Source organism: Venturia canescens, chromosome 5 (genome assembly GCF_019457755.1).
Source record: "Venturia canescens isolate UGA chromosome 5, ASM1945775v1, whole genome shotgun sequence".
Taxonomy (NCBI): Eukaryota; Metazoa; Arthropoda; class Insecta; order Hymenoptera; family Ichneumonidae; genus Venturia; species Venturia canescens.
Window position 1 is genome coordinate 23,370,725 of NC_057425.1, and position 72,089 is coordinate 23,442,813.

General features: G+C 37.7%; 2 protein-coding genes across 2 annotated transcripts; both read left to right on the forward strand.

Moving 5' to 3' along the window:
• The first annotated feature begins 32,980 nt into the window (after positions 1 to 32,980).
• On the forward strand, positions 32,981 to 34,729 carry LOC122411414 (G-quartet DNA-binding protein TGP1-like). The gene has a single exon (XM_043420165.1). The coding sequence runs from the start codon at positions 32,981 to 32,983 to the stop codon at positions 34,727 to 34,729; it is 1,749 nt and encodes a 582-aa protein (XP_043276100.1).
• Positions 34,730 to 39,308: 4,579 nt separating this feature from the next.
• LOC122411415 (sentrin-specific protease 1-like) lies at positions 39,309 to 40,478 on the forward strand. The gene has a single exon (XM_043420166.1). It carries the CDS (start codon positions 39,309 to 39,311, stop codon positions 40,476 to 40,478), a length of 1,170 nt encoding a protein of 389 aa, XP_043276101.1.
• The last annotated feature ends 31,611 nt before the right edge of the window (positions 40,479 to 72,089 follow it).

The following is a 72,089-nucleotide window of genomic DNA, read 5'->3' on the forward strand; positions in this document are numbered from 1 at the left end:
ACTCACTTCCCTGGATACAAGCCAAAGCAACATTTCTCCACTTTCAATTTCGAGAAAAACGAGTTTTTATAATGGAATTGGATGTTATAAGATGGAATTCGTATCTTCGCTGATAATCGGAATTCTCCGATGATTTCCTATTCAAATTAGTCAAAAAGATCTGAAGGAGCACGGGAAATTCCCCATTGTCCTGGATACAAGCCAAAGCATCGTTTCTTTACTTTCAATTTCGTGAAAAACGTGTTTTTATAATGAAATTGGATGTTATAAGACGGAATTCGTATCTCCGCTGAAAATCGGGTATTTCCGATGATTTTCTATTCAAATTAGTCAAAAAGAACCGAAGAAAAACGGAAAAAATCCTCGTTATCCTGGACACAAGCCAAAGCAACGTTTCTGTAATTTGCACTTCGTAAAACACGTGTTTTTCTGATGAAATTGGATGTTATAAGACGGAATTCGTATCTCCGCTGAAAATCGGGATCGTCCGATGATTTTCTATTCAAATTAATCAAAAATAACTGGAAAACAACGGAAAATTCTCGTTATCCTGGACACAAGCCGAAGCAACATTTCTCCAGTTTCAATTTTGTACAAAACGTGTTTTTATAAAGGAATTGGATGTTATGACACGGAGTTCGAATCTCCGCTGAATATCGTGATTCTCCCATGATTTTCTATTCAAATTAGTCGAAAAGAACTGAACAAGAACGGGAAAATCGTCATTGTCCTGGATACAAGCCAAAGCATCGTTTCTTTATTTTCAATTTCGTCAAAAACGTTTTTTTATCATGGAATTGGATGTTACCCTAGGGAAAAAAAGGTTGGGACAAGTACATTGATGTTTCCTTGTTTGCGGATAATTCCACAATAAAAAAAATTATCCCACAAAAAACTATTAAAAAAATCATAAAAAACTTATTCCACAAAATGAAATTACCCATAAAAAAAATATGAAAAAAATTTTAAAAATACTTATTATTCCACAAAATAAATTATAAACCTTCCGGAAAATTATTTCAACACATCAATTGAGAAAAAAATTCACAAATCAGGAAAAAACATTTATTAATATAAAAATCTAATCATTAAAAGGTAGTAAAAATAATGCTATAAAAAAAAATCCCACAAACAAACTATTTTAAAAATTATAAAAAAATTATAAAAATACTTATAAATTATAAATCTTCCGAAAAATTATTTCAACACAACAATTGAGAAAAAAATTCACAAATCAGAAAAAGACATTTATTGAAATAAAAATCTAATCATTAAAAGCTAAAAATAATGCTATAAAAAAAAATATAAACACTTTTGACACAACAATTGAGATATAGAAAAATGCAAATGGAACGTGAGAAAAACTTAAATACGCAACTCAAAAACATTGTAAATGTAACAAAAAAATTTTCGCTTGAAAACATTTCAAAATCACCGATCTCACATTATTCTCATCTTATTCTATAACTAAATGATTCTCATCTTATTCTAAAAAAGGAATAACTAAATGAATTGAATAGGTTTCCATCTAAGTTACGTGCAGCATTAAAATTTATTATATCAATTCGAGGCCAAGTATTTATTGGCAATTCTGAATACTAATTCCTACGGAACACATCAGGAACGTAGGAAAAATTTAGTGAATAAAAAACTTTACCATCTAACTTATGTACAGGTGTAAAATTTATGATATCAATGAGTGGACAAGTATTTTATTAGTAATTCGTAATTTAACTTTATGGTTAATATTCTAATTGTATTCTATAAGTAATAAGAATACTCGTCCAGCTCAGGTTGTTTTATGGAAATTAGAAGGAAATAAGGAATTATAAAAAATCTCAAAATCCTGCTATGTAACAATTAGAATGATGCCAACCCACTTTTTTTTATAATCAGAACATATAAAAAATCAGAACACTATGAAATTGCGTTTGAATGCGAGTTGAGAATACTTTTCCAGCCCAGGCAACGGTGAAGTTAGAAGTTACTTTCCGACAGCAGAAACTTATAAAGAAGCCGAAACCTTCATGCCCATGACTTTTTGGTAAAATGGCTTATCCAAAAAAATCACATCAAAGATAAAGTTATTTGTTACTCTTTGGCAGTAGAGACTTCTAAGAAAACCGATTCTTCTCTGACTTTCAAGACCCCCTTGTATTATTCACAACATTCGACGTCGATTGGATCGGTACAAATTATGTTTAAATACATGTTAAAAGTACTTGTCCGGCCCATCACTTTTCATTCAAATTGCTCATTCAAATAAAAATCAGGGCTTTTCTAGAAATTATGGATCACGAGTATGCATTCAAAGAGAAATGAGATTACCTTCAGGTAATTTTAACTTGATAGCATTAATTTAAAAGGAAAAGGAAACGGATTTCCTGTAATATACGAAGGAATTTATTGTTCTTTACATTTTGTACAATAAAAGTTTTCGAACATCAAGGATCCCCTATTTTATATTGCAATTCAATGACAACAATTTTTACTTCTCCTTCCTTTTAGCGAACGAATTCTATTCGGTATAAAAACTATCCTATATTATTGCTCAGAATAAAGCCCTGATAATAAATCGCATTTTAATAAATTTTCGATCGTATTCGGTGATACGATTTCATTTTCTCATCACGTATACAATTCTAACTCGTTAAAATGAACGTCAAAAGATAAGTACGAAACAAGGGTTCCCTAAAACTCTGAGTAAAGTGAATATTTATTGCATACTATCCTTCCTTGGAAAAGACATTTCAATGCATCGAAATGTGAAGCCTCTATCCGTAGCCGTGAATCGTTGCCACCGAGCACCCGTTAAATGTCTTAACTGAAGCGAGCTCGCAACTCTAACATTTTTGCTCTTTTTTGATTTTTATTTGAATGAGCAATTTGAATGAAAAGTGATGGGCCGGACAAGTACTTTTAACATGTATTTAAACATAATTTTTACCGATCCAATCGACGTCGAATGTTGTGAATAATACAAGGGGGTCTTGAAAGTCAGAGAAGAATCGGTTTTCTTAGAAGTCTCTACTGCCAAAGAGTAACAAATAACTTTATCTTTGATGTGATTTTTTTGGATAAGCCATTTTACCAAAAAGTCATGGGCATAAAGGTTTCGGCTTCTTTATAAGTTTCTGCTGTCGGAAAGTAACTTCTAACTTCACCGTTGCTTGGGCTGGAAAAGTATTCTCAACTCGCATTCAAACGCAATTTCATAGTGTTCTGATTTTTTATATGTTCTGATTATAAAAAAAAGTGGGTTGCCATCATTCTAATTGTTAGATAGCAGGATTTTGAGATTTTTTATAATTCCTTATTTCCTTCTAATTTCCATAAAACAACCTGAGCTGGACGAGTATCTAGAGTCGCGGTAGTGACTCAAAGACAAGTACATTTATGACGTCGCTGCCAGAGACTCTTTACAGGAGCCATCGCTTTTCAACTTGTTTCGAAAATTTCTTTCTTCAATAAAAAAATAATCACAGAATTTCATAGGATATTTCAACTTGACGTATTTTTTATTTATTTTTTTCTATCGATTGCGACCTCTTGCAACTCTGTAGCTTAACGCATTCGAAAGATATTAATTATTATTTTTATAATTTCATCAGAAAATCGTGCATTTTTTCGCACACATTTTTGATGTTTATTTGTTTGAAGAACTAGGGATATCTGGTTCCAAACATATTTTGTATACCTATATATTTCCGTGTCTGACATTTCTATTATGTGCATGAAATAATGAGGTTGGAACGCTGTCAGTGTCCAAGTTGACCTAACATGGTGACCATGGATGACACCTATATATATTGTGATCGTGATCGTCATGTCAAAGCTCACTGATTTTAGTGCGTAGTTACTGTGTTAGTGGTATTTTAATTCAATAATCATTTAGTAATTATACATTTTTTATATACTAAAGATATCGTGAGCATGATGTTGTGTTAGTGGTGTTTTAAACTCAAATTCGAATTCTATTTTTTTGAGAAGTGCTGGTGAGAATGCGGATGTGAAATTGTACTTAGGTCGACGGCTCCATGGTTTTCGATGTCTAGGACGACGGATCCATGGTTTTCGATGTCTAGGCCGACGGCTTCATGGTTTTCGATGTCTAGGTATATTTCTCCATAGTTTTCGATGTCCAAGCATATTGCTCCATGGTTTTCGATGTCTAGGTATACTTCTCCATGGTTTACGAAGTCCAGGCATATTGTTCCATAGTTTTCAATGTCTAGGTATATTTCTCCATGGTTCTCCATGTCTAGGTCGACGGGTCCATGGTTTTCGATATCTAGGCATATTTCTCCATGGTTTCCGATGTCTAGGTCGACGGATCCATGGTTTCCGATGTCTATGTCGACGGCTTCATGGTTTTCGATGTCTAGGTATATTTCTCCATGGTTTTTGATGGCTCGGTATATTTCTCCATGGTTCTCCATGTTTAGGTCGACGGGTCCATGGTTTCCGATGTCTATGTCGACGGCTTCATGGTTTTCGATGTCTCGGTATAATTCTCCATGGTTTTTGATATCTCGGTATATTTCTCCATGGTTTTCGATGTCTAGGTATATTTCTCCATGGTTTTCGAAGTCTAGCTATATTTCTCCATGGTTTTCAATGTCTAGGTCGACGAGTCCATGGTTTCCGATGTCTAGGTCGACGGATTCATGGTTTTCGATGTCTCGGTATATTTCTCCATGGTTTTTGATGTCTCGGTATATTTCTCCAAGGCTTTTCGATGTCTAGGTATATTTCTCCATGGTTTTCGACGTCTAGGTATATTTCTCCATGGTTTTTGATATCTCGGTATATTTCTCCATGGTTTTCGATGTCTAGGTATATTTCTCCATGGTTTTCGATGTCTAGCTATATTTCTCCATGGTTTTCAATGTCTAGGTCGACGAGTCCATGGTTTCCGATGTCTAGGTCGACGGATTCATGGTTTTCAATGTCTCGGTATATTTCTCCATGGTTTTTGATGTCTCGGTATATTTCTCCATGGTTTTCGATGTCTAGGTATATTTCTCCATGGTTTTCGACGTCTAGGTATATTTCTCCATGGTTTTTGATGTCTAGGTATATTTCTCCATAGTTTTCGATGTCTAGGTATATTTCTCCATGGTTTTCAATGTCTAGGACGACGAGTCCATGGTTTCCGATGTCTAGGTCGACGGATTCATGGTTTTCGATGTCTCGGTATATTTCTCCATGGTTTTTGATGTCTCGGTATATTTCTCCAAGGCTTTTCGATGTCTAGGTATATTTCTCCATGGTTTTCGACGTCTAGGTATATTTCTCCATGGTTTTTGATGTCTAGGTATATTTCTCCATAGTTTTCGATGTCTAGGTATATTTCTCCATGGTTTTCAATGTCTAGGTCGACGAGTCCATGGTTTCCGATGTCTAGGTCGACGGATTCATGGTTTTCAATGTCTCGGTATATTTCTCCATGGTTTTTGATGTCTCGGTATATTTCTCCATGGTTTTCGATGTCTAGGTATATTTCTCCATGGTTTTCGACGTCTAGGTATATTTCTCCATGGTTTTTGATGTCTAGGTATATTTCTCCATAGTTTTCGATGTCTAGGTATATTTCTCCATGGTTTTCAATGTCTAGGACGACGAGTCCATGGTTTCCGATGTCTAGGTCGACGGATTCATGGTTTTCGATGTCTCGGTATATTTCTCCATGGTTTTTGATGTCTCGGTATATTTCTCCATGGTTTTCGATGTCTAGGTATATTTCTCCATGGTTTTCGACGTCTAGGTATTTTTCTCCATGGTTTTTGATGTCTAGGTATATTTCTCCATAGTTTTCGATGTCTAGGTATATTTCTCCATGGTTTTCAATGTCTAGGTCGACTATTCCATGGTTTCCGATGTCTAGGTCGACGGATTCATGGTTTTCCAGGTCTAGGTCCGTGGCTCCATTGTTTTCGATGTCAAAGCAGATATCAGCCCCAACGAATTTTGATAGTTATTATTAATTGTCCGAAAATTAGAATCACGAAGAACACTATTGTTATTTTCTTGAAGAAGTAGTAATTGGACAGGGGGTATTGCAAAATGCTTGAGAATTTGGAAGTTACCGTTAGTCGATTCTCAATTGATTGAACAGTTTAAATTTGTGGAAATGAAATGATCAATTATGGAAATTATTAGCAACTAATGAAAAATGTATTGCCAATTGACGGAAATTTTCCAATTGATGGAGAATGTTTTGCCAAATGACGTAAATTTGTCCATTAAATAAAAAGTTTTTGGTCAATCGATGAAGACCGGATCGTTCTTCGTCAATTCGCCCACAATGTTGTTAAATGATTATATATTTATAGATAATGAGCGATACAATTTAGATTTGGAATACGATAGATTGATGGAGATCGGGGGTTTTTGGGACTGCTGAGTGCAATTCTAGTATCAGATTTCCTAGATTTCGAAAATTCAAAATGGCGGATCTAATATTCCAAACGACTTTTTGAAAATTCGATCCAACTGGCCTGAAACTTGTTATTCAGAGGTTTTTGGTGTCGCTGAACACGAATCTGCCGCTGACTTTTCTAAATTTCAAAAATTCGAAGTGATGAATCTGATATTTCGAACGATTTCTTGAACAACAATGCAATTGGCCCGAAACTTGTTACTGAAAGGTTTCCGGGGTCGCTGAGCAGAAATCTGATGTCGAATGTTCAAAATTTCAAAAATTTAAAGTGTCAAATATAATATCTTGAAGGACTTTCTTAAAATCAATCCCATTAACCTGAAATCATTTCTCGAGAGTTTTTGTGACTGCTGAGTACAATTCCGATGTCAGATTTTCATAATTTCGAAAATCAGAAGCGTCGACCTAGCCATCGAAAGCCATAGAGCTGTCGACCTGTCAACATCGAAAACCATGGATCCGTCGAACTAAACATCAGAAACCATGGATCCGTCGACCTAGACATCGGAAACCATGGACCCGTCGACCTAGACATCGAAAACCATGGAGGAATATGCCTTGACATCGAAAACCATGGAGAAGTATACCTAGACACCGAAAACCATGGAGCAATATGCCTGGACACCGAAAACCATGGATCCGTCGACCTAGACATCGGAAACCATGGACCCGTCGACCTAGACATCGAAAAACATGGAACCGTCGACCTAGACATCGGAAACCATGGAGAAAAATAACTAGACATCGAAAATCGTGGAGCCGTAGACCTAAGCGTCTAAGATCTTCACGGACGTATCGCATACTATGTATGCGTAAACCAGACAATGTATGATCTACCAATTGGTCAAAAATGTCTCTAGAATTGAATTTTATATGATCAATTGACAGAATATTTTGCATCAATTGAAAAATTTTCGTCAATTGCGAATATCACCTTTATTAATTAGAAATTGGTTGGTCAATTGGTAATATCTCCTCCATCAATTGGAAATTGGTTGGTCAATTGACAATATCTTCTCCATCAATTGGAAATTTTTTGTCAATTGGTAATATCTCCTTCATCAATTAGAAATTGGTTTTTCAATTGACAATGTAATTTGAAATAATTACTGATTTAAATTTTTAATCAACTGATAATAATTATTTTCCCAATGTACATTTTTGATCAATGTAAAAATTAAAAATGAAAAAATTTTTTTTTGACGATCTCTGGATGATACTAAGGTCGAGAAAAGAAGTTGGCCGAGAAACGCCAAAAATAGTTATGTGTTTTTCTTAGAACAAATTGAGAAATAAATCAACGTTAACAGATCACATCTATATATTGTCGTAATATAAAGAAGAGATGAACCGGTCTTCACTATCATGATTTCGATTTTTTAATATCTTGTTAAATTTCAAGTTCACGGTGCACAAAAAGTCGGCAAATAAACATGAAATACAGCATGAATGCTGTGAAAAACTGAAGACAAGTACATTTATGTCCCCTGGACAGCCCTCGTCAAATATTATAATTCATTACAACGTATGAAAACCTATGCTCAAAAAAAATTGAACACCTATAAAAAACTACAAGCTCGTCATAGCAGCTCAAGAAAAAATGATTGAACCCTCAAAAAATAAAATCATACATTGTTTCTTGAAATTGAAAAAGGTTTTGTCCGAGTAAAAGTCTTCTTCTAAAAAAACTATCCAAAAACCAAACTCATCATACACTTTATGAAAAACCTTCTTCATTATCATTCAAAAGAATATCGAACCTCGTAAAAACACGCTTCCTTCCAAATAATTATTACAAAATAATTCACAAAAATTACGTCTCAAATGACCATCTCAAATGCATTAATGAATAACCTCGAACCTGTGATATGGAAATACATAATCTCGAGACGCCCCGCTCAAAGGAACTGAACGTTGTCAAATAAGTGCAAAAGTGAAAAGTACATTGCATTGAGAACCGGAAAAATACAAATGTAGTATATTTAAAGAAAATTAAAAAATACAAATAATCAAATGATAAACAAAAGAAAAACAAAAACACAAAAAATCGCAAACACAAAAAGTTATAATAACAAAAAATTACAAAGAAAAAAATTACGAAGATTTTAACTTACTGAATAGTCAACTAAATTATTGAATTTTAGCCGGTGTGAAATCATGTTCTAATGGGCTTTGAGAATACTCGTCTGCCTCAGAACGTTTTAGCTAAATTACTAAAAGATCGACAACCATAAAAGTTACAAAATCTTGCTTTTAAGCAATTATATAGAAGTACAATGCCACCCATTTTTTTTTATAACCAGCACATATAAAACTGTGGTTAATTTCGGGTTGAGAATACTCTTCCGGCCCAAGGAGTCCTGACTGAGTTACTATTCGACAGTAGAAACTTATAAGGAAACCGAAATCTTCCTGCCCATGACTTTTTGAGAAAATGGCTAATCCAAAATATCACATCAAAGGTGAAGTCATTTTTCACTTTATGATAATAGAGATTTATAAGAAAATGGATTCTTCTCCGACTTTCAGGATCCCCTAGTATGATTCACTACATATTCGACGTCGATTGGATCGGTACAAGTTATTTTTAAATACGTGTTAAAAGTACTTGTCCGGCCCATCACTTTCTATTCAAATTGCTCATTCATAAAAAAATCAAAGACGAAGCTAATCCATATGTTAATATCATGGAACAAAAAAATCATATTTCTTTGAATTCCTCGAAACGCTCGTGTTTTACTTAACTGTTGATATTTATTGATTTTAACCGGATAAAATTGTATACGTGGATATAAAAAAATACACACACAATCGTATGGCTGAGTCCGATCGAAATTTTTCGAAAAATGCGACATATTACCATTTCAATATTCTCAGCATTAGTATAGGATGGTTCCTATACTGAATATGGAATTTCTTCGCTGAAAGAAATGAGAGGTAAGAATTGCTTTCATTTTGCAATGTAAGCTGAGAAGTTATCTTGAATGCTTGAAAATTTGTATCGTGCAAAGTATATTTTTTTATTTTATGGTTGCACAATGAAATCCTTTGTAAAATACGGGGAAATTCGATTAGATTTTTTTCACAATTTATTCAATTACCTAAAGATATTTTTGTCAACTCTCTCCGAATTCATACTTGTGGTTCATCAGTTTTAGAAGAGCCCTGATTTTTTTATGAATGAGCAATTTGAATAGAAAGTGATGGGCCGGACAAGTACTTTTAACACGTATTTAAAAATAACTTGTACCGATCCAATCGACGTCGAATATGTAGTGAATCATACTAGGGGATCCTGAAAGTCGGAGAAGAATCCATTTTCTTATAAATCTCTATTATCATAAAGTGAAAAATGACTTCACCTTTGATGTGATATTTTGGATTAGCCATTTTCTCAAAAAGTCATGGGCAGGAAGATTTCGGTTTCCTTATAAGTTTCTACTGTCGAATAGTAACTCAGTCAGGACTCCTTGGGCCGGAAGAGTATTCTCAACCCGAAATTAACCACAGTTTTATATGTGCTGGTTATAAAAAAAAATGGGTGGCATTGTACTTCTATATAATTGCTTAAAAGCAAGATTTTGTAACTTTTATGGTTGTCGATCTTTTAGTAATTTAGCTAAAACGTTCTGAGGCAGACGAGTATTCTCAAAGCCCATTAGAACATGATTTCACACCGGCTAAAATTCAATAATTTAGTTGACTATTCAGTAAGTTAAAATCTTCGTAATTTTTTTCTTTGTAATTTTTTGTTATTATAACTTTTTGTGTTTGCGATTTTTTGTGTTTTTGTTTTTCTTTTGTTTATCATTTGATTATTTGTATTTTTTAATTTTCTTTAAATATACTACATTTGTATTTTTCCGGTTCTCAATGCAATGTACTTTTCACTTTTGCACTTATTTGACAACGTTCAGTTCCTTTGAGCGGGGCGTCTCGAGATTATGTATTTCCATATCACAGGTTCGAGGTTATTCATTAATGCATTTGAGATGGTCATTTGAGACGTAATTTTTGTGAATTATTTTGTAATAATTATTTGGAAGGAAGCGTGTTTTTACGAGGTTCGATATTCTTTTGAATGATAATGAAGAAGGTTTTTCATAAAGTGTATGATGAGTTTGGTTTTTGGATAGTTTTTTTAGAAGAAGACTTTTACTCGGACAAAACCTTTTTCAATTTCAAGAAACAATGTATGATTTTATTTTTTGAGGGTTCAATCATTTTTTCTTGAGCTGCTATGACGAGCTTGTAGTTTTTTATAGGTGTTCAATTTTTTTTGAGCATAGGTTTTCATACGTTGTAATGAATTATAATATTTGACGAGGGCTGTCCAGGGGACATAAATGTACTTGTCTTCAGTTTTTCACAGCATTCATGCTGTTTCTTATTACTTATAGTGTCACGTCCCGCGTGCGTTAGGGCACATCCGCGGGGCGTGACGACGCTCTTGAGACTTGGCAACAGAGCGACCTTGGCTCGACCTCTGTGCGTCGCCTCGTGCCGTCGCGAGTTGTGGGCCTCGGAATCCGCTGGCTCAGCATCGCCTGACCCGGGTTTCGAGGAGGAATATCCTTGGGTGCGACCGGGGTGCTGACGGCGCGGGAATATCACGCCACGACGATCGCTTTCGAGCAATCGTCGCCGTGGCTGATATTCTCGGCCTTAGTTCCGTTTGATCTTCTCAGACACTCGGTCGTCCCCACGGATAACTCCGTAAGTTAGCCACTCGCGGCGGTTAAGTAAAACCTGAAATAAAGGTGAAACCGCACAGAGGTCGTCAGCCTAACTTTCGTTAATAACGCGTAGTGAGCAACGCACTGCCTCTTGCCTCACGGACGTTCTGTTGCCGAGTCTTGCAGACTCTTGTGTGCACCCCTCTATCAATCTTCTCTCACTTTTCATAATTTTTCGTTATTTCCCTTCGGTGTGTGTGTAAGCGTGTGAGACCACCGCGCGTCAATTGTAGCGCGGTGCTGCGGTGTGCAAGAGTGGAAAAGGGAGGGGAGAATTGTCCCCTCAAAACCGATAACTGTAAGTTCTATTTTCTGTTCATGTTCTACGTTTCTCACTATTTTCTTACTTTCAATAAATTTGCACTATTTGTTCAATAAATTACAAGTAATAAATTGTCCGAGTTCTATTGACACCTTGAGCGTTCCCGTCAACTTTCCCCGGGGCCCGTACGGGACCATAGGCGAATCTAAAATCTCGGGAAATCCTACGCTTCACGTAGGTTGGTGGCAGCACTACACATAGACCGTCTCAAATAATCATCATCTTTGTTCGTCCCTTCTGGACGTAACAATAGAATACAATTAGAATATTAACCATAAAGTTAAATTACGAATTACTAATAAAATACTTGTCCACTCATTGATATCATAAATTTTACACCTGTACATAAGTTAGATGGTAAAGTTTTTTATTCACTAAATTTTTCCTACGTTCCTGATGTGTTCCGTAGGAATTAGTATTCAGAATTGCCAATAAATACTTGTCCTCGAATCGATATAATAAATTTTAATGCTGCACGTAACTTAGATGGAAACCTATTCAATTCATTTAGTTATTCCTTTTTTAGAATAAGATGAGAATCATTTAGTTATAGAATAACATGAGAATAATGTGAGATCGGTGATTTTGAAATGTTTTCAAGCGAAAATTTTTTTGTTACATTTACAATGTTTTTGAGTTGCGTATTTAAGTTTTTCTCACGTTCCATTTGCATTTTTCTATATCTCAATTGTTGTGTCAAAAGTGTTTATATTTTTTTTTATAGCATTATTTTTAGCTTTTAATGATTAGATTTTTATTTCAATAAATGTCTTTTTCTGATTTGTGAATTTTTTTCTCAATTGTTGTGTTGAAATAATTTTTCGGAAGATTTATAATTTATAAGTATTTTTATAATTTTTTTATAATTTTTAAAATAGTTTGTTTGTGGGATTTTTTTTATAGCATTATTTTTACTACCTTTTAATGATTAGATTTTTATATTAATAAATGTTTTTTCCTGATTTGTGAATTTTTTTCTCAATTGACGTGTTGAAATAATTTTCCGGAAGGTTTATAATTTATTTTGTGGAATAATAAGTATTTTTAAAATTTTTTTCATATTTTTTTTATGGGTAATTTCATTTTGTGGAATAAGTTTTTTATGATTTTTTTAATAGTTTTTTGTGGGATAATTTTTTTTATTGTGGAATTATCCGCAAACAAGGAAACATCAATGTACTTGTCCCAACCTTTTTTTCCCTAGGGGAAGTTTATGGTTTGATATCACGTCTTTTTTCTCGAAAGTTCTTCGTTTATGTTCTGATGGCTATAGGATTTCAGTTCAAATTTCTATGAGTGATTTTCTTAGTACATTTTTAGAGATTCCATGCTCATACAAACATGAGCAGCGTTAAAATTTTATTCTGCGAACTCTTTTCCGCATCACCACAGGGGTAGAGTTCCAGGCGCGTTTTTTTTAACGTGGTTTCCCCAAGAGGCCTAATCCACATCTCATCGCTTGTAAACTCGTTGCTTGTTCTACCGCAGTTGGACCATCTCTGCAAGTTGATACGAGTAACGACTAGAGTTATTGATAAGATTCGAGTCGACATGCTACAAAAAACAATGAAAACCAACAATGAATCTTGATAGTGGCTAGAGTATTAGCGGTTTTTAAAAGTCGTATTTACCTAGCTACCACAGCTGTAGTTTTTTATCATTATATGAGTCAGATGGTGATCTTTAAGCACAATTTATCATCCAACGAGAAACGTGACTCTGCAATGCAAGGCTAAATTGGTCGGTGTCTTTTTTCCTTATCTCTGTACCAGACACTATATCTGATAAGTGTTATAGTGAACTGAAAATATAAAAAATAGAGAACCTGTACAGTTCGATGTGGTTATGCGATGTACAATGAAGATATAGAACTTATATTTGTACGTAGCATAAAAATGAAATATAAAACGTACTAGTATTTTCCGAACAATATGTTCAATTTACTCTCTCATCAAGAAAAATATATAAGAATCTTTGGCATTAACGGGCCATGTTCTCTTTTCAATTATTGCATCATCAATGTTCATCCAAGATGAACGGCCATGTCGGATCATGCAGGTATAATGGCCTGTGGTGACATGTTCACCATGAAGAAATATCGCGCTCATAACTTTAAATGTATGTCCGCATAGTTTTATCTTAGAACTAGGCACAGCCTTGATTTTGCACTGTTTTTTTATTTTTTTGCCCGTTTTTGAATCGACTGCCGGTAATGCTAATACGATTACCAATATCTTCGATACTGAACTCAAAGATAACCGAACATGCCTATTCGTAGCAGGACAATTATCGCAAGCAATTTCAGTTAATTTCCATTGAGATCCAAATTACGATCAATTACTTCTTGGAGGGTTAATGTTGTTTTTGAGTCAAAAACGTCTATAGTTAAAAAATTTCCAAGTTCTTCTCGAGCACTCGTATATCCGCAAGCTTTACAAAGAATTTTTGTCGAACGTTGACATTGTACAACAGTTTTGACGGATGGTACGGCTTGGCATATAGCATTGAAAAAATCTGATGCATCTTGTAGAATAGGTTGAACGAATGTATCGCCTACAAATTTTCGAACATCGTTTATAGCGATTGAGGGGCTATTTTTTGTTTTATAAATTTCCAGTGCAATAGACAGAGGTCGACAATTATCTGCTTGTTTGATTAGTTTCACAATGGGGTCACAGTTAAAAATACATTGAATAACGGTATTAGCATAACAAGATGTACCATCAACATTCAAAAATCCGGTAATGAAAGGATTTTCCTGCCGATCGCATGTTGCACTGTCCTGTATTTGTACATCGGTCAATTCTTTTGGCACGGCCCAAATAATATCGCGGGTTTTAGGACCACGAATGTCGGGAATTTCTATACTGTCGAGATCTGGCCGATACAACTTTCTCAACCGATTGTACTCACTAATACACAAAGGGTTAGCACGAATCGAATACGGATCGAAATTTATTAAATGTAAACCATCAAGAGACGTAACTCGCGACAAACCGACATAAATTTGGCCACAGCTGAATATGGAGTTCCCGCAATCCATAACAACACATTTTAAACTTAATCCTTGGCTTTTGTGGAAGGAAATAGCATAACTAATGCACAAAGGAAATTGTCTTCTAGTTACATAAACGCCGTCGATCACTTCGAATTTAACGCTCACACGCTCTATATCATATTGCACACCATTCGCGAGTTTGATAGTGACTCCCTTAATTGCAGTTCCATCCAAAGATTCAGAGACCGAAACTAACTCACCGATCGCGCCATTAACGAGACCAATTGTAACATCGATGTTTCGACGAAGCATAACTTTGGCACCGATTTTAATGGGAATCACCCTAGCAAGCCCGGCAGTTTGACTTATGTCATCCTCCCACCGATGTAAAACCTTTGTAACCCTAGTCTTGAAGGATGGTTTATTGATCAAGTCGTCAGCGACTAACTGGATTTCCTTCGACGGAATTCGATCCAACATTGCCTCATTCAATACATCACACATGCGATTCGTAGGCATTAAGCAAACTACGTTGGTTTGTAATGTACTTATATAATCGCACAACTTCTTAATTTTATCAGGAATATTTGAAGAGATTAATTCAATCTTCCTTGACTCTAACATCTGCAAACTTTCGGTGTCTATGCAACCCAAGCGGATTTTTGAGAGCATTTCTCGGTACAATACGTCATTTTTCTGACGCATATTGATTGTTAGTTCATCATACTTGAATAAATTGCCCCATAAATTCACGCTACTCAACGACCCAATTAATTTTTCAATCTTTTCTTTTGAAAGTTTCATGAACACTGGTTCTTCTCGAACGGGTGGTAATTGTAAAAGATCGCCAAAAACTATAATATGTTTTTTTCCAAACCAACCATTTTCAACATCAGCGGTATTAAAAATGTTTGTTAGTGTAAGATGAAGGTACATTAAAGTGATATTTGAAACCATCGATATTTCGTCAATAATGATTAGATCAACATTTTTAAAATTGTCCCTTATGACTTCTAAAGCTGCATCCGACAGCTCCCGATATTTTGGTGTACGATTATGTTCGACGGGCAGCTGAAACGTTCGATGTAAAGTCATACCGTCAATGTTAAAGGCAGCTATCCCAGTAGGAGCAGTAATCGCTGAATCCTTATTTTTCATTTGTTTAAGCCAACACGTTATGGTTTTGATTAAGAAACTTTTGCCTGTTCCACCCTCTCCACTCACAAACAATCTGATTATTTCACCAGAATTTATTGCATTGGTTACTGCATCGAATATGCGTTTCTGGTCTGCATTTAATTCTAGAATCATATCTGAAACATTTCGTTCTTTACGAGCTTCATTCTCGCCCAAATTGATAAAATCTTTCATGGCGTCATCAGCCTCTATTGGATCGCACCCATGTGGAATCTTTTGGTTACCTGAATCTAGGTCATTTTCTTCATCTTTTTCTATTTCATCTATTTTCTGCTGAATTAATTCTTTTATTTCTTTGGCGTCTTTCGCTATTTCTGACAAACGCTCGTGGTATTCAGCAGCCATTGGCAATGTCGCCTGTACGGAAAAATACGATTCAGTGTATGTCTCCTCACCATTCTTAAGCTCAGCCACACATCGTCATGGCTGGAATAAAAGCAGTAAGGAGTAAAAATATTTTTCGGGATTAGTCAAGGGATCGAATTGATAATGATCAATTAAATAGCCGCGATTGCGTTTTCGAAGATACGAACCCGGTTTAATTTTATAATACTCAACATCTTTCCGTTGAGGCATGCTTTTAACGATATCATACCACTTCGCATAATCATAAAGACTTATACCATCTAATTCATCGGGTCTTTTTGGATAATGTTCAATCAAGCCGTCATAGAAAATATCTGTCGATTCTGCGTCCATCGTCTCCACTAATTTACGGGGCTTGACCCGCCTACTTCTGACAATATTAATGTCAACCCATCTGATAACAGTTTCTGGATCGGTAACAAATAAGGGATACCCCAACAGTGTATCCGCTGCTTCAAGTGCACCGCATTCTCGATGATCCAATGCACGTAACCCAATATTCCAAAGCCTAGTGGCAACAGATTTAGTACTATTGATTTGTTCAAAAGTCTCCCCAGCATGAGTTTTTTCGGATTTAGATAGATACTTGGTACAATACCGAGCCAGCGCTGACGATTTTTCTCCTACAAATGAAATATCCATATTACCCTCCCAGGCTGTCAAAACAGCAGGGTTATAATTGTTTATATTAACCTCGTCGAGACTACGAGGATTATCATACAACTGGCATTTAGATTTTAACTTTCGCCGTCCAGCAATGGATGTTTGAACATCTCTGATAATCCACTCGTTAGTAACCGGTTTCGGAAATGCAAATCGACAAACTTTACGACTACCACCCTTACCTTTCACTCCTACTGATTTTCTACGCATACAATAAGAATTGTGATGGTGATATTGGTGGGTGGTAACTCGACGATTCCAAACGGGTGAAATTTTTGGATTCGGTATTCTAGAAGTCACGTATGTCTTGATGAAGTCAGCGACTTCTTCTTTTGAGTTTTTGCCAAGAACCGGGGCACCCTCTATCCATATAAGCAAATGAAAATGTATCATACCTCTTCCCTGATACTCTCTCCTTATAACATAATGTATGATTTTTCCAATGGGATTTTCATCCGATTTAAGAAAGGCCATCATTGCCCATAATTCGTTATCTATGAAGATTGCAGCTGAAATAGAATCAGCAGCTATGAGTTCACTCAGTGATTTTTCACTTCCAAGTGAGGGGTTTCTGTCTCGTAGAAATGGAGCCAACCGATCCCATTGCCACTCACTTGGACTTAGTGTCAGAAACCATGTTGGAGGTCCATAATAGCGTATCATACAATTTAAATTACTGCGGGGTTTTTTCCAATACTGTTCGGTATTTCGAAGTTTTGAAAATATTGTAGATAAATTTCCTTCTAACTCACCTTTGTTTAATTGCTCCAAGTAAGAAGCAGACGTAATATCGCACGCGTCCATCAATGACGTTAAGTTTATGATATATTCCACTCTGTAATTGTCGAATGTTCTGCGCATTTAAAAGGTAGAACAGATATTGTTGGTTCAATCGAAATTGATTATTCCTTGATAATATCCGTAGTTTTGCATACTCGAATGCTGAAATATGGACAGGCCTTTCTTGGTGTTCTCCATTAATACCATCAGGATATACACACGGGAAACACAACAAATCCAAGAATTTGTACCGATTATCTAATGGTTCAGCACGAACCTTCAACATCTGATAAAGTTCCGTTGCAGTTTTATTTTCTTTCGGGGCGTGCATCTGATGAATCGTATATTGTTCATAAAAACAATCGGATGGAGTCATTTGTGTCAATAAAGCTGCCACACGGCTATCTATTTGCTTGCTTGCAACTACTTTTTGATTACCATCCTCTTGAATTTGTTTTTCTTTTTCATCAAGGTTGATATCTGGATCATCAACATCCTCATCGCTATCACATTCTTGGGATATTGGGAATTCAACTTCACATAAATCCGTGTCCAGTAAATCCGAAAACCGCTCCGGTAAATTTATTTCTTTATATAGGATGTTGCGTTCTTTCAGCCACAAAAGAGAACGAAAGACTTTTTCTTTGTTGACAATTGATTCCCAAACTTTTTTACTTTTAGTCGGAACGCCACGTACTAAAATGTACAGTTCGTGGTCTGAATTGATAGCCTTTGTTGGAGGACAAATTTTTTCTAATGTTTTTTCTAGCGGTAAAGGTAAGTGGAAAGCTCGCCCTTGCGCTTTCATCATCATTTTCCTGTGTGGCATGTTTTTTTTATGTACAGTACCCATTTTCATAACTGTTTGAAACGTTTTTGCTCTTTGAATCAAAATCCTTTCAAATTCATTTAAATCTGTAAGGGGAACAGGGGTAGGTAAAACGTACAGATTATTGAGAACGCACGTTGGAGGCATTACACCCGCGCGCAACTTGGTTAGGCAGTACTGACAAATGTATTCTGAATCGCAGTCTTTATGACTAGCGACAAAGAGTTTTAAATCATTCCAAATCTTCCCCATTGGAACGACACGCAAGTTGCTGAGTTTCCTGACATCGTTTAAGCAATAGAGCTTTTGGCATGAGAGGCAAGGGAAACGGGGCAGGTTTAATGCTTTTCTTTCAAAAGATTGGAATGCGTTTCCGAACTTACGATGTATTGCATCTTCGTCCAATAATATTTCATCAGAACTTTGGAAATGTGTTGCATTTTCTTTCGCCTCTTCCGCAAATTTTTGCAAATTGTCTAGATTCATCGTATCCAAAGCAATATCAACCTCTATCACTTTTAATAGCAGCGCTGATATAGTATAAAATAATCGCTTTATCGACCTTACTTGTGGAAAATGTGGCGATAAGAATTCTAAAGATAACAACAATGATTCGCAGAGAGAAGGCTGCATATAGCATGCTTGACTGTGACCCAGCATAGTATCAGTGTGAAACGAAACAAATGTCTACCAGCCGCTTCGCGGGTTCGGGGATGCCGACTTTTAATTCTTATTTGTTGTGCTGGCCGTCTGATCTGGGGTTATTGACCGGCTCAGCTGTGTGGATCTTGGGACAGGCAGATAAGAAGGAGAGAGAGAGATAGGAATACAACCTCAGGAGCGCGTCGGCTGCCGTGTTTACATACGGCGCGTACTGTCGCACTTTTTCATCATCGGTTAGGATGAGGATTCGATGTTTTGGTAGTCTGGAGGTGGGGACTTGGGAATTCCCTTGATTGTGTGATAGTCAGGCGCTGTGCTGAGAGACACGACAATAAAGGAATTCTTCGAACGATTTATGTGTCAAAGGATAATCGAACGCAATGTCGAGAGACTTTTAACACATAATTCGGTTTTTCTGATCTATCGGGTGGCTCACGAATGGCGTTGGGATAATACTTGATTTAGTGTGTTTTGAAATGATGAAGTGGGTGCTGCGTTTAGAATGGTATGGGCTATACCGAGGACTTAGTATACTAATGAGGTATGGGCTGTACCGAGACTTATAAACTACGTGGCATGGGCTTTGCCGAGAACTTATATCTAAGAGTGGCCTGGGCTGTGCCAAGGAGTTTAGATGTCTATGGCAAGTGATAGTCGGACGCTATGCCGAGAGACACTTGTCACGGAGATCTTAGGGTGATTTCGTTCCCGAGTGATAGTCGGACGCTATGCCGAGAGACACTCGTTTTCGAGATCGAGGAGAATATCGTGATAGCTGGACGCTGTGCCAGGAGACACGATATTCGAGGTAGGATGGGCTTTCCTAAGGAAGCGTGATAGCTGGACGCTATGCCAGGAGACACGCCGAGAGTGTATTATAGGATTGGAGTTTTTGGATCAAATGATAGGTAATTGGCCACGGAGGTGTCGCCTTATATAGTGTCCACTCCGCGGTGCGGCGGGGCACGCGGCGCGGGGTTTCCCTCGCCGTGATGGGGCGTCGGACTCGACTGTTCTTACGCACACGGGCGCTTGCCGTGTGCGTGTAACGTGTATCGTTACAAGTGTGTTTCACTGTACATTTGCGAATTTTCGGTAAGACTGTTTTCAATTTGCGCACAGAAGTATCCCGCATAATGGTTAGGAACTTTTCGAATTTATTTAAAATAATATCGTCCGGAATTCTGCAATGTTCAGAACAATCCCATGCCCGATAAGTACGGCGGGTTTTCTTTGTAACGATTAACGGGAGCACATTTGTTGCCTTAGATTCGGTGTTCAAAGCAATCGGCTCAGTAATTTTTCGAGGATGAACATAAGCGGTCTCCTCGTAATAAGGTTCAGACGGTGCTGTATGCTTTTTAATAGAACCACATAGAGCAACTATTCGACTATTTATATCAGAGTTTGATACGGCTGCTTGAAGCGTTAAACAAATCTCAGCTCTGCGTTTTAGCTTTTGCAATGCTTGTCTAAGAGCGAAAATCTTTTTACCTCTCAATAATAAATTCCATTTGATAATACGCTCAGCTTCAAAGAGGCAATTCGCAAGCGATTGAGAATGTAATTTTTTCATCAATTGGTTCACGTACTCTCCTCTAGTTGTGTACATTTTTATGGTATCATTAGTTTCACGGATTCGATAATACTTCCGAGACAAAGCTCTAGCCTTCTGTAACTTGAGTTTAATATCTATGCATTGTTGAATTTTCCGGTAATTTTCCTTATTTGCACAAGATGTAATGCAATTTTGAGCTGTAAGTTTTCGGCGTTTCGGAGAGTGTGCTAGCGCTGCACCATTTGAAATTGTAACTTTTCGCTTTCTACATTGATCCGTCAATATATTTTTTTTGACAATGCGCGAAGAACAAACTGAAGGCAAGACTTTCGATTGTTGCTGATGATTTTTTAATTTTTTATGAAAGACGATGGATGTTGAATTCCTACATCTTTCCCTACGATCATTTGAGTAATTTTGATTCACTATGAACAAAGTGCTAATATCGTTAGAACATCTCGAAAGTTTTTGTCGATTTTCATCCACAGAATCTATTGCGATCGAGTCCTTACGTTTATTCCTATCGTCAGAATGATTCACCACTGGAACAGTAGTATTTTTTTTTTTTTTATAATTCATGTCATCAAAGTTTTCATTGTTTCCAACATTTTTCGGATTGATTATGATATTTTTATTTTTTTTATTTATCTTATCATGAGATACCGTGTTAAAAGCCTCAAGAGAAGACACGACTTGGGGGGGTACGAGATTTTCCATGGTTGAGTATCGTTCTGCAATTTCTGACAGAACTGGAAGTTTACGATTCGGTAAGTTTTCTGAGCGATTGCACTGCGGTATAGCAAAACCCGAAGAACTGTAATTAGGCGGAATTATTCCTGCTGCTACATAATGACAACTGGATACTTCGCAATTTTTCCCTACTTGCACAGGATTAAATTCGCGAAGAACGTGGCTTATACGGCCTATAATATTCTGTTCTTGTTTCATTGCATTCCCGTTGACACAATCATGGACTTCGGTTGTGGTCATTAATTGAGAATGCTTACACATTTGTCGCCGATTTCGTTTTCTCAATCTATTTTGCCTCTGTTTTTCAGCTGCTCCAATGTGTATATTTTGACAGAATCGCCTTCCCTAACTATGCGCGGAAAATGACTAATCAAGCCTGTGTCAAATATGTCTAACAAATGTTGACGCATATTTCTTACATCGTACTCAATTTTTTCCGGTGTCACACCAAAAAAAAGAGATATTGCGAAAGCAATAGCAAACACTCCACAGTCAACCGAATTGGGTTGATTTGTCACGACTGGAAATCTAACGGGACGTTGATCAAACGGATATTTCGGAAACAGACGCTGGAGGTACACCTTATGATGTGGATGTAACTTTTTTTGGTTCATAGAATCAAATATGAAAATGTTGTGGGTATCGTAATAAGCGCATACCCAATGACCCCCTTTATTGTTGATTCCTTCTGAACTATGCAAAATTTGAATAAATTTACGATCAGCTCTTTCTTCCGTAATATTGTGAGGTAACTGCACCTTCCATGTTTCTTGCATCACAAATTCAGATGCAGAGTATTCCGTTAAAAGCCGGGCAAAGGTATCGATATGATCTCCAGTGAGCCACTCACCTCTAGATATGATCATTCGATCCTCGATTTTTAATTTGGTTTTATTCATAATCGGAATAGACAATCGTTATCAACAGCCGATAGAAAATTTCAATACAACGCCAGTATAAATTTTCGTTATAGTGGACGAGGCAGCTTTCAATATAGCGCTTAGAGCAGCTTTTAATATAGCGCTTGAACAGCTTTCAATATAGCGCTTATAGCAGCTCTTGCTATGACGCTCGTAGCGTTATCAGAAAAAGGTAAAGAAACAGAAAGGAGAAAAGAGAGAAGAGAGAAGGGAAAGAAAGGAGAGAAGAGAGAAAAGGGAGAAGGAAAAGAAAGGGAAAAAATATCTCCGAAAAATGTCTCCAGGCGTGGGGGAAAACCTGCAAAGAAAAAAATCAAAGCTGTCAGAGATAAGTACAACAAAATGTAGAATACAGTGTTCGTGTATTTTTTCTTTTGTTGAACCGAAATCGTGACGTATACGCTACCACTACTTGTGGGAAATGACCGGAGGAATCCGCAAACTTGTCTCGGAGTAATTTTTTTGGCGTTATATACGAGGTGACCAAAAAAAATAGCTGTTACTTCACGGTGTTTAGGAATTCCATAGTATAAAAAATACCACAAATTCGTTTTTTACATTCACAATTTGGGGAAATTTTCAAAAGTAAAATAACAAGTGCTTTTCCTTGAGGAAAATAGTATTTTTGCATATTTTGCCTTAAAACGAACGTTCGATTCTCTGAATGAATCTAAATTAATCTTTTTAGGAAAACTATAAAAAGACGCATATTATAGTTTTTACAAATATAAATACGTAAAACCTGCCGAAGGTACAGTCATTTGAATGGAGAAAAATTCAAAAATAACGAAAAAAAATGTCAATTTTTTTTTTTTTCAATTTTGACACTTGGTGACTATTCTTCAATAAACTAACTCGATTTTTCAAAATTATTTGTGGGAATTTTTTTTTTACTGGCTGAAATGACATGGATCGCCTCATACTTAAACGAATAAACGAATTCGTCACGTCATTAAAAGGAAGGAATTCTGCTCAGATTCATTTATCAAGAGACTCGGTAGAGTCTCGGGACAAGTACATTGACAGCTCTGTCGTCTGCTGGCCTGAGGCTCTCGCCGAGTATACTTTCTCTGAATAAAACGATTCGCCGTGGTGGGGGTAAAATTGGCATGTCATATTGTTCAAATAAGAAACTCATAAGTCATCTGAGGCTTCGAAAATTGAACTGGAGATTAATTAATAAATTCTCTTTCGATTCCGCCCAAAATGAGCATGATCGGTGGCGTAATTGTTGAGAAAAAACTTTGCACGAGCTCAAGATTATGCAAAAGTTACTGACACATTACGAGTTCGACGTATACGTATACGCGTTTTGACGTGAGTTAGTGGTAGTAGAGTTGTATCTCAACGCATTCTGATTGGCTCACTCCATCTGACAGACCACGTTTAAACTCCATAAACGTATCCACGGTCACACTCCATGAACGTAACCACGCTCAGACTTCGTCAACGTATATATGTACAACCATCTGTCAGTTTTTGATAGCATCATGAACAAACGTAGTTTCGACATAACAAAGTGCGGTCTAAATTTAATTTTAAAAAATGTTTGTTGTTTAGTAGAGTGCATAATATTTATTATTTTAGTAAAAATAGTGATGTGGTGTCATAATATTAAGAAAACCGGTCTTTTAGTGAATTAAACCGGTATAAAAGCGGCCGCGCAAATGTAGTCTGTGATCCGTGTATTTTTGGGTGATGCAGATTTTATTATTTCGTTCTATTGGAAATAAGTATTAATTCCTTCAATTGAACCAGTGTGCGAGGTGTTGTGCCCATGGTAACACCAAAATTGGCAGTACATAAAGATTCAGCAACTAAGCTAATTCAGCAGAACTGCTAATCCGCGAGTCTCAAAACTCACGCTTGGAGTCTATCGACCCCAAGAAGTGCACACCCGAAGAATGCTGACAGAGCATCACGCCACCGATCGCTCGAGAACGATCGAGAACGAATAATCAATAGTAGGGGTAAATTGATACCATTTTAGGGGAAATCTACGATTGTACAAAAACACTTGACACTGCCCGAACCAGGCAGTCTGCGAGAGTCAGCCCTAATTCCAATAACACGTCAATCATTTGGTCTCGAGGCAAATAAACCTCGACTTTGTAAAACTCTACCTAATAAACCTATTGTTAACTTGTTTTAAAGTATTGAGCTGGAGTTCAACTCATTTATTGGCAATAAACCTTAAATACCTCGTCCATGATCACTCGTCCCTCCGAGACGGTTTTCGCGGGCACAACATTGGTGGCAGCGGTGGGATCGCCACATCTCAAGAACCGAAACACGTCTACAAGGCCGAAAGGAGAGAAGCGAAGCAGAACAACATCTTGAAGGGCAGAAAACAGCATCGCAGATTCCCAACCCTCAAGGACGAAGCAGAGATAAGCAACCGACGGAAAATCAACGCAGCAACGAGCAGCATGCATCGACGGATCATCGTACTGTAAGTGACGGAACAAATTATTTTATCCGCCAAAGCCAGAAACGATTTTATGTCCAACGAAGAACTCGTGAACCGTTTGAAATTACCGGGAGTCCGCACGATCTCGCGATCCCTTGATTCTTTCTTTAATAGAAACCTAAAATACGTTAGTTCAAAAAATCGTACAAGCTCACTATCGATTCCAACACGAATTAGGAGGAAAAGTGGTTCCGATGCACTAGATCGAACCGTCAGTTCAGACGACGTTTTTGCGGACGCTTTATCCACGTCCGAAAATAGAGATTTTTCAACCGCGGAATCCACCCTTGATCCCCTAGTCTCAACCATGGTAGAAACAGTAAATTTAGATACTACGGGCAATACTACCGGAAATGTCGAAAATGGCGAAAATGGGGGAGCCCCAAATGCAGGAAGGCAAACTCCAGTTGACACTATGTCCCTTAAAGAAGCACGGACATTAATACCTGTTTTTGATGGAGAAAATCATAGAAGAGCAAAGAGTTTACTTGATGCCTACGAAATGGCAAATAGCATGATACCACCATCGGACAAAGCCAAACTTTTAAAAATAGTATTAACAACCAAACTAACTGACGACGCCAGAGAAAGCGTCCGATATCAATGTATTGAAACATTCGAAGAATTTAAAGAACACCTAATGGAACAATATGGCATCCGGAGAACAATAGAAGCAATCCAAGTAGAAATGCACACGTGTAAGCAACGAAATAATGAAAATGTAACGGACTTTGGAAAAAGGATACAAGCCCTTACCATGGAATTAATTGAAGTTAGCGTGGAGGATGAGAGTACTATCGAACAAAAATTGACAGTAGAACGATACGTGAAGAAGATGGCTCTAGCAAATTTCCAAAGAGGACTGAAAAGGGAGTACCAAGTCCTCGTGAAAGCCAGAGGGTACACCTCGCTCAAAGCAGCAATAAAAGGTGCTCAAAACGAAGAAACGATTTTACAGGGCTATGAATCAGTGGCTAAACAAACGCAGGGAGATAAGCGTAGTAATATTGCTACAAGTGTAAAAAATCGGGACATTTAACAAAAGATTGTAGAAGCTCGAACTCATCGCCAGGGCATAATAACTTGCCGACGCCATCAAAAAACATCAGTTCATTCACCTGCAATTATTGCAAAAGACCTGGGCACCTATGGAAAGATTGCCGAAACCGGTTGAATCGACAAAATAACGGTCAAAACAATACGGGACAACGTCAAAATAATAATAATAATAATCGAGGCAGATACCGAGGAAATTTTAAAGGGAAGACCGGACAAAATAATAGTAACAACGGGAGCCAGGAACAAACAGGCGAAAACAAAAACGCAGGCGACAACAAGAAGACCGTGGGGTCATTCACCCTAAACACGATCGTCGTCGAAGAAAAAACTACAGTCAGTAGGATCGCAGAAAAGAAAACAATAGGCCCACTCGGAAGACACAATGCAGAAAAGGCAAAAAATGTTGCCAAAATAGACACCATCAACCCCGAAGACACGGCATGCGATTTTTATATTACAGTGAGGCAGGCCAAGAACAAGGTCCTGACCTTGAAAGGCGATACGGGAGCTCAGTGCTGCCTGATAAAGAAAAGTGCTATTTTCCCAGATACCGAAGCAATAGAAGAAACTATTGAATTGAAAGGAGTAGGAGGAACAACTTTTCACGCACTGTGCAAAGTTGAATTAGAACTAGAGACTCCAGCAGTAAATGTACGTCACGGATTTTTCGTGGTGGATGACTCCATCTCAATAAATACCGACGGAATCCTGGGAATGGATTTCATAAAAAAGCACAAGGTCGACATATTAGGCGGCCAATTCATCAAAATCTATGGACACGCTGAACCATTGATAGACGGGTCGAGGAAAATCAAACTACCTCCTCGCTCCGAATGCATCTACTACGCGAAAGCCAAGGAAATGAAAACAGGATGCGTAGTGACAGAAAAAATATCGCCAGAAATAACGATTTGCGGAATGGTCGCATCAAAAGGACTTGCTTGTCCTGTAATCATGAGAAACACATCAGAAAGTGAAATCGAAATAAACAGACCGACCGTGGAAATAGAAGAAATAATTCCAGAATCCGAATCAGGAAAAAAAAATCCAAATGGAATACCAAAAGAATTACACACTCTCGAAAGGGGAGAAAGACAGAAAAAATTATGGAAAGAAATGGGAGACCAATCTCATCTAAACGAAGAAGAAAAAAATTCCTTAAGGAATTCAGTGAGCAATACTCGGACGTATTTCATCTCGAGGGAGAAATACTCGGTACAACAGACCTTGTAAGGCATCGAATTTACGTGAAAGAAGGAGCAGCACCGGTAAACATTAGACCGTACAGATTGCCCGAAACTCACAAGTCAGAGGTGATGACTCAAGCAAAGGAAATGCTGCGGGACGGAATCATACGTCCAAGCAGAAGTCCATGGAACGCACCGCTACTGGTCGTTCCAAAAAAGGCGGATGCCGAGGGCAACGTTCGAAAACGAGTAGTAGTGGACTTTCGTAAATTAAACGAAGTCACAGAAGGGGACTCATATCCACTGCCCAATATTACCGAGATATTGGACCAGTTGGGACGAGCCAAATACTTTACCACCCTCGACCTTGCTTCTGGTTTCCACCAAATTCCGATGGCGGAAGAAGATAAGGAAAAAACAGCCTTCTCAACTCCAATGGGACACTACGAATTTAACCGAATGCCCTTCGGACTGAAAAACGCACCACCAACCTTCCAAAGATTGATGGACGCATTGCTAACAGGGTTGCAAGGTTTGAAATGCTATGTTTATCTAGATGATATCGTCGTGCACGGATCATCCTTCAAAGAACATAATGAAAGATTAAAAGAAGTCTTCGACAGACTCAGAGAAGCAAACCTAAAGGTACAACCAAGAAAATGTCATTTCCTTAGGAAGGAAACCCAATATTTGGGCCACATCATCACGGAGATCGGTGTGAAACCCGACCCCGAAAAAATAAAAGCAGTCCAAAATTTCCCTGTTCCAAAAAACGTTAAAGAAATCCAATCATTTCTAGGACTAGCCGGATATTATCGGAAGTTCATTCACAATTTTTCGAAACTCGCTAAATCCCTGTCCGAACTAATTAAGAAAGAGAAAAAGTTCGAGTGGACAAAACAAACGCAACAAGCTTTTGAAAAATTAAAAGAAACACTGAGTACGGCACCAATTTTGCAATACCCCGATTTCACGAAGCCATTCATAATAACGACTGACGCATCGGATAAAGCTATTGGAGCTATTCTATCACAAGGAAAAATAGGCGAAGACTTGCCTATTTGCTATGCCAGCCGAACTCTAAACAAAGCGGAAACAAACTACTCCACTACAGAAAGAGAAATGTTGGCGATCGTGTGGGCAGTAACACAATTTCGACCATACATTTACGGTACGGAATTCATAATCGTAACCGACCACAAACCCCTGACCTGGCTTTTTAATGTCAAAGACCCAGGCTCAAGACTAATGAGGTGGAGAATAAAGTTAGAAGAATACACCTACAAAATAGAGTACAAAGCAGGTAAGAAAAACACAAATGCGGACGCATTAAGCAGAATCTACTCAGTCATGCTGACTCAGAAAAGGAGCAACGACTCGAAAAAAAAGGGAGGACGGGGAAGGCCACGTAAGGCAACACCAAGACAAACTCCATTGCCCGTTACAGACCCCGCCTCACAGGATCAACGGTCCAGCCCCATTCATGATGGCCGACCAGGAAATCAGAGTAAAACAACTGAAGATAAAGCAATAAAGAAAAACACTAAAGAAACAGAGGTCGGAAAGAGAAAGAATGAAAACAAAAACGAGAGAGATAGCGTAGAGGCCAGCGAGCGCGACGACGAGACACTTGACACTACCTCCGAGCTAACGTGTCCGAGCGAGAAAGAAAAAAACATGATAATGAAAGAATACCATGACACACCTCTCGGCGGACACCCCGGCATAAAAAGAATGACAAAAAGAATAAAAGAAAAATACGAATGGCCCGGAATGGTAAAAGAAATCAAAGAATACGTATCATCATGCGACAAATGCCAGAAAAATAAAGTCAAGAGAACAAAAAATGCGCCGATGGTAATTACCGACACACCGGAAAACGCATTCGAGAAGTGCGCAGTAGATATAGTAGGACCATTGCCAGAAACAGAACAAGGAAACAAATATATTCTCACATTCCAGGACACTATAACAAAATACAGTGCAGCCGTACCATTAAAAAACCAAGAAGCAAAGGAAGTAGCAAAAGGATTGGTCACGGAAATTATCTGCAAATACGGAACACCACAAATAATTCTTTCAGACCAAGGAACTAATTTCTTGAGCAATATTTTCAAAGAAATGTGCAAATTACTGCAAATAAAGAAGATTCAAACTACAGCCTACCACCCTCAATCAAATGGTGCCCTTGAAAGGTCACATCGTACATTAGCCGAATACCTCAAGAGTTATGTACAGGACGATCAAAAGGACTGGGACGAATGGTTGCCATATGCAATGTTCGCATACAACACCACCCCACATTCAGCTACGGGGTATACCCCTTTCCAACTAGTATACGGAAAGAAACCCGACTTACCGACAGCGCTCAAACAGCCCCCACGTACAACATACAATTATGACGATTACGTCGCCGAGTTAAGGGAGCGATTGAGAGCCACCCGACAAGTGGCACGAGAAAAACTCGTCCAAGGAAAAGAAAAAATAAAAGAGGAAAGGGACACGGCCGCCAGCCATATTAAATACGACATCGGTGATCAAGTCTTGTTGCTCGACCCCACCGTGCGCCGAGGAAGATCGGCCAAGCTAACCCCTAAGTGGACAGGGCCCTACACGGTGCGGAGCCAAGACTCAATAGTGAACTATAGCATCGGCCGTGGACGACGCATAATACGCGTACACGTAGACCGCCTGAAGCTCTACGTCACTCACTAACCAAGAATATCGAATAATGATATCGTTATAATGATATAATAATAATAAGAATATCGTATATGAAACGAAACAAAAGTATTTCAACTAATAGTGAAAAAGGGCATAAAAGAAAATAAAAGCAGATTTAAAAAAGAATCGAACAGAATCAAAAAAGAAATTTTAAACGTCAATCAAAAAAAAAGGACGTTTCGTCGAAGTAAATAAATAAAGTATACCCACCACTAGATGAACGCAGAAGAAATCCACCGAAAGAATCCACGAAATACCCACAACAAAAGTGTACAAGTGGAAAAGAAACAACGTTGGCAAACGAAATGGAATCGACGGCTTCGACCACGACCACAGAAGGGAAAACGATGAACAGCTGAGGCGAAGGAAGAAGGAAAGGAGATTACACAAAAAAAAAAAAAAAAAAAAAATATTTTAACAACAAAGTCTAAATCAAAAATTCACATATATTGTTACAAAAAAAAAAGGGGGAAATGTCTATCCCCACTAGACGACACTTCGCCACCACTTAGGACCGAACATTTTCCAAATATCGTCCCAAACTTTATCTTGAACCGGACCTGGATACGGCTCCATGCAAAAAAGACGTCGGAGATTTAGTATATCGCCAGGAGAGTCCTCGGGACTCCAATCATCAAATTCCATGGAAAGCGGATCTTCCCGCCGCATTCGGTCCCTCGCCATCCGACAAATTTGCCGGGACTGCCGGACAGCCTGTGCATGAGCTACGAAAGGCACCCTCCAGACCTCGTTGAATGGTCCACGGTGATAAACTTTCCGCAATTTCTGAAAAGAAACGACACAACATTTAAAGCAAAGACCTAAAGAATTAGAAAAAAAAATAAAATAAAATAAAATAAAATAAAATAAAATAAAAATATAAATAAATATTATTCATATATGTCGAATTATTTAAATTATCACTTGTCTCGTTTTGATTTTCCGTCATATTTGTCGCGTTAAACAACTTTCGCTTTCTCAATTATGATCGATTACAAAAACTCGGTGATCTTGTCACGAGTGCACACGTCGGATCCCTTTTTCTTACTGACTCCTCTTTTCTTTTCAAACAACCCTTAGCAACGATCCATCTCTTGACATGTGCCTCACTTCAATTTCACCCAAGCACCTATGCCTGACGTCTTTGTAACACCATCAACCAATTTTGTTTTACTTCGACATATATATTGAGACGTAACACTCGCGTAGCGGCCCGAGCCCGCTCGAACTATCTTATACTACGCGTGCGAAAAACATCGCGGCGCGATGACGGGCGTGCGTCCCAACCGGCGGCCATGTTGGCGACTGGCACAAAGTCCCGAGCGAGCCGGCGGGCAACGTTCCGAACAGCGCCACTTGACAAGAAATCAAACTAAATCATAATTTCCTTATTCTAATTGTTTTCAAACTTTTTATTAATTAATATGAACGTAATTAGGGTCAAAATGACGGGAAAAATGGCAGCTATCCGAGGAAAATAATGAAAAGACTAAAATTGGTAACAAATTTGTATAGTTTCAAATAAAAAGAAACGCGAGCTCATAGCGCATGCGCAGGCATAAGCGTCGATGGGCTACAGGATCCGAACGTGACTTTTTACGATTTTTCAAATAGAATTAAAGTAAATGATATTAAATAAAACAATGAAGCCAAATCGCTTAAATAATTAAACAATAAGAATTGGCATTGAAATTTCATTATTTTTAAGTCGTGTAGAGCGGAAAATTAATCAAAGCGGAATACGGCGCATCGGGCAAAATAGCGATCAGCCAATAGCAAGGCGCGAATTAAGGCAGCGAGCCAATAGGGAAGCCCGTTACAAAAGAATGCGCAGAACGCGTCCGAAACTGAGAAATTCGGCGTTTGAGAGAATTTAGAGTGGGGAACGGGGTATAAGAGTCGGTGCACGGCTCATTCGGGAGGCAGTTCACCCTACCTCTAGAACCAACTCGGATCTCCTAGAAGAGCTCTCCTAACATCAAATAGCAAAATACACTCTATTCTGATATAACCTAAAATCCTTTCTCCTATTATTCCTTTGGATGCCTGGGGTATTGGTGAGACTCGGCGACGTATCGATCCCGTAGTCCAGGGTCCATTCCACATAACCTATAATTTCCGAATTTTGCTGCACGGGGCATTGGTGAGACTCGGTGACGTATCGATCCCGTGGTCCGTGGGCAAAATTACCTAACCCAGTGAATGCTCAGGGCATTGGCGAGACTCGGCGACGTATCGAGCCCGTGGTCTGGGGTTCACATCCTAACCTGTCTTGTGTTTTTGAGCATTGGCGCCATTCGGCGACGTTTGAGGCCCGTGGTCAAGCACAAACTTTCCACCTAGCATTTTTGGGTGTATTGAGAATAGAGGCGGTAAATAAATGATTTTATGATTAATTATTATTAAATTCAAAATTGTTTCATAATTTATCCGATTTGGTTGGGTCGAACGAATTGATTAGCGTTAGAATTCAATAATTTAAGAATCTATAGTCCATTGTACGACTCTAAAGTCAAGAAAAATTGTCCGAACCAATTATAACGAGTAGAAACAAATAACAAGCGGATAAAAGCATTAATTCAAGAGGCAGCGGTAAGACTAGAGTTTGTATAGCATCCTAGCGATCACAAATTAAAAAAAATTGTAAAAACAAAAAGCGTACAACACTCTTGAATTGCTAGCAAGCGTAAGGACTCAGGCTCAAGCGGTTAGGATTACAGGACATCGGTTGTCAATTAGTAGCGTTGCGAATTTCATTATTTTTTGTTTGTTTTTTTTTTGTCTGAAAAATTTCATGCAAGCGGAAAGGAGAGGCAATAGAATAAGCAGGGACACGATAAACCTTAAAGCGTTCTTTATTGTATAAACAAAAAACAAAAACAAATTTGAAAATTCAATCGAAATTTCACACAGTAAAACGCTCCGTTTTTCCGGGTCTTTCGAGTCTTCTCTCGCCTGACTTAGTTAAACAACGCGGACAAAAAAAAGATTAAAATTAAAAACGCGTCATTTTCGCTATCATTTTGTAAAAACATAATTAAAATTAAAAACGCGTATCATTTTGTAAAAACGCGTATCATTTTGTAAAAACACAATAGTATTGTCTAATAAATTCATTTTGTTATCTTATCAACATAATTTTTGTCTCTCGTCTCGTTCATACCTGCTCCTTTAAAAATAAGGTAGCTCGAACCGACGCGTGGCGGCGTTCAGGCCGGGTCGGCGAGAGCGTTACGTTACAACTGGCGCCCGAACAGGGACAGGTATTGCAAACGAGCGTGAGATTTGTTGAATGAAATTAATTAATCACGTCAAAATGGCAGAGAAGACTGACAGAAACGAAACAGCGAGAGATTCCGGGTTCCAAAATCCCGATGAGCGAACGGCACAAAATGTCGATTTAACCACTTCAGTTCCTCCTCCAGGGGCGGGGAACATTTTTAATGAATCTCGTGGGAATTTCGGATTTGAACAGCAAGAGAAATTTGACGATGATAATAAAGATCAAAATGAAGAAATTAGAATGGAGGAATTTGAAACCCCTAAATCGAATAAAGGAAAAATTGAATTCGCAGAATTAAATCATGAGCTATTGATGAGCCTAATCGACGCAATGAAAGAAATGAAAACACAAGTACAGAGCATGGCTAACGAGATTGCACGAAATAATCAGGCCACTAGCGATTTGAGGTCTGAATTTACGGAAAAATTCAAGACTCTGCAAGCTACAATCGCTAGTGACGTTCACAGAATATATGACCCAATTAAACGTCACGTAACGGGTTTAACAAAAATAGTTCAGGAAAATGAGTCGAAAAGTGCCGTTATTGAGGTTAGTGTGGCTCAAACACAACTTGATGTCAGCGCAATCAAGAAAAGGGTGGAGAATCTTGAATCGAAGGACAAAATTCATAGTCCAAACACGGAGAGCACTCGGATCGTTCCAAAGCCCAGTAAAGTAGTTTCAGATGACGAATCTGAGAACGACGAGGAAAAATATGAGCCCGAAGAGAAAACAGAAAGGATTCAGACGATGCTGCCAATGGACATGCATCCAAACAAGATAAAAATTAAACCTCCCACGTACGATGGATCGGAAAGGAAAAGACCGATGAAGTTCATTAAGGAGTTTCGGAGGTACTGTGAGGTAACAAACCCCACGATTACCGAAATGAAATATTTACTGGGACAATGTCTAGAGAAAGCCGCAAAGGAGTGGTGGGTTCTCATTGAGGATCGTGTAGAGGATTTCGAGGAAGTGGAAAAGAAATTCGTTGAGCGTTTCTGGAGCACCGACGTCCAGAGAAAAGTGAGAAAAGACCTCGAATTCGGACATTACTCTGATAGGGATAATAAAACATCGAAAGTGGAGTATACGATCAACATTTTCGGAGCCGCGAAGGATCTCATCCCTCCTCCAAGCGATGAGGACATAATTGCATCACTCTCGCAGCATTATACGGATGAGATTCAGGCAACTATAATAAGCCGTGGATTCAAAACATTGGAACAATTGATTGAATTCCTGGGAAAGATCGACCGGCATGGACCAATAAATTCGAAAAAGGAAAAAGAGGCTTCTCCAAATCGAAATCAGAACAAAAATGAGCAAAGGCCATTCCGAATGCCTCAAAATAACAACTGGAATAACCAGGGCGGATTCCAGAACAATTTCAACCAGGGAAATCCAAACTGGAACCAAAATAACCGACCCAATGGAGGTTATAACAACAACAATGGCTGGAACAATCAACAGAACCGCAATTACCAGCAAAATTACAATCAGAGGCCCAATAATGGCAATTATCAACAAAATTATAACCAGCGGCCAAACAATGGATATCCTCAACAAAATCGCAATAATGGAAATAATAATCAGCAGAACGGATATAACCGACAAAATCAAAACCCTAATTGGAGACCGCAACAGAACAATGGAGGATACCGGCCGCCGAATAATCCGAACGACCATCGTCAAACCAACGAACGACAACGGCCAGAAATTCAAGCGATCGAGGTCCACCAAGAGCCTCAACCGTCGACATCTCGGGCGGGAAACGAATAGACGTTGTACCCGTGCTTAATGATGATAAACAAGGAAAAATGGATAAAGGGAACGAACGAGGTACAACGGAGAAAAAGAAGAAGATTAAAAAGAAAGAATCTCAGGATGGTTTATCGGAGGACCTCCACAAAATAAGAGATGTAAACAAACCGAAAAACGGAATTCAGGATATAAAGGTGGCAATAAATACGATTTTTACGGATACTAGGGAATTTTTAATGGAAGAAGGAATAAATGAAGAAGCTTTGCCAATTATAGAGTGTCCAGAGATTTATGCTAAAATAGAAGGGATCCAGGTCACAGCATTAGTAGATTCAGGTTCTAGAGTTACCACGATCTCTGAGGAATTTTATTTGGAAAATAGAGAGATTTTGAAAGATTGTCCACTTTTGCCTGTCACGGGAGTGACGGTGAAAGGAGCAATAAAAGGGAAATTAACGAAGGTTAGAAATCAAATAATGGCGATGACTGAAATTGGAAAGATTAAAACATACATAAAATTTTTGATAGTGCCCGGCTTGATTAGGGATGTGTTGCTTGGTGTAGATTCTTTGCAACCGCTTAAGAGTTTAATTGACCTGGGAGCAATGTCTCTCCATGTGAAATATAATGAAATTATTGATGTAGTGCCCACGATTGGGACTACAGAAAAAGAAAATTTTTTACGCGAAATTGTTTTTGAAAAGAAAGTTAAAGAAGTAGAAGAAGAAGAAAGAGAGAATTTTAAGCCGGAGCAAAATTTGAAGTTTGAAAAGAGAAATATTGAGAAAATTTGTGAGCCAATCCAAAATTTGATTCTTGATAATAGAAGTGAAGAGGAAATAACTCTTGAGGAGATTAACGAGATCGTGGAACAAACTGAGCTCTCATTAGAACAAAAGCAAGTACATAAAGAAGTAATTTGGAATAGAAGGGAAGTTTTTCGTAAAACAACCGGTAGAATTTCAGTTTATGAACATCGATTAGATATCACAACGGATAAGCCAATAGTTGCACACGCTTACGAGGTTCCTCTAATGCATAGGGAAAAAGTAGATAAAGAAATAGAAAAGCTACTAGATTTTGGAATAATACAGAGATCGAATAGTCCGTGGATTAATCCGATAATCCCGGTAATTAAAAAAGATGGTACAGTTAGACTTTGTTTAGACGCTAGAAAGTTAAATCAGGTTATGGCAAACGACCATGAGTCAGTACCAAATATGGAAGAAATATTCCAAAAATGTCATTCGGCAAAGGTTATGACAACGCTAGACTTAACAAACAGTTTTTGGCAGATCCCTCTTCATCCAGATTCAATGAAGTATACTGCATTTCGATATAGGGGAAAAGTTTATGAATTTACAGTAACACCATTTGGGCTGAAAACAAGTACCGCCGCATTACTGAGAGCATTAGACATTATTCTCCATGGGTTGGGAGATAATGTAATAAATTTTGTTGATGATCTACTGTGCATTTCCTCTAATTTTGACGAACACATGAGACATTTAGACGAACTACTAGAACGACTGCAACAACACGGAATGACAATTAAATTGAAAAAGGCAAAATTCTTTCGGGAAGAAGTAGAGTTTCTAGGTCACATCTTGACAACTAAGGGTATAAAGCCACAACCAGAAAAGATACAAGCAATTCATGATTTCCCTGCACCTAGAAATTTGAAACAATTGAGAGGGTTTTTGGGACTAATCAATTATTATACTAAATTTACGAAAAAACATGCAGAGGAAACAATCCCGCTTTTGAAATTATTGAAGAAGGAAACAAAATGGCGGTGGGAAGAACCAGAGAAAATTGCTTTCCAAAGAATTAAAGATTTATTCGTAAATGACGTTCTTTTACAACATCCAGACCCAGAAAAGGGATTCATTTTACAGACTGACGCAAGTAGCTATGCTTTGGGGGGCACCCTTGCTCAAAAAGATGAAAATGGCGATTTGGGAGTGATAATGTTTGCCAGTAGAACACTGAAAGGGGCCGAGCTAGCTTATACAACCACCGAAAAAGAATTGTTAGCAATTATTTGGTCATTAAAGAAATTCCGAACGTATTTGCTTGGTGCTAAAATCAACGTCATTACAGACCATCGAGCCATAACATTTTTGAAAAATTGTCAGTTGTTAAACGAGAGACTAACTCGATGGATTCTAGCGATTCAAGATTACAATATCGAATTCGAATTTTGTCCCGGGGAGAGAAACGTAGTGGCCGATGTGTTAAGCAGATTAAATCCACCAGATACTGGGGGGCGAAAGGGCAAGGAGATAGTGATCAGCACAATGTTAGCGATCAAACCATCGAAGGAATTGGAACAAATGATTAAACAAATAGGAGTTTGGCAGGAAAGGGATGACAGAATTAGGGAAATCAGGGAAGGTTTGGAAAATGAAAACAACGACAAACACAAAATTGAAAATAATATTTTATTGAAAAAAGTTAATCAAGAGTCCTGGAAAATTGTTCTGCCAAGAGAGATCCTCCATCCTCTGGTATCTGAAACACATCAAATGTATGGTCATGTAGGAGCTAAAAAGATATGGAAAATAATTACAGAAGATTTTACTTACCCGAGACTGTACCACTCTATCAGACAGATTCTTGCTTCTTGCGATTCTTGCCAAAGAAATAAAGTCCCAAACCAGCATTCATATGCGGCACAGCAGAATATCGTTCCGGAGGGACCGGGAGATATTGTTTCAATTGATTTTTTTGGTCCTTTACCCGTGACAAAAGGAGGAATGAAACACATCCTCGTCACAATTGATGCTTTTTCCAAATTTGTTGTTTTATATCCCTTAAAAGCGGCAACAGCGCCAGCAACAATTAACAAAATTTTTAACCATTACATTCCCGAATTTGGAAAACCGAAAAAGCTTCAATTTGACCATGGCACTCAATTTACTTCGCGATTATGGCTAGGGAAATTAGCTAGCGAGGGAATTCAGCCAGTTTTCTCCTCTATTAGACATCCGCAAGGAAATATAGTAGAGAGAGTCAATCGAGAGATCGGTAGATTTTTTCGAACATTTCTAACCGATAAACACACCGACTGGCTGAAATGGGTTAAGGTTATCGAAGACTGTATGAATGAAACACACCACGAGACAACCGAAATGACGCCCATTGAAATACAGAAAAATGCTAAGCCTCAAAGAATCTGGAGGAATTGGATTAAAATAGAGAGGGATGAGGAATTAGATGAGGAAGAAGGGATCGAAGCCAAACTGATGCTTGCTAGGGAGAGAATAGTCAGGAAAGGTAGAGAAAGAGCAAGAAAATTCGACTCAAAACACAAATTAATTCAATTTAATGTAGGAGATTTAGTTTTGGCCAAAGCGTGCAACGTTAGCGACCCTGTAAATAAAAAAATGGCCAAATTCTTCTCGATTTACGAGGGGCTATATAGAATAAAAAAACAAATAGCCACAGCCACGTTTATCCTGGAGAATCCTGAGACTGAGATGGAGAGAGGCATGTACCACGCCGCAAATCTGAAAAAATACAAAGATTGATCAAAAACACGAATTACAAATTAAATTACCAGGATGTATTGTTATAAACCATGTAACTTACCTTTATTTATTACTTCCAAACGTATCCGCTGGAAAAAGTTTTCAAATTAATAAAAAACTTACAATTTTATGCTCAGGGTGACGTCAAATCGATACTTACCTGAGAGATCCATAGTCTTTCTACGGAGCGACCTAAAACACATAAAAACAATAGAAAAACACAAAAAAATAAATAAAATCAAAAAGAAAAGAGAAAATTACATGTTTATTACTATTTTTATGAATAATAATAATTTTATATTCAAAAATTCAATTTCCGATAATAAAAATGTTGATTGTTCAAAAGTTACGTGCAACCACGCTGAATTACTAATTTAAATACTCTCAATTTCAAAATAACGTATTTACGCAAGTCAAATTATTGAAAAATTGGAAGCTGTGTACAAAACAAGCAGTGTCATGCTCCGTCTCGCTCTACAGGTTCCCTAGATCACGAAAAACATGTTTCCGATAATAAAAATATCAATATTTTTGAAGATAATCATCAAGAAAGGTTAATTATGCATCATTATGGCTTAATTAAATGAGTTATGACTCGGAAAACTGTTAAAACAGTCAAAGACGCAAATTTCTGAACTCCGGTAACGAGACGCTTCTGAAGCGGCAAACTTCAGACGGTACCCGTAGCCAGGACTCTAAACTTTAGTTCCCGAGTAATCCGTACACGGCGAGTGGCGCTGAAGGCAGCCGAACTCGCGTAGCAACAGCCGAATTTAAACGAGAACGATCACTAGATTCATGACCTCACTCAGCAACGGACATTCGTTCGAAACGGAAGGAAAGCGCGTAGGAAGCAATCGAAAATTGTAATTCAAAAAGGATTCAGGACATACACGGACGAAAAAGGTAAAACGGATGATTTAGGCATGCAGGAACTAGGACAAATAATAAATAAATGGAAAGTAGAAATATGTAAAAAAAAAAAAAAAGAAAAAAAAGAAAATGAGGAAGTAAACGGGAATAGGAAATAATTTTTAGAATCATTATGACAGGAAATAAAAGAAATGGATGCTTCCACTCAAATGTCGGTGGAGAGGAAGAATTTCTCGCAACAAATTGGACACGAGGGCGAATGGGATACGAGCAGTTCAAGTTTGGGGGTGGAAAACGTGCAAAAAGAGAACAGGGAACATGGAAGGGTCAAATTCGTTCCAATTTTGAATCTCGAAATGAGCAGCAAAAGAAAACAGAACGTGGGGACGCAAACTGGAGGCTGCTCAAAAGAAAAGGCTGTCCAAACGGAATGGAGATTGGAAACGATAGAGATACCTGAATCACGGAAAAGCTCACGTCAAAATGTGCTATTGCTCCTAGCTCGCTCGTTCTGTTTTGAAAAGATGCGACGCGAGTTTACAACTCCTCCACTTCTCTCGCCAATAAAAGAAAATAACTGCGAAAATGGGGATATGGAAAATGATGACTGGACACAATGGAAAGTGGGCGAGTTTAGATGGAGCATCGACAATAAAGAAAATAACTCAAAAGGAGATGTAAATGAGGGAAGAAAGAAAAGGGAGAAGAATTGCGAAATACAAGAAATTACGCCTTCCAAGAGAATAAAGGGGATTCAGTGTCACAAGAAAGGAAGACAAATTAACGAAAAGGATCTGCAAACGCTCGTTGAGAAAAATTGGGTGAACGACGAGGTCATAAATATATATCTTGACATGATTATGGAGAGAGGAAATTTGGAGCAAATTCAATTTGAGAAGGTGTTTTGTTTCAACACATTTTTTTTTCCGCGACTTCATCTGAACGGAGAGGAGGCCGGGAGGAGATGGACCAAGAAAGTAAACATTTTCAAGTACGACAAGGTTTTTTTTCCCATTCATCTGGGAAATCACTGGCGGATGATAATTGCTGATTTTGGAACCCAAATTATCACGTACTACGACAGTTTGATGGGAGAAAATTTGAGACACCTCGAAACTGTGCGTGACTACATCACATTTGAGGCTGTTCAGAAAAATGAAGATCGTTTCAAAGAGAACGAATGGAAATTTCGAGTCGATAAAAGTGCTCCAAAACAAAAGAATGGATACGATTGTGGAGTATTTGTGTGTCTCTACGCGAATTATATATCCGTAAACAAGCCATTCGATTACGATCAAGATGATATTCCGAAATTGCGTCTGAAGATCAGCCAAGAATTAAAAAACCAAGAGTTAGATTAAAAAGAGAAGAAACAAGGAAAGACTCACAGTATCCTTGTCTGAGACTAAAAAAAAAAAAAAAAAAAAAAAAAAAAAAATTGTAAATAAATATAATGAACCTCGTTTTATTATAATTAAATTGTAGAGGATTCAATTTCATTATTTCCTATTGTTGTTTTTCTTTTAAGTCATTATTAATATTGTTATTACTGTCAGATAATTATTTTACGACTTCGACTAGGAACTCCTACCTTTATAAATCGATATCATATGCCTCTATTTAACCATTGTTAGACTATCGCAAATTAATAAATTACACTTGAAGTGAAAATTTTTATATTATTGTCAATATTGCCTAAAGCTAAGAATTATCAAAATCCATTCTATCGATGATCCCTGAAACCTGAAATAAGAGAATAAACCTGAAAAACATGCAAAATCATTCTATCGATGGTCCCCGCGCCTGAAAAAGAAAAATAAATTAGCAAAAATATTAAATCCAATTACAAAAATCATGAAAAATTACTGACCTATGAAGCCGATGTCCTGGGGTCCGCGAGCCTGAAAAAGAAAAACAAAAATGATTAGAAAGTAATTAAAAATAATTATAGAATGAAAAGAATACTAACTTACTTGAAAGAATTACTCCGAAAGCGCTGAAAAACCTAGAAATAAGAAAAAAGAGAGAAGAAAAGGAATAGAAAAAAAGGGGAAAAGGAAAATGGGGTGAAAGAGATTAATGAGAAAGTAAAAGGAGAGAAAAGAGGAGAATGGGGGAGAAATGAGAAGAATTTGGGGTAAAATGAATCAAAGTAAAAGGAAAGAAGGGATAAGAAGAACTAAGGGAGTACGAGGAGTATGGAAATGGAGTAGAATAGGGGATAGAAATTTGAGAACGGGGTAGGAAGAATAAGTAAATTAATAAAAGGGGAAGAATCCTGAAAATAAGACAAAGAACCTGAAAATCAAATAAATTGTAGAATAAAGTAACCTGAAAATAAAAGAACATAACTTGTAAATGAGAACAATAAACCTGAAAATAAAAGAACATAACCAGTAAAATAAAATAAACCTGAAAAACAATAAAAAAGAAACAATAAATGAATATAGTGGGACTAGAAAACCTGAGAATAAAAAGAAAAGGGGGGATAAAAACAATAAAGGGAGTGAAATAGACGAATAAAGAGGGAGCGGGAGTGATAGGAGATAAAAGAGACGGATGAAAAGGCTAGGAGTGAAAGAGGGAGAAAATATGTACTAATGGAAAGACGAAAATAATAAAAGTGGGGTAAAATGGGCGAATGAAATGCGAGAAGGAACTGAGAAAGGTAAAGTGGGGTAAAATGGGCAAATGGAGTGCGAGAAGGAACTGAGCAGGATAAAGTGGGGTAAAATGGACAAGTGGGGGAAGTGAAAGGAGTGGGGATAGAGAACGGGTATAAAGGTCGGAGCAGCAGGCTCCGGAGCGTCATTTGAGCCACAGTCAAGCTTCAAACAACACCGGGAGCTACCCAAGCGATTGGACGACATCGGGAGCTCTACCTCGTTATTCAAAGCGACTTTGAGAATCTAAATCTCTACAACCACCAAGATGCGGATCGACCCAATCATCCCGGGAGTTCCAACACCTTCTCCATGGCCAGCGACCTGGGAAGGAAGCTTCGAGATTATCATATTGGAATTCCTTAACCCAACGAATTTTTCTTACACAACTCTGACAAAATTTGAGGAGCTGTGTACATTCGAGGAGCAGTTATTCACCGACATCGCAGAAAGAAACCACTATCCAAGGGTTTATGCTTCCATCGACCGGATATACGCGGTCGTCAGTCAAGAAACGGCCTACAGAGGAAAATTGGTCGACGTGGAAGATGGAGAAGCTACCTTACTGCTTATCGATAGAGGGGTTACTCTCATGCATCCGGTTCATGAGCTTCAGAATCTACCTCATCAATATGTCAACGTGCCTTCTTTCTGCACGAAAGCATTCATTTCTGGAATCAGGCCATTTTATGGAAACAGATGGGAGATGACCTGCAGCCTCCATTATCAACGGAAGCTGGTTGATCAAAAAGCTAGAATCACTATCATCGGCGATCATCCTACGATGAAGGGCCACGAAGTTCACCTTTTCATAACACCTCAACGGGTCAATCTGGGAGAAAGCTTGGTCAGGCACCAATATGCTCTACCTGGCGAATATCGATTCAGCCTTCGGGACGACGTAAAGTGTGCAACGCCTGAAGAAATACAAAGATTGGCGAATGGAGAGCAACTACAGGAGCCTTTCAATCCTATTGCGGCAGAGCTGAGACAACTAGAACATCTGCAACTCCTAGACTTGGAAGAAGAACAAATGAACGAGGTCAATCAACTCCGCTGATGGAAGACAAGCTGAAAAACATCAAGAGACCTGCAAATCATCATTTTCAAGACATCATCGCCCTGTCCTCCCTTTATCTCCGAATCAAAATTGCATTTTTAAATTGTCTACGGTCCCAATCCCATTTCCGGTTTTCGAGAATTTGAATTTCTGTATTTTTTCTTTTTGTTTTGACTCCTTAAACGAGTTTTTGAGAACAAAAAGCATCATTTCAAAGATCTTTTTGTTCTGGGGGGCATTTGAGACGTAACACTCGCGTAGCGGCCCGAGCCCGCTCGAACTATCTTATACTACGCGTGCGAAAAACATCGCGGCGCGATGACGGGCGTGCGTCCCAACCGGCGGCCATGTTGGCGACTGGCACAAAGTCCCGAGCGAGCCGGCGGGCAACGTTCCGAACAGCGCCACTTGACAAGAAATCAAACTAAATCATAATTTCCTTATTCTAATTGTTTTCAAACTTTTTATTAATTAATATGAACGTAATTAGGGTCAAAATGACGGGAAAAATGGCAGCTATAAGAGGAAAATAATGAAAAGACTAAAATTGGTAACAAATTTGTATAGTTTCAAATAAAAAGAAACGCGAGCTCATAGCGCATGCGCAGGCATAAGCGTCGATGGGCTACAGGATCCGAACGTGACTTTTTACGATTTTTCAAATAGAATTAAAGTAAATGATATTAAATAAAACAATGAAGCCAAATCGCTTAAATAATTAAACAATAAGAATTGGCATTGAAATTTCATTATTTTTAAGTCGTGTAGAGCGGAAAATTAATCAAAGCGGAATACGGCGCATCGGGCAAAATAGCGATCAGCCAATAGCAAGGCGCGAATTAAGGCAGCGAGCCAATAGGGAAGCCCGTTACAAAAGAATGTGCAGAACGCGTCCGAAACTGAGAAATTCGGCGTTTGAGAGAATTTAGAGTGGGGAACGGGGTATAAGAGTCGGTGCACGGCTCATTCGGGAGGCAGTTCACCCTACCTCTAGAACCAACTCGGATCTCCTAGAAGAGCTCTCCTAACATCAAATAGCAAAATACACTCTATTCTGATATAACCTAAAATCCTTTCTCCTATTATTCCTTTGGATGCCTGGGGTATTGGTGAGACTCGGCGACGTATCGATCCCGTAGTCCAGGGTCCATTCCACATAACCTATAATTTCCGAATTTTGCTGCACGGGGCATTGGTGAGACTCGGTGACGTATCGATCCCGTGGTCCGTGGGCAAAATTACCTAACCCAGTGAATGCTCAGGGCATTGGCGAGACTCGGCGACGTATCGAGCCCGTGGTCTGGGGTTCACATCCTAACCTGTCTTGTGTTTTTGAGCATTGGCGCCATTCGGCGACGTTTGAGGCCCGTGGTCAAGCACAAACTTTCCACCTAGCATTTTTGGGTGTATTGAGAATAGAGGCGGTAAATAAATGATTTTATGATTAATTATTATTAAATTCAAAATTGTTTCATAATTTATCCGATTTGGTTGGGTCGAACGAATTGATTAGCGTTAGAATTCAATAATTTAAGAATCTATAGTCCATTGTACGACTCTAAAGTCAAGAAAAATTGTCCGAACCAATTATAACGAGTAGAAACAAATAACAAGCGGATAAAAGCATTAATTCAAGAGGCAGCGGTAAGACTAGAGTTTGTATAGCATCCTAGCGATCACAAATTAAAAAAAATTGTAAAAACAAAAAGCGTACAACACTCTTGAATTGCTAGCAAGCGTAAGGACTCAGGCTCAAGCGGTTAGGATTACAGGACATCGGTTGTCAATTAGTAGCGTTGCGAATTTCATTATTTTTTGTTTGTTTTTTTTTTTGTCTGAAAAATTTCATGCAAGCGGAAAGGAGAGGCAATAGAATAAGCAGGGACACGATAAACCTTAAAGCGTTCTTTATTGTATAAACAAAAAACAAAAACAAATTTGAAAATTCAATCGAAATTTCACACAGTAAAACGCTCCGTTTTTCCGGGTCTTTCGAGTCTTCTCTCGCCTGACTTGGTTAAACAACGCGGACAAAAAAAAAAAGATTAAAATTAAAAACGCGTCATTTTCGCTATCATTTTGTAAAAACATAATTAAAATTAAAAACGCGTATCATTTTGTAAAAACGCGTATCATTTTGTAAAAACACAATAGTATTGTCTAATAAATTCATTTTGTTATCTTATCAACATAATTTTTGTCTCTCGTCTCGTTCATACCTGCTCCTTTAAAAATAAGGTAGCTCGAACCGACGCGTGGCGGCGTTCAGGCCGGGTCGGCGAGAGCGTTACGTTACAATATATGAGTATATTAGCCAACTTACCATGTAAATAAAAGGGCCGGCGCCCCAATAATGAAGACCCTCGGATAACCCAGCAAACGCTGGTGATCGTTTTCGTCCAGCCATAATAACGTCGTTTCACAGAAAACTTTCGTCGAATGATAAAAAACGCCACAGAACACGCGAATATATAGAGCGACAAAAGAGGGGATAAGAAAAGGAAAAGACGCGCAGACACAGCTCGAACCACATATAACAATCAAAAGCCAAAAGCGAAAAAGCATATAGCATATAGAATAGAAGCAAGCAAAATAAAGAAAGAAAATAAAAATCGTGCACCCAGGTAAATAACGCATCAGCGAAACGCGCCCACGACGCGTGAGAAAAAAAAAAAAAATGAAAACGAGAATAAAATACAGTAAAGCCCACAGAATAAACGATAAATCAAACAAATAAACAAATTTACCAGAAGACGAAAAATTACAGGTGCATTATCCTCGGCGGAGCAGCACACGGAAATGGCCAAAAAGAAAACAAAAAATTCCACGTGGAGACACTAAAAAACACACCAGGAATCTACTATGAAGAAATAGGATCATTGAGATTGGTAAAAGGAATTTGGAAAACAGCGATTCACATGGACCTCAACGATATAAGGGAAAAGGAAAAACCACTCAGGAAAGTTCTGAACACTTTAGAGGAAATATGCAACAATACATCTAGTGACATTCTATGTTCTACTATAGCAAACACTGTGGAACCCATGATGAAAAAATTACAAGGAAAAATTCAATCAATCTACGATTTCGTAGGAAAAGACAATAAAAGGGGGAAACGAGGATTAATAAACGGATTAGGAACGATAATAAAATCGATTACCGGAAACTTAGACCAAGAAGATGCAAAAAGAATAGATGAAAGAATTAACGAAATAATAGAAAAGCAAAAAACAAATGAAGATGTACTAAAAGAAAACCTACAGATTCTAGAGTCCTCAATAGGCATCTATAATAAAACAACAAACAAGGTAGAATCTAGCATAAACGAATTAGAATTTGCAATAAACAAAATCCAAAATGAATTTAAGAACGAGCTTTCGGAAGTTGCACAGAGACAAATTTTGGACGGGAACATAAACACAATAAGCACAATAATAGAAGATTTCATAACAGATATAGATCAACTAGCTAATTTTCTAATACAGGCTAGAAAGGGACTAATAAACCCAACAGTAATAGCACCACAGCAAATATCAGAATATCTTACAAAAGCGACACCCTATATACCAAAGGGATTGAATTTCGTCACAGGCATAAGAAGCGGCGAAATCTCCAACTTATTGAAGACAGCGGAAATCACCACGTATACAAGCATGGCACGAGTGGTGTTAGTAATCAAATTTCCGTTGGTCGAGAATATTTTACTAAAAGTAAACAGAGTATACCCATTTCCTGTGAGAACCGATTCAAGCAAGTTTCAATTTATAGAAACGGAATACAGACTTATAATAGTGAATGGAAAAACAAGAAACTATCTAACACTAACGGAAGAAGAATTGAACAAAAGCAAAATAGTAGATTCTGTTTATTACTACAAACCAAAACAAGCCATTCAGATAGTCACAGAAGCAACACCATGCGAAATAAAACTATATTTAAACGAACCACAAAAAGGATGTACCCAAAGGATAGTAAAATTAGAAAAAACACTAATCATTGCCTTAGAACAAGAAGGAAGATGGTTATTCACGGCACCAAAACTAGAAAAAATCAGAGTAGAATGCGAAAATGAAAACATCATATATACAACTATATACGATAACGGAATACTGGCTTTGGACGGAAAATGTTCCGTCACCACCGCCGATTACCAACTAATAACATTAAATGAAATAACTCAAAATAAGTTTACAAAATTCTACCCGTCGTATAATCTAACGAACGCGTTAGGAAAAATAGAACCAAATCATCCAGCTTTCGATTACAGTATACCACACAAAATGATACTAGATCCATTAGAGATAAATAAATTGGGCGAAAGAGTAAACGTGTTGAAAAAGAAATTGAATGAAGAAAAAAATAACGAGGTGAACTGGGCTCACCGGCATCTCATAATCGGAAACTACTCTCTAAGTTCAATAACTCTGATTATACTGATAATGCTATGCACAATCTCATACTTTATATTGTAACGAAACGCTCTTGCCGACCTGGCCTGAACGCCGCCACGCGTCGGTTCGAGCAACCTAAATAATAAGGAGCAGGTATGAAGGAAACGCGGACACCGTTAATTTTGTGAAAATAATAAAATAATCGATTTTATTCAATTTTGATCGATATTTAACAAAAATAAAGAAGATTTAGCACTTTGGCTCGCGGAAAATAAAATTTGTATTTTGATTTTAATATTGTCTTGCTTTGTTTGATCGGATCTGGCGAGAAAAAGACCCGAAAGACCCGAAAACGTTGCAAATTCTCTGTCTGAGATAATTTTTAATTTCTCAATTTTCGAATTTTAATTGTACAAAAATAATAATTAGAAATAAAACAATTTTAAATTTAATGGTTGCGTTCGTTCTAGTCTCTCGACACGCCTCGAGCTTAAAAACCTCTCAATTCAATGCTTCGAGCTATAATTCGTTTGACGCGGTTTTTCCGATGTCCTGTCACGCTTGTTTTCTAAAAGAAAATATAAATGAATCCAAGAGGATCTCTTCGCTTTTACAATTTTTCAATTTTGTTTTGACTCGATATAATTTTTAACTCGATCTAATGCCTCTTGGATTTTTGTTAATTCTCTAATTTGCGTTAGGTCTCCATACCCGGCCAACTCGGACAAGATTTTTATCAATTTTGAATTTAAAATTTTAATTAACCCAAAAAAAAAAATAATTTTACAGCTCTGCTTTTAACGATCATAAAATGACAAAATAGAATCTACTATGGAATATGACAGGATAGCGTAGACCACAGGCTCTGGGATTGAAACGTCACCGAATCGCTCCGAGATCCTGTGCATCCACTAGGTTAGGTAATTCACCGTCCACGGGCTCTGGGATTGAAACGTCGCCGAATCGCTCCGAGATCCCGTGCAACGGAAATTTGGAAAAACTAAGAGTGGACCCTGGACTCTGGGATTGAAACGTCACCGAATCGCTCCGAGATTCCAGGCATCCAGGAAAATTTGGAAATTTTAGAGGTTAGGTGCGGACCCTGGACTCTGGGATTGAAACGTCACCGAATCGCTCCGAGATTCCAGGCATCCAGGAAAATTTAGGAAAGGAATTTGTGAATTTAAAAGCAGAGTGCTTGGTCAGTGTTGTCAGAGAGGTCCGAGTTGATCCTTGAGGCAGGGAGAACTGAATGCCGAATGAGTCGCGCAGCGCTTCTTATACCCGTGTCCCCACCATAAAATTCTCGAGCGCCGAGAATCTCCGTTTTCGCTCGGTTCTGCGCATCAACTTGTTACGCCCTCTCCGATTGGCCCGTTGCCATGATCCGCGATCGCCTGTTGGTGGAGCAGGCTAGCATACGATGCGCAGACTACCGCTTTTTATGATTTACAGCTTATTCCGATGTTAAACAGTAAAAACTTCAATCTGATCAAATATTACTTAATTTCTTCTTCAATTTGGCATTTTTATTTGTTTTAATATGATTCGTAAAATTATAATCGCTAAAAGTCACGTACGCGTCCTATAGCCCATCAACGCTCTGCCCGCGCATGCGTCGTAGTCGCTTTTCACATTTTCCATTATTACGTTAATTCTGTTACATTGATTTGACTTCGGATCATTTTTCTTAAACTCGTACTATTTTTCTGATGATTTTGATTACATTCACGTGCTCGGGCGACTTAAAATAAAAAAAAACAAAAAGAATTAATCTGGATAAAATATAGCGCGGCGAAGTTCAGAGCGGCGCCGGTAGCCCCGCTCAGGCTCATGCCTACCGGCCTAAGATGGCCGCCACCTGTCAACAGCGACGAGCGTGGTCGCCGCGATGTTTTGTCCGCGATTTAAAGATCGCGGAGTTTCGTTCGTTTCGACGGGCTCGGGCCGTCGCGCGTGTGTTTCGCTACAAATGCCCCCCAGAACAAAAAAATCTAAGAATTAGAGATTTTTGTTCTCCAATCTTAGTTTAATAAGATAACAATTTAAAATGCTTAAAAATTTGAACATTCGGAAATAGGAAATGGAGTTTTTGAAAGGAAAAGCTGACGCCTTGACCCTGGGAATGGCTGGATTTGATGATCTCGATGTTCTCGATGTTCTCGACGTTTTTCACTCATTTGGTGGATCGCCGAGGACACGTTCTCGTCGATAGGCATACCAATTACCAGCTGCTTTTTCTTCCTCTATCAGGTCCTGCATCTCCTCTGGAGAAATCATCCCGATGTCATCGTTTAGACAGCACTCGTATGTCCCTTCTCTCGCAAACTCTTCAAGAACGAGTCGATCCCCCAAGTTATCGTTGCGCGGCAGTGTGAATAACCGAACCTCATGTGCCTCCTTGGTAGGGTGTTCAGAAACAATCTTGATTTTGACTCTTTTCTCTTCCAAGGCCCGTTGGTAGTAAAGGCACACAGTTTCCTCCCATCGTTCTCCCAAAAATGGTTTAATTCCCGATAGGTAACCTCTTGATGAAAAAGGTGGAGCCACAAGGAACGCATGCGGAAGGGCACTCAAATCAAAAACTGGATGCATAAGCGTTGTCCCTCGATCGATGAATCTCAACGTGGCTTCGCTGTCCTCGTATCCCATCAATTCCACGCGATGGGCTACACTGCCGATTTCCAAATCGTAGTGATTTCCAATCTGATAACCTGGCCTTTGCATATGCCCCATTCGGTTGACGTGCGCCCCAAGCTCGTATTCGAAGTCGCACAGCTCCCAATATTTCGTTTTGGTTGTAAATGTGAAGTTCGTTGGATTTTTGAAATCCAAGATGATGCACTCCATGGTCCCTTCCCACGTACCAGGCCACGGAGAAGGCGTAGGTACTCCAGGGATGTTGTGGATTCTCATGTTGATGCTGATAAAGATGTTCGATGTTGCTCAGGATGAAAATAGCCGACTTCTCGACGTTGAATTCCCTTGAGTTGGCGAAGTCGTTCTGGATAATCAGGTAGACCTCTCGATGTTGCTAGTAGCTTGACTGGAGCTCTCATGATGCTCCGGGGCCCGCTGCTCCGACTCTTATACCCAACTTCAATCCCCACTCTTTTCACATTCCCCACTCTTTTCATTTTCAGTCCATATTACCCCCTCTTCACTTTTACAGTCTCTTATTCGTTCATATTACCCCCTCTTCACTTTTACAGTCTCTTATTCGTTCATATTACCCCCACTTCACTGCTTAGTCCTTTTTCACCCTTTTGTCCATCATTTTTCATCCCCACTTCCATTTCTCTTCCCTTATTTCCCTTTCCGATTCGTTTTTCCTTATTTTACAGGTAAGTACTTAATTTCTAATCCTTATTTCTAATTAAATTTTTTTTTTCTTTTTTATCAGGACATCGGATTTAGACGAGTAAGTATTCGCATTTATTGCTAAAATTTTTAAAATTTTTCTCTTTTTTCTTTTCAGGCCAGCGCGTTCCAGGACATTGATTTCTCTACGGTAAGTAATTTTCGCGTTTTCTAACTTAAATTTTAATGCCGTTTTTCAATTTTATTTTTCTTTTTCAGGTGCAGAGTTTCCCGAGTCATCGCAGGTAAGTATTTTTATGTTTTTCAGGTGCAGAGAATCCAGAGGACAACGATAGGATGCTTATTTTCAGGTTAAAGAATAAAAAACACAGGAGATTTGTGGTAAAAAATATGATAACGTCTTTATTTGCGTTTGACTGATCGTGACGTTCTAACATAATAAAATCGAGAAAATGTAACAAACATAAGGATATTTGAGATCCGTTTTCTTAATAAAAAAAAATAACAGTATTAAATTTATACTTTGGAAAAAAAAAATTTTCTTGAATTTATTCTTCAAGACATCCCGCCTGCAATTCGCGAGCCATTCTTGCCCTGATCTGTGGCATGTCGTCCTGGGTAAAATCGATATTTTTGTTTGTTGCCTCATATCGGGCGAACTGGCACGTAAAAACACCGCAGTCATACCCATTCGTCTGACAGGGAATGTTTGTTTTATTCCCAAGGGTCCATTCCTCTTTATTGATAGGAACCTCGTTTTTCTCTTTCGCCTCCTGGACTAAATACTCCAGGAGTGTTGCCAAGTAGGCGGGCTGACTGCCCTTGAAACTATCATAATAGCAAATCTCACCAAAGAGCATATCTATTACCGCAAGGCACCAGTGATTGCCCAAGTGAATGGGGACAATCACTCTGTGAAACTTAAAAATATTGATCCTCTTCGTCCACCTTTTAACGGCCACGTGCCCGTTAATGTGGAGCCTCGGAAAGAAAAACGAATTCATCACGTAGACGTCTTCGTTGCTGATCAATTCAAGATAATTATTTATTACCTCGTCGTTCAGCCAGTTTTCGCCCTTAAGGGTCTCGAGGTCTTCCTGTCTAATCCTCATCTCCTTCTTTATCTTTTTTGTCACTTGTTCTTTCTCCTTGTTGTCCGTGCTCTTTCTTTTTCTTCCGTTGCTGTCATTGTTGTCGTTAATGTTGCTGTTTTCAGTGTTTTCTTTATTTGTCTCCTTCTTTATCTTCTTTGTTTGTGTTTCCACATTGTCGTCAAACCTCTTCCTTTTATTTTCTTTGTCATTATTGTTATTGTTGTTCTGTATGTTTTCTTTTTCGTCCCCATTGTCGTGAGTCCTCTCTCTTTTATTCCCATTGTTGTTGTTGCTGTTTTCGTTGGTTATGTTCTCCTTGACGTCCTCAATCCACACAAACTCTCCGGCTCCCCATTCCTTCCATGCTTCCCCCTTGTCCTCAACTTCCCTTATGGGTGAAAGTATATCCGGCACCTTAAACTCGTCCTTTAGCCTAATCAGGAACCACTGGCGCGAGATAAAGCGGAGAAGGAAATCTCGGTTCGGTCTCCTGGATTCCTCGACTTCGATTCTGTGCAATACCCATTCGGTCTGCACCCCCTTCTCTTTCGTTGGAAACGCGGTCTGCGTTTTGACGCTCTGCATGCGTCTTTTTGACGCGTGCGGGCGAACCACGGCGATCACTATGACGTCATCTTCTTCCTCTTTCTTTCTTCTTATTTCCCTCAAGATTTCTACCTCCTTTTCCTCATTCATCCATTCTCCCCTTCCTCCGTCCGTCTGTTGTGCGAAGTCTTTTCGCACGACTTCAGTCTGTGTGCTTGCGTCCATCTTCATGCCTATGCCCGTCCAGAGAAATTTTTCCACTCATTCCTATTTCCTTTTGTTCTTCTATCCTCTACTTACTTTTTCGTTATTTCGTTATTCCTCATGCTGTTCATGCCTAAATCATTATTCATTACCTGTCTTTGCGCCTAAAGTACTCCTAAATCCTTCCAAATTCCTATGCCTCGAACTACCAGCTACGTCCGTCTCAGCCGAATGTCTGTGGTCGAATGACGACTTGACATGGCGGCCGGACCCCGTCCGCTCGTGAGTTCGGCTGCTAACAGCGCCACTCGCCGATCGTGGATACTTCGGGAACTAATGCCTAATACTTCGTTTTCATGAACTTCCGGTCGTGCCGAGAGCATGACGCAGTCGCACACTTCTCAAATTGTTCTTCGGTTGTTTAAATGAATTCTATTGTTAATTAACTTGAACAATCGAGTAATTATGGCTCTCTAATGCAACTTTTACCCTTTTTCGTTATATCTTTGAAATTTTTAATAAAAATGAGTTTCATCATTGTTTATTGTTATTATTGCTAATTGAATGCTTTTGTGTTGTTTGTTTTTCTTTTCTTTTCAATATTATTAAATTTTTTCGGGTTTTTGTGCATTTTTCTGTTTTTTAGAAGGTCCCGAAGAAGAAATACGGATGGAGAGTGCGTAACGGTTTCGTATGATGCTTGACGTGAAGTTTTGAAATTTTTATTGTAATTTGGCAATTTTTTGCATTGGAATCGTTTGGAAACAATATGAAAAGATTTGTTATATAGTTAATTAAAATATATCCCGGTAATTTTACTCGGAATCAGCAAATTTCATCAATTTTTGTATATCTTGAGATTCGCGGCATGGTACATCCCTCTTTCTACTTCGGTCTCCGGATTTTCAAGAATAAATGTTGCAGCAGCTATCTGTTTTTTAATTCTGTATGGTCCCTCGTAAATTGAAAAGAATTTCGCCATTTTTTTATTAACTGGATCGCTTACATTACACGCTTTTGCCAGAACTAGGTCGCCCTCATTGAAATTAATTAATTTATGCTTCTGATCAAATTTTTGAGCTCTTTCCCTGCCTTTTCTCACTATTCTATCCCTGGCCAGCATTAATTTAGCTTCAATCCCTTCTTCCTCATTGAATTGTTCGTCTTTTTCTACCTGAATCCAGTTTTTCCAAATTCTCTGTGGTTTTATGTTTCTCTGAATCTCGACTGGCGTCATTTCTGTTATTTCGTGATGAGTCTCATTCATACAATCCTCTATTACTCGAACCCACTTTAACCAATCAGTATGCTTGTCAGTCAAAAACGTTCGGAAAAATCTACCGATCTCTCTATTTACCCTTTCGACTATGTTCCCTTGAGGATGACGAATAGACGAGAAAACTGGCTGAATTCCTTCACTGGCTAATTTCTCTAACCATAATCGTGAAGTGAATTGTGTGCCGTGGTCAAATTGCAATTTTTTTGGTTTGCCGAACTCCGGAATGTAATGGTTAAAAATTTTATTGATTGTTGCCGGCGCTGTCGCCGCTTTGAGAGGGTACAAAACTACAAATTTAGAGAAAGCATCTATTGTTACGAGAATGTGTTTCATTCCACCTTTCGTAACTGGTAAGGGACCGAAAAAATCGATCGACACAATATCTCCCGGTCCCTCCGGAATGATATTTTGTTGTGCCGCATAAGAATGCTGATTAGGAACTTTATTTCTTTGACAAGAATCGCACGAACCAAGAATTTGTCTAATTACGCGGTATAATCTCGGGTGAGTGAAATCTTCTTTTATTATTTTCCAAACTTTTTTCGCGCCTACATGACCGTACATTTTGTGTGTTTCAGATACGAGAAGATGGAGGATCTCTCGTGGCAAAACAATTCTCCAGGAATCGGGATTTATTTTTTTCAATAAAATGTTATTTTGAATTCGATATTTATCGTCTTGTTCATTTTGTATCCTCTCCCTAATTTCCCTGATCTTATCTTCTCTTTCTTGCCAAAGTCCTACCTGCCGAATCATCTGTTCTAATTCCTGCGATGGTTTGATTGCTAACATTGTGCTGATCACCAATTCTTTTCCTTTCCGCCCCCCAGCATCTGGTGGATTTAATCGACTTAAGACATCCGCGACAACATTTCTATTTCCCGGACAAAACTCGAATTCAATATCGTAATCTTGAATAGCGAGAATCCATCTCGTTAATCTCTCATTTAATAATTGACAATTTTTTAAGAAAGTAATGGCTCGATGATCAGTAATTACTTTAATTTTTGCTCCGAGCAAATAAGTTCTAAATTTTTTCAAGGACCAAACAATCGCGAGTAATTCTTTTTCCGTAGTGGTGTATGCTAGTTCAGGACCCTTGAGCGTACGGCTCGCAAACATTATCACCCCTAAATCACCGTTTTTATCTTTTTGGGCCAAGGTGCCCCCCAAAGCATAGCTACTTGCGTCCGTTTGCAAAATAAATTCCCTTTCTGGATCAGGATGCGTTAGAAGAACGTTATCGACAAATAAATCTTTAATCTTCTGAAAAGCGATTTTTTCATCTTCCCCCCATCGCCATTTTGTTTCTTTTTTAAGCAATTTCAAGAGAGGAATGGTTTCCTCGGCGTGTTCTTTCGTGAATTTAGTATAGTAATTGATTAACCCCAAGAAACCCCTTAACTGCTTTAAATTTCTGGGTGGCGGAAAATCATGAATTGCTTGTATTTTCTCTGGTTGTGGCTTTATGCCCTTAGTCGTCAAAATGTGCCCTAAAAATTCTACCTCTTGCCTGAAAAATTTTGCTTTATTCAATTTTATTGTCATCCCATGTTGCTGTAATCTCTCTAAAAGCTCGTCTAAATGTGCCATGTGTTCATCGAAATTCGAGGAAATACACAAAAGGTCATCAACAAAATTTATTACGTGATCCCCTAGACCATGAAGAATGATATCAAGAGCTCGCAATAATGCGGCGGTACTTGTTTTTAGCCCAAATGGCGTTACTTTGAATTCGTAGACTTTTCCCCTGTATCTGAATGCCGTGTACTTCATCGAATCTGGATGAAGAGGAATCTGCCAAAAACTATTTGTTAAATCTAGAGTGGTCATTACTTTCGCCGAATGGCATTTCTGAAAAATTTCTTCCATGTTTGGAACTGATTCGTGGTCATTAGCCATCACCTGATTTAATTTTCGCGCGTCTAAACAAAGTCTAACTGTACCGTCTTTCTTTATAACAGGAATTATCGGATTTATCCACGGACTATTTGATCTCTGAATTATTCCGTAATCTAACAATTTCTCTATCTCCCTGTCTACTTTTTCCCTATGCATTAAAGGTACCTCATAAGCGTGTGCAACGATCGGCGTATCCGTCGTAATGTCTAACCGATGTTCGTAAACCGAAATTCTTCCTGTGGTTTTACGAAAAACTTCCTTCCTATTCCATATTACTCGTTTGTGAATTTCTTTTTCCTTTTCAGAGAGTTCAGTCTGTCCTACAATTTCATCTATTTCCTCAAAAGTTATTTCCTCACTGTTTATATCGTCAGAAATCAAATTTTGTATTGGCTCAAATTTTTCTTCAATATTTTCTATTTTAGAATTCATCTCTTGCTCTGGCTCAGAAATGTTTTCTTCACTCTGGTAAAATGTCTCCATGAATTTATTGTCCTCTACATCTTCAATTTTATTCAAATTCCCACTAACTTTATCTTTAATGTCTTCACTTTCTTCATCACCCTCAAATTCTCCTTTTTCAAAAACTATTTCAACTTCTTCTTCAAAAACTCCAACAACTTTTTCTTTTTCAAATGACCCTTTAGTGGGCACAACATCAACAACTTCGTTATACTTAACTCGTAAAGACATCTCCTCCAAATTAATCAAACTTTTGAGCGGTTGCAAGGAATCAATACCGAGCAAAACGTCTCTAATCAGACCAGGAATTATTAAAAATTTAATGTACGTTTTTACTTTTCCAATCTCTATTTTTGCCATAATTTGATTTTTGACTTTTGTCATTTTTCCCTTTATCGCTCCTTTTACCGTCACTCCCGTGACAGGTAAAAGTGGACAATTTTTCAAAATCTCTTTGTTTTCTAAATAAAATTCTTCTGAAATTGTGGTAACTCTCGAACCTGAATCTATTAACGCAGTAACTGTGATACCCTCTATCTTAGCATAAATTTCTGGACATTCTATAATCGGCACGGCTTCTTCACTTGTTTCTTCTTTCATTAAAAATTCTCTTGTGTCCGTAAAAATCGTGTTGATGGCCAGTTTAATCTCCTCTGTTTTGTTTACTTCGCTTATTTGTTGGAGGTCCTCCGATAAACCATCCTGCGAATTGTCTTTCTTCACATCTTCTGCCGTTGTACCTCGTTCGTTTTTCGTTTTTCGTTGATTTATATTTTCGGGCACGGGTACAACGTTTATTCGTTTCCCGCCGCTGAAGTTGAAGGTTGTGGTTCTTGATGGACCTCTATTGCTTGAATTTCTGGTTGTTGTCGTTCGTTAGTTTGACGATGGTCATTTGGATTATTCGGCGGCCTGTATCCTCCATTGTTCTGTTGCGGTCTCCAATTTGGATTCTGATTTTGTCGGTTATATCCGTTTTGTTGATTGTTGTTTCCATTATTGCGATTTTGCTGAGGATATCCGTTGTTTTGCCGCTGGTTGTAATTTTGTTGATAATTGTTATTGGGCCTTTGATTGTAGTTTTGCTGGTAATTGCGGTTCTGTTGATTATTCCAGCCGTTGTTCCAACCGTTACTAAATCCACCGTTGTTTGGTCGATTGTTTTGATTCCAATTCTGATTGCCACGGTTGAAATTATTTTGATAGCCTCCTTGGTTATTCCAATTATTTTGCTGTGGCATACGGAACGGTCTCTGTTCGTTTTTATTTTGATTCTGATTTGGAGAGGATTGAGCAGCTTCCTTTTCCTTTTTTGAGTTGATTGGTCCATGCCGATCCATTTTCCCCAGGAATTCAATTAATTGTTCGAGCGTCTTGAATCCCCGGCTGATAATTGTTGCTTGGATTTCGTCCGTGTAGTGTTGCGAAAGTGATGCGATTATATCTTCATCACTGGGAGGAGGGATGAGATCCTTTGCAGCTCCGAAGATATGGATCGTGTACTCCACTTTGGATATTTTATTGTCCTTGTCCGAGTAGTGTCCGAACTCGAGGTCCTTTCTTACTTTTCTCTGCACATCCATACTCCAGAAGCGCTCCACGAATTTCTTCTCTACTTCATCAAAATCTTCAACGCGGTCCTCGATGAGTACCCACCATTCCTTGGCCGCTTTCTCCAGGCATTGCCCCAGCAAATATTTCATCTCCGTGACGGTCGGATTGGTGACCTCACAATACCTCCGAAATTCCTTGATGAATTTCATCGGTCTCCTTTTCTCTGATCCATCATATGTGGGAGGTTTGATTTTGATTTTATTCGGATGCATGTCCATCGGCAGCATCGTCCGAATCCGTTCTCTTCTTTCCTCTTCTTGTTCATCATCGGATTCGTCGTCAGAAACTTCTTTGTTCGGTTTCTGGACAATCCGCGTACTTTCCGTGTTTGGACTCTCAATTTTGTCCTTCTGTTCAAGGTTTTCGACCCTTTTTTTGATCGCGTTCACATTCAGTTGCATTTGAGCAACACTCACCTCGACCACAGCACTCTTCGATTCGTTGTCCTGGACGATTTTTGTCAAGCCCGTGACATGTCGTTTAATCGGTTCGTATATTTGGTGAACGTCACTAGCGATTGTGGCTTGCAAAGTCTTGAATTTTTCAGTAAATTCGGCCCTCAAATCAATGTTTGCCTGATTATTTCGAGCAATCTCGTTGGCCATGCTCTGGACCTGCGTTTTCATTTCTTTCATTGCTTCAATTAAATTCATTAATAGTTCGTGATTTAATTCACTAAACTCTATTTTTCCCCTATTTGATCTGGGAGTGCCAAATTCCTCTAATTTAATATCCCCGGGATTCTCGTCAATTTTCTCTAACTGTAATCCAAAATTACCCCGAGATTCGTTAAAAATATCCCCGGCTCCTGGAGGAGGAATAGAGGTAGTTAAATCGATATTTTGAACACCTGCACCATCGTCCTCGGGATTCTGAAACCCGGAATCTCTCGCTGTTTCGTTTCTTTCGGTCTTTTCCGCCATTTTTGTATAACCGATAATTTTCATTCAAATTTAAAAGTAATTTAAGCAAAGTAGAATATCCGCGTCCCCCTGCAATACCTGCCCCACGTTGGGCGCCAGTTGTAACGAAACGCTCTTGCCGACCTGGCCTGAACGCCGCCACGCGTCGGTTCGAGCAACCTAAATAATAAGGAGCAGGTATGAAGGAAACGCGGACACCGTTAATTTTGTGAAAATAATAAAATAATCGATTTTATTCAATTTTGATCGATATTTAACAAAAATAAAGAAGATTTAGCACTTTGGCTCGCGGAAAATAAAATTTGTATTTTGATTTTAATATTGTCTTGCTTTGTTTGATCGGATCTGGCGAGAAAAAGACCCGAAAGACCCGAAAACGTTGCAAATTCTCTGTCTGAGATAATTTTTAATTTCTCAATTTTCGAATTTTAATTGTACAAAAATAATAATTAGAAATAAAACAATTTTAAATTTAATGGTTGCGTTCGTTCTAGTCTCTCGACACGCCTCGAGCTTAAAAACCTCTCAATTCAATGCTTCGAGCTATAATTCGTTTGACGCGGTTTTTCCGATGTCCTGTCACGCTTGTTTTCTAAAAGAAAATATAAATGAATCCAAGAGGATCTCTTCGCTTTTACAATTTTTCAATTTTGTTTTGACTCGATATAATTTTTAACTCGATCTAATGCCTCTTGGATTTTTGTTAATTCTCTAATTTGCGTTAGGTCTCCATACCCGGCCAACTCGGACAAGATTTTTATCAATTTTGAATTTAAAATTTTAATTAACCCAAAAAAAAAAATAATTTTACAGCTCTGCTTTTAACGATCATAAAATGACAAAATAGAATCTACTATGGAATATGACAGGATAGCGTAGACCACAGGCTCTGGGATTGAAACGTCACCGAATCGCTCCGAGATCCTGTGCATCCACTAGGTTAGGTAATTCACCGTCCACGGGCTCTGGGATTGAAACGTCGCCGAATCGCTCCGAGATCCCGTGCAACGGAAATTTGGAAAAACTAAGAGTGGACCCTGGACTCTGGGATTGAAACGTCACCGAATCGCTCCGAGATTCCAGGCATCCAGGAAAATTTGGAAATTTTAGAGGTTAGGTGCGGACCCTGGACTCTGGGATTGAAACGTCACCGAATCGCTCCGAGATTCCAGGCATCCAGGAAAATTTAGGAAAGGAATTTGTGAATTTAAAAGCAGAGTGCTTGGTCAGTGTTGTCAGAGAGGTCCGAGTTGATCCTTGAGGCAGGGAGAACTGAATGCCGAATGAGTCGCGCAGCGCTTCTTATACCCGTGTCCCCACCATAAAATTCTCGAGCGCCGAGAATCTCCGTTTTCGCTCGGTTCTGCGCATCAACTTGTTACGCCCTCTCCGATTGGCCCGTTGCCATGATCCGCGATCGCCTGTTGGTGGAGCAGGCTAGCATACGATGCGCAGACTACCGCTTTTTATGATTTACAGCTTATTCCGATGTTAAACAGTAAAAACTTCAATCTGATCAAATATTACTTAATTTCTTCTTCAATTTGGCATTTTTATTTGTTTTAATATGATTCGTAAAATTATAATCGCTAAAAGTCACGTACGCGTCCTATAGCCCATCAACGCTCTGCCCGCGCATGCGTCGTAGTCGCTTTTCACATTTTCCATTATTACGTTAATTCTGTTACATTGATTTGACTTCGGATCATTTTTCTTAAACTCGTACTATTTTTCTGATGATTTTGATTACATTCACGTGCTCGGGCGACTTAAAATAAAAAAAAACAAAAAGAATTAATCTGGATAAAATATAGCGCGGCGAAGTTCAGAGCGGCGCCGGTAGCCCCGCTCAGGCTCATGCCTACCGGCCTAAGATGGCCGCCACCTGTCAACAGCGACGAGCGTGGTCGCCGCGATGTTTTGTCCGCGATCTAAAGATCGCGGAGTTTCGTTCGTTTCGACGGGCTCGGGCCGTCGCGCGTGTGTTTCGCTACAATATATAAAAAAAAGCTGAACCAACTCCTACAACGAACCACCCAGGTCAATGACGTGGAACGACCTTCGGAGGCACCAAAGCCTTCACGGAGAGAAAAGACACCTGAACTGAGCATCCAATACCAACCAACACCCAGGAAAACGAACACGGACTCTGAATAAAAATACACATGTAAACAAAATTGTAAGCCAAGAGACCATTATGATATCAAACTATAGCCAATTTTTATAATAGCCGAATACGCAGTTTCGTCTCTTTAAGGGGGGAGGATTGTTGTGCCCATGGTAACACCAAAATTGGCAGTACATAAAGATTCAGCAACTAAGCTAATTCAGCAGAACCGCTAATCCGCGAGTCTCAAAACTCACGCTTGGAGTCTATCGACCCCAAGAAGTGCACACCCGAAGAATGCTGACAGAGCATCACGCCACCGATCGCTCGAGAACGATCGAGAACGAATAATCAATAGTAGGGGTAAATTGATACCATTTTAGGGGAAATCTACGATTGTACAAAAACACTTGACACTGCCCGAACCAGGCAGTCTGCGAGAGTCAGCCCTAATTCCAATAACACGTCAATCATTTGGTCTCGAGGCAAATAAACCTCGACTTTGTAAAACTCTACCTAATAAACCTATTGTTAACTTGTTTTAAAGTATTGAGCTGGAGTTCAACTCATTTATTGGCAATAAACCTTAAATACCTCGTCCACGATCACTCGTCCCTCCGAGACGGTTTTCGCGGGCACAACAGAGGGATATTGTCCAGTGTAAATATATCGTCAGTTATAGCGTGGTTATATGTCATGTGTGTAATTAGATTATGTATACAAGTTCGCTTTGATAGTTGTGTGGTAACGAATCAGCCGGCGTTTGACGTTACGAAGGCGCGACAAATGTAACGAACGTTCGCATAGTTGGTAAATAATATAAACTTGATAAGTCAAATCAGTTAATCGAAAAGAGTTCTAAAAGTTCAAAGTTGTGAGGAAAAACGTGCGTCAACCTATAACCTCAAATTTTCTTTTTGATCTGAAATGACATGGTTGATAAATAATTAATAAAACAAAAACACACGGAACTGTTAGTATGATGTTAGAAACTTCAATTGAATAAATGTTTTCTAATTTATTTCTTCTGTCATCATTATTTTTGAATATTCCCATATTTTGCTTCCTATTGAGTTTGGCTCTGCTCTTTCCGATCCTTGTTTTGACTCCATCGGTTTGCAGCAGATCGATACATAATATTAATTGGTTGCCTAATATGTGTCCTATGATTTTCTACTATTTCTTCATGCTGATTGTGATAACGTGATTCAAGAGGTTTCCAGCTATGATCATCAAACGCACATTTTGTACATCAGATTCTCAAAACAGTTTCTGGTCTTGATATAAGTGTAGTTATTCTTTTTCCACCTGGTCTGTCGAGTAATAATTTTGAAACTTGTTCCAAAAAGTCTTTGGATGCTTTTTTTGCTGATAATATGAAAAGTCGTATCTTCGGAATGCGGTAGGCAAACACAAATTTTGACAACAATACTTATGAAATGACGTGTATGTTGAGTATTCCTATTCTACAAACTGCAAATGTGGAATTATTAGTGAAAAGATTCAATACGATAAGTCTACAGTTGCTCAGTTTTGGATGCGATTAAGTATAATACCTGCCAACATCATGGAAACCTACAGAATTTCTGAATGTTATGTGCACTATGTCATTTTAATGTAACATCATGACTTTTAACAATTTTTCACTATAATACTATAGATTTGGATCATTGAAATACAGCAAAAATCTGCAAACTATAAAATTTATATACTGTGCTATTCATTTTACTTTTAGACTCTCACTGTAACATAAACATAAAGTGAAAAATTCACTACAAAAGTCTTCAGTTCCTCATTTATGGATGGATTTGAAATTGCTGTCTTCCAAACTCATTGCACAGATACATTGAATCGCAGCAGATACCTGCGAACATTGAAATTTCTGTGGATAAATATGTGCTAAGTATCACTCCCTATCTTTGATTATGGTAATATGTAATGGAACTTGGTTGAGCAAGTTTTAAAGTGTTTCTTTTCAAATAGTATTGAAGTTTGTATTACTGCGGTATGGAGCGAATACCTTCAAACTTTCATATTTTTGTGTTGCAGCATTTGTGCCAAACATTCAAATTATTTACTCCAATCGTAGCATGTAATCTGGAAAATTCATCACAAAGGTCTTCAATTTTTCTGAATTTCTTAATTTTCATTTTTCTATTCTATTCTGAATTTTTACATTTCTGAATTCATTTCTAAATTCTCCTGAAATTGTTTTTCTTCAAAACCAATGAAGGTACCTTAAACGTTTTTGAATTCTGTTGCTCTGTTGAATTAAGTACGCTCAATTTTTTTTGCTTCTTTGAGTTCTGACATAATAAATGTTTCCGGGTGCCTTTTTTCGGCCACTGGCATACTTTGGAAATATATTTCATCGGGGGTACGTTTTGGATGACACGAAAATATCTAGATTCAGAATGCAAAAGCGACATTTAAAAATGGATAATTCTGTTGGATTTGTTGTGTCTTGAATTTGATCAATTTTTCCTCTTTTCCTTTCTTTTTTCTAACTTTCTAACGTTATAAGCCGAAAATCATATCTCAGCCCGCAACACGTATTTCGGCATGCTCTTGGGTTGCCAATAAGCATAACATATTAAAGTATAAGGAAAGAAATCGCCAAAGTCCCAGGATACACCTGTGACGAAATATTTCCAGTACAATTTTGACGAAAAATAGGTCTTTTTTCGTGAAAACCAACGTTATAAGCCGAAAATCATAAATAATTTATAGAAATTGAAACCAAAATCCTATAGTCATCTGAACATAAATAAGGGACTTTCGAGAAAAAAGACGTGATATCAAACCATAAACTTCCCCTAGGAAAAAAAAGGTTGGGACAAGTACATTGAAGGTCCCTCGTTTGCTGATAATTCCATCCATAAAAAAAACTTGAAAAAAAATTTTTTTTTTTAATTGTAAAAAAAATTATTTTACAAAAAAAAATACAGAACAATTCGAAAAAAAATTTTCAAATCTTGAAAAAACATTATCTTTGAAAATAACTAATCTCTATCTATTATTTAAAGTGTCAAAAGAATCAAATAACAAGTAAAAAATAAAAAACCGAAAAATCATGCTTGAAATCATTTTGGAAACCGATGCCTCATTCTTCTTATTTGATTCGAACAAATAAATCAATTGAAAAAATTCCGTCTAATTTACGTGCAGCATTAAAATTTATGATATCAATCGGTGGACAAGTATTTTATTAGTAACTCCAAATTTTGACATTATTAAATTGTTCTAAGAAGCTTTTAAATCGAAAAAAATGACATGAAAGCTAGTCATTTGTTACTCTATGGTGGCAGAGACTTATAAGAAAATCGATTCTTCTCCGACTTTCAGGATCCTCTGGTATTATTCACAAAATTCGACGTCGATTGGATCGATACAAATTATCAAGAGACTCGGTAGAGTCTCGGGACAAGTACATTGACAGCCCTGTCGTCTGCTGGCCCGAGGCTCTCGCCGAGACTATACTTTCTCTGAATAAAACGATTCGCGGTGCTGGGGGTAAAATTGGCATGTGATTTTCTTTAATTGCGAAGCTCATGAGTTATGTACGGCTTTCAAAATTGAACTTTAAGCTAATTAAGAAGTTCTCTGTCGAATGAGCCCAAAATCAGCATTCTCGGTGGCGTATTTGCTGAGAAAAAACTTTGCACGGGCTCAAGATTATGCAAAAGTTACTGACACATCACGAGTTCGACGTATACGTATACGCGTTTTGACGTAGTTAGTGGTAGTAGAGTTGTGCCTCTACGCATTTTGATTGGCTCAACGATGTCGGCTCCTCCAGCTGCTAGGCCGACCGCGGGTGGGGCTCAAGAGTTAGAAGGCCTAAAATAGCGAACAGGCATTCTGTATATCTATATATGCGTTATACAGAATGCCTGTTCGCCATTTTAGGCCTTCTAACTTTTGAGTCTTACCCCGACCGCGCTCAGACTCCGTGAATATTATATATATATACAAATCATGTGTCAGTTTTCGATCATCGTATAAACAAACGGAGTTTTGACATTATGGAATGCGTGTGGGATAAATAAAGAAAACTTTCGTCATCTAACGAAGTGCATAGTACTAAAACCTGTGAAATGCTAAACTAAACCGGTATAAAAGCTGTTGTGCCCGTACATCGCACTCATTAAAACAAATTAAGCACTCTCAGCGCAAACGCAGGAATGGTGAAATATCGATGCTCCCGAACGAGCGCATCGACCCTCGATGTCAACATCGAAACTTCCAGAAGGAAATCTAGGTTATATTCACACGAGAAGGGGAAAACGCCCAAATCTATAAAATTATCGACTAACCCAAAATTCGACAGTCTGACGAGAATTGTAACGATTGGTCTCGAGGCAATAAAACCTCGAATTTGTAACTTCTTAAGTAAACTTATTGCTAACTTGTTGTAAAAGTATCGAGTTGGAGTTCAGCTCTTTTGGCCTAAATCCCTTAAATACTCGTCCTTGATAACTCGTCCCTTCGCGACGGTCTTCGCGGACACAACAAAGCAGTCGCGTAAATGTAGTCTGTGATCTGTCGTGTGTAAAAAAGAATAAAATAAAAAAATACGCGGTGCATGTCGACGAAACTTTTTAAGATTTCATTAATTCGTTTGACTGAAAATAAGTTTATCATTTATATCATTTGTAAATAGGTTATATGATATCAATACATCGATACGCACATCCGAAACCACCCGAGACTTGTTTTCATACTGAATGTCATTTTGACAGGTGAGGTTATGATCCCCAAAGTGCTGTTGTGTGCGGACTCTAATTAATAAATGAAAATGGTTAGTGAAAAGTGGTTAATATTTATTTTGTTGAAACTTGTGGTATACTAAACTGGTATAAAAGCAGCCGCGTAAATGTAGACTGTGATCTGTGTGTGCAAATAAAAAATATAAAAAATGCGCGATGCATATGTCAACGAAACTTTTCAAGATTTCATTATTTCGTTCGATTGGAAATAAGTGTCAACTGAGATAATCTTTCAATTAAACCAGAGTGCGCGGAATATTGTTCAGTGTAAATATATCGTCAGTTGCGTGATTATATATCATGTGTAATTATGTAGGTTATATATACGAGTTCCCTTTGATAGCTGTGTGGTAACGAACCGGCCGGGGTTTGACGTTACGAAGTGCGGAACATATGTAACAAACGTTCGCATAGTTAATGAATAATATAAATAAGGCAAATCAGTTTATCAAAAAAAGGTCTGGAAGTTGTAAGAAAAAATGTTCGTCAACTTATAACGTCAAATTTTCTTTTTGCGATCTGAAATATTATGGTTGATAATTAATAAAACAAGAACACACGGAACTGTTAGTATATATAATGTGAGAAACTCCAATCGAATAAATGTTTTCTAATTTATTTTTTGTGTCATCAATATTTTTGAATATTTCCATATTTTGCGTCCTATTGAGTCTGGCTCTGCTATTTCCGATCCTTGTTTTGACTCCATCGGTTTGCAGCGGATCGATACATATTATTAATTGGTTGCATAATATGTGTCCTTTAATTTTCTACCATTTCTTCATGCTGATTGTGGTAACCTGATTCAAGTGGTTTCCGACTATGATCATTATTCGCACATTTTGTATATCAGATTCTCAAAACAGTTTCTGGTGTTGATATAAGTGTAGTTATACTTTTTCCACCTGGCCTGTCGAGTAATAAATTTTGAAATTTGTTCCAAAAAGTCTTTGGATGCTTTTTTTGCTGATAATATGAAAAGTTAAATCTTCAGAATGCGGTAGGCAAACACAAATTTTGACAACAATACTTGTGTTGAATGAAATAACGTGTATGTTGAGTATTCCTATTCTGCAAACTGCAAATGTGGAATTATTGGTGAAAACATTCATTACGATAAGTCTACAGTTGCTCAGTTTTGGATGCGATTGAGTATAATGCCTGCCAACATCATGGGAACCCACAGAATTTCTGAATGTTATGTGCGCTATGTCATTTTAATGTAACATCATGACTTCTAACACCCTTTCACTATAATACTATATATTTGGATCACTGAAATACAGTAAAAATCTGCAAACTATAAAATTTATATACTGTGCCATTCATTTTACTTTTTGACTCTCACCGTAACATAAATGTGAAATGAAAAATTCATTAGAAAAGTCTTCAGTTGCTCATTTATGGATGGATTTGAAATTGCTGTCTTCCAAACTAATTGCGCAGATACATTGAATCGCAGCAGATACCTGCGAACTTTGAAATTTCTGTGGATAAGTATATGTGCTAGTATCACCCCCTATCTTTGATTATAGTAATATGGAATGGAACTTTGTTCAGCAAGTTTTAAAGTGTTTCTTTTCAAATAGTATTGAAGTTTGTATTACTGCGGTATGGACCGCATACCTTCAAACTTTGATATTTTTGTGTCGCAGCATGTGTGCCAATCATTTTAATTTTTTACTCCAACCGTAACATGTAATTTCAAAAATTCATCACAAAAGTTTTCAGCTTTACTATTTAACTTTATTTTCCTTTTTCTAAATTCCATGCTAAATTTCTTAATTTCTAAATTTTTTTCTAAATTATCCAGAAATGAAATTGTTTTCCTCCACAACCAATGCAGGTACCTTAAACGTCTTTGATTTCCGTTTCTCTGTAGAATTAAGTACGCTCAGTTTTTTTGCTTCTTTGAGTTCTGACACAATAAATGTTTTCGGGTGCCTTTTTTCTGCAACTATCAAACTGTAGATAATTGGATCTCAGCGGCCACTTGCAAACTTTGGAAATATATTTCATGGGGGGCATGTTTTGGATGACACGAAAACGTCTAGATTCAGAATGCAAAAGCGACATTTAAAAATGGCCAATTCTGTTGGATTTGTTGTGTCTTGAAATTGATCTGTCTTTCCTCTTTTCCTTTCTTTTTTCTAACGTTATAAGCCGGAAATCACATCTCAGCCCGCAACACGCATTGCTACATGCTCTTGAGTTCCCAATGGACAAAACATATTAGGGTACAAGGAAAAAAATTGCCAAAGTACAAGGACAGACCTGTGACGAAATATTTTCAGTACTATTTTGACGAAAAATAGGTCTTTTTTCGTGAAAACCAACGTTATAAGACGAAAATCATAAATAATCCATAGAAATTCAAACTAAAATCCTATAGTCAACTGAAAATAAATAAGGAACTTTTGAGAAAAAAGACGTGATATCAAACCATAAACTTCCCCTAGGAAAAAAAAGGTTGGGACAAGTACATTGATGGTCCTTCGTTTACTGATAATTCCATCCATAACAAAAAAACTTGAAAAAATTTTTTTTTCAAATTGTAAAAAAAATTATTTGATAAAAAAAAATACAGAACAATTCGAAAAAAATTTCACAAATCTTGAAAAAACATTATATTAAAACAAAAACTAATCTGTATCTATTTTTTAAAGTGTCAAATGAATCAAATAACAAGTAAAAAATAAAAAACCGAAAGATCGGTCTTGAAATCATTTTGGAAACCGATGCCTCATTCTTCTTATTAGATTCGAACAGCTAAACCAACTGAAAAAAATTCCATCTAATTTACGTGCGGCATTAAAATTTATTAGATTAATTCGAGGCCAAGTATTTTCTAATGAATTGAAAAAAGTTACCACTTGAATTACGTGCAGCATTAAAATTTATGATATCAATCGGTGGACAAGTATTTTATTAGTAACTCCAAATTTTGACATTATTAAATTCTTCTAAGAAGCTTTTAAATCCAAAAAAATCACATGAAAGCTAGTCATATGTTACTCTATGGTGGCAAAGACTTATAAGAAAATCAATTCTTCTCAGACTTTCAGGATCCTCTGGTATTATTCACAAAATTCGACGTCGATTGGATCGATACAAATTATGTTTAAATATGTGTTAAAAGTACTTGTCCGGCCCATCACTTTCCGTTTAAATTGTTCATCCCAATAATAATCAGTGCTTGTCTAGAACTGATGGATCACAAGTATCCTTGCAGAGGGAATTGAGAGAATTATCTTCAAGTAATTTTTACGTAATTGCACTAATTTAATAAAAAAAGCAAAGAAATTGTTCCGCAATATACAAGCGATATTATTGTCCATTGATAAATGAAAATAATTGTACACAATATGTATGTTCAAGTTTAAAAAATAACTCTCCAGTTTGTATTCAATGACGGCAATTTTTGCTTCTCACTTATTCTTCCAGCAAACGAATTCCATTTGGAATAAGAACTAACCTATACTATTATGAAGAACATTAAACTAATAATGAATCGCATTTCAATAAATGTTTAACCGGATTCTGCCATACAATTCCATTTTTTCATGATTGATTTTTATTTAAATGAATAGGGATGGGCCGGACAAGTACTTTTAACACATATTTAAACATAATTTGTATCGATCCAATCGACGTCGAATTTTGTGAATAATACCAGAGGATCCTGAAAGTCTGAGAAGAATTGATTTTCTTATAAGTCTCTGCCACCATAGAGTAACATATGACTAGCTTTCATGTGATTTTTTTGGATTTAAAAGCTTCTTAGAAGAATTTAATAATGTCAAAATTTGGAGTTACTAATAAAATACTTGTCCACCGATTGATATCATAAATTTTAATGCTGCACGTAATTCAAGTGGTAACTTTTTTCAATTCATTAGAAAATACTTGGCCTCGAATTAATCTAATAAATTTTAATGCCGCACGTAAATTAGATGGAATTTTTTTCAGTTGGTTTAGCTGTTCGAATCTAATAAGAAGAATGAGGCATCGGTTTCCAAAATGATTTCAAGACCGATCTTTCGGTTTTTTATTTTTTACTTGTTATTCGATTCATTTGACACTTTAAAAAATAGATACAGATTAGTTTTTGTTTTAATATAATGTTTTTTCAAGATTTGTGAAATTTTTTTCGAATTGTTCTGTATTTTTTTTTATCAAATAATTTTTTTTACAATTTTTGTCTTATTTATTATGTATGTATTGTATGTTTATGTATTTATTGTATTATTTATTATTTATATATATATTAAGTATGTTTATATATATATTAAGTATGATTTTCATCATACTTCAACTTTTTGTTTTATTTCGATTTATTTAAACTTTCATGAAATTGATATAACAGTTGATGTCGAGTATCCCACGCTTTTTATGTTTTTTTTTCTTTTTCGTTCAATCTACTATAAAAACATGTTTTTAAAAAAAAATTCTTTACACCTCGGTCGAAAGTACGTACTTTCGGCACCGGTTTCAAAGCTGAAAGTTTAACATTTCTGCATCGACAAAACTGCACGCGCGTCATTTGTCACAACAGAAGCAAAAATTTTTTTATGCATTCCGAACGGTTTGACGTGATTTTTTTGACGGTTGACATTTGAATCGATATTGCCTACGCATTTTTTGAAACGCACTGTCTAATCGTCCGGTTACCGTATATTTAACATTAGCATATTCCTCCGAATTATATATTGCTGAGAATTTTTATCGTGTGTATTTTCGTCATGTGATTCTGTTTTTGTCAAATTTATTCCATGCATTTTTATTTTCCGCTATAGTTAACAATTTCTCTATGAACATTTCCTACTATATTTGATAATTTCTATTGCTTTCCTATGAACCTGAAAATAGATCATTACTCCGCACGTCTATATTCATTCCATCAGTCCGGTTACATTATTTTTTGCCTTCGTATCTAAAAGAATAAACGTGTGTTATTCGTCCAGACTTTGTAGCAGTATAGTGCTGTTTTGATAACAGTGCTTGGAAATAATATGACATTTCCATAACATAACCTTATTCGTACGGTTTCCGGACGACTAGACACAGTCTTTTTCAAAATTTTGCTAATCTTATGTACTTAATGCTTGCCACCGACCAGCAGCACTCGCTTTGCTCGTGCAGTAAATGTCGGGGCAGGCATCAAAACATCTATCAATAGATGCATGTTTCGGAAGAAACGTACATTCGACCGGCCGTAAAGAAAAATAGCATACACCACACGGGCAGACGTTTGAAAGCTCTGAACTGTGCGTCAAATACCCTCGGGCTTCGCCTCGGGGATTATGACGCGTAATGCAGGACTTTCAAACTTTCTCCCCTTGTAGTTCAATATGCTATTTTTTCCTTAAGAAATTGCAGATGACATTTCTTCATTTCTCGAAATCCCGTTACATAATTCCAGAGATACGTGAACAAACTGTGCAGAGTTTAAAATAGAAACGATTTTTAAAAAATTCAATGAACAAGAGTAATGATCAAAAACAAGAGCTTCATGGACTCTTTTGAGATTTGTTCAAAACCTAAAGGCACTCATGTTATGTAACATATTTTATTATAAATTCTGTCTGAAAAATTAAACTTACAAAAACAAGTTGAGATTTCCGCAGACCCTGTTAGGGTTTTGGTTCACAATAAATTTCTTTTCAGAATGCGACTCAAAAATGATGCTTGAAACTAAAGATAGAAGGTGGTCGTATTAAAACAATAAACAAAAGTAGGTTGTAAAGAAAATCGAGATCGGGACATTACAAAAGGTTTCAAATGAAATTCTTCTTCTTTCAAATACCGGTCATTTGAACAATAAACAATTAGTAGATTGTCAAGAAAATCGAGATTGGGATATTTGAGTATGAGTATTGTAAAGTGATATTGTAATGTCAAATCATGCTAGAGTTACTCTATTTGAAGTGGAACGCATTTGCCTGACACTATTTCTCTCCCTCTGTGACTACATTTTCACGGTGCTTTTATTCCGGTTTAGGAACGCCCGATGTAGTGAAAACCGGTGTTAAAATGCATGTAAACGTTTTGTAACACCCAGAATAATTAACCGGTCCAGTTATTCCGGGTGTTGAGTACCGTTTATAAGCATTTGAACACCGGTTTTTACTACTTCGGGCGTTACTACACCGGAATAAAAGAACCGTGAAAATGCAGTCTGAGTCGCTTGCTGGAAATCTCCCCAGGGTCTTACGAATCGCGTATGCACACTTGTATTGCGAACAAATGATAACAAAATAACTTTATAATATTTGCATTCTTGAATATTGATAAAAAATCAGTGATTAATAGTTTTTTCATTGTTATTTTATCTTTAAAAGATTCAGTGATAAACTGGTAAAATTTTTGGTGCTTGCTTTGGTAAATAATTTGTTGGTTACTGAGAATCATAAGAAACAGAAACGATGTATTTTAATAATGGTTACAATTCGGAAAAACATGATCAAACAAAGTTCCAAACAGTATTATTAGTTTCAAACAAACAATTTAGAATGAATTGGCCTTTAGAAAAAAACAAATTGGACAATTTAACAACAATTGTATCAAATAAACGTTTTTTTTCATCAAACAAATACTAACTAACGACAAACAATAATTACAAATTGAAAGAAACGCA

Excerpts from the sequence above, each read along its gene's own strand:
- LOC122411415 (XM_043420166.1), top strand. The coding sequence starts at position 39,309 with ATGGATGCTTCCACTCAAATGTCGGTGGAGAGGAAGAATTTCTCGCAA.
- LOC122411414 (XM_043420165.1), top strand. The coding sequence starts at position 32,981 with ATGGCAGAGAAGACTGACAGAAACGAAACAGCGAGAGATTCCGGGTTC.